The 72,089-nt window shown below is 40.5% G+C and overlaps 1 long non-coding RNA gene across 8 annotated transcripts; it reads right to left on the bottom strand.

Annotated features, from left to right (window-relative positions):
• Positions 1 to 37,612: 37,612 nt before the first annotated feature.
• Positions 37,613 to 49,661, bottom strand: LOC122038549. 8 transcript variants are annotated; one of them, XR_006127892.1, is made up of 7 exons: positions 49,203 to 49,661; positions 48,967 to 49,071; positions 48,787 to 48,882; positions 40,553 to 40,632; positions 39,097 to 39,498; positions 38,904 to 38,955; positions 37,613 to 37,674 (listed from the first exon to the last, which is right to left on the bottom strand). It is a non-coding gene; the product is annotated as an uncharacterized LOC122038549 (long non-coding RNA). The 8 variants fall into 8 exon arrangements; XR_006127893.1 differs by lacking the exons at positions 48,787 to 48,882; positions 48,967 to 49,071; positions 49,203 to 49,661 and adding exons at positions 40,938 to 41,025; positions 41,509 to 41,544; XR_006127889.1 differs by lacking the exons at positions 48,787 to 48,882; positions 48,967 to 49,071; positions 49,203 to 49,661 and adding exons at positions 40,938 to 41,057; positions 41,509 to 41,543.
• Between the last annotated feature and the right edge of the window lie 22,428 nt (positions 49,662 to 72,089).

Below are 72,089 nucleotides of genomic sequence, written 5' to 3'. Positions count from 1 at the left end.
GACACGCGGCAATTCCGAGGGACGAGAAGCCGGAGGGAAGCACGCTCGAGAAGACCGGAAGATGGGTTCGGGTGAGCCCTATTCTGGATGTCAGAGATCACCCAAGCAAGCAGAGCCGGAGCAGAAAGACCCGGACCAGAGGCGAACTGAACCGGAGAAGAGAGCACGGACCAAAAGTCAACTGGGTTGACTTTTGGCTCTGGAGCGCCCGGAACTGTCCGGGGCGCCCGGAACTGTCCGGGGCACCCGGAACTGACTTTTTCACAGAATCGAGCTTTGACTCGATCCAACCGTTGGGGGATAAATTTTATCCCCCCCAGGGCGCCCGGAACCCTTCCAGGCGCCCCGACCAAGGCTATAAATATAGCCTTGGTCCAGAAGCTTATCATCAGTTCAGAAATTGTAACAACACTTGTGTGCTTCCACTGCTTTGATTAGCTTCTTTCTTTTTGTGCCTACACTGCTGTAAACGAGGCTTCTCCACCTGAAGGAGTTTTTAGTGCAACCATCTTCCTTGGATTAACAACCTCCCCGGTTGTAACCAAGTAAACATCTGGTGCATCGTCTTTTCTTTTATGCTTTTATTTATCTACTTAATTCATTTTACAAGTGTTAGCTTAATCGTTCGAGGAAGGGTTGTTTGTTTTTAATTGACAGGCTATTCAACCCCCCTTCTAGCCGGCCCAACGGTCCTACACATCTTACCTTGTTAGATTTTGAAATATTAGCAGTTATTTATTTTCTAGAAGCCTTCCAATTATTCATTTGTAATAAGCAAGAAATCACCATTCGAACCGACTGCGAAGCTATAATCAAGTATCGTCAACACACTAAAGGATTAAGAAAAGGATTAAATACTAAGAGATGGCTAAAATTCACAGATACTATTATTAATAAAGGTTTACGTATTCATTGGGAACATATAAAAGGAATTAACAATTCTTTAGCTGATACTTTATCTCGTTTACTCCACTAACAAATTTTTGTTTAGGTAATGGATCGACCAAGGAAAGTACGCACCTCATTTGCTACTAAAACATTAAGATTTGGAACACAAGAACTACAACAGTTTACACAGCAAGAAGATCAGTTTCACTCTGTAATGACCCGATTTTTCCCTATTTCGAGTTCCAAATGTCCATAAAAATATTTGGAAATGCTTTTAAAATATTCTAGAGATTTTTAGAAATTTTTAGAGTATTTTTACGTAATTTTTGGAGGTCGTTTAGTATGTTTACGAAAAAGAAAGAAATTTTGACAAAAATCATTGAAGGCGAGGTTCGAACCTACGACCTCGGGTCGGACTGACCCAACCAAACCCAGCCCAACCAGCTGAGCTACACGGACTTTGTTAATCCAATATGGAGCAAATTGATATTAAAGCATAGTTGTGATTAAACCCGAATATAAAAAAGGAAATTAGGTTTTCATTTCCGAAAAACCAAAACAATTTCTCTCAAAAATCCCTCTCCTTCTCCCTCGCGACGGCACCTCCTCTTCCTCGGGCGAAAACCGCAGGCACACCTAGGCGATTCTGACGGCCGGCCAAAGCTTCCCGAGGGGCTCTCTTCGACTCCTTAAGGTCGCCTTGTCAGGGGAAGCACGCGAGCACAAAGGAAGCACCGCGAGCTCGGGTTTTCTCTGAACCCTAGATATCTCTTCCACCCTTCGGTTGTAAGTCCAAGAACCGGCGGTAAGTACTACCCACCTGTGGTAGGAGTTGCTCTGAATTTAGGGTTTTTCTCTCCTTGCTTCCAGACTTTGTTGTGCCGATTTTTGAAGTGCTAGGGTTCCCTCCTTGCTTTGTTGAGATGCCATCTTCTATTTCTGTTAATTGAACACCAGTAGCTACCATTTGCTATTAGATATGCATGCAAGTTTCCTAAATTTCACTAGTTTTTAGTTGGGCACGAACAGCCCTCAATTCAGGTACATAGTGTTAGTTTTCTTCCTGTTTGATAACATAGCAAGCTTAGTTTACATGGATATACATGGGCAGATCATTTAGTTTCCATTTACTATTGATTCTTGTTCTTTCCTTTACCGGTTACAAGCATGAGCAATTTTCTTGTTCCTTTGCTGTTAGTTGTTTTCACTCTGCCATTAGTTTGAGCACGAGTAACTCCAGCTTAGTTCCCTTAAGCAGAGGCAGATCCATCCTTTTTATATAGTAGCTTAGTTTTCCTTGCTAATGCCATGCACCTGATTAGTTTTATGTTGGTATTTCAGCCTTGGATTTCCATGTTTCCAAACATGTACAAACTTTGTTAATTAAGCATGCGGCTTGTATTTTTACTTGCTATTAGATGAGTAGGAGTGGCCTTGATTTTTGGCAGAATTTTATGCTGTTAATTCTTTATACCATGTAGATTAGAGCAGGTTACAACATTTCTTGCTTATGCTGTTAATTTCCAATGCAGTTAAGTGATAGCATGTTCTGTCAATGCTGTTTGCTTCTTATACCATGCAGATTAGAGCATTTCCTGCTATAGTTTCCCTGTTAAACTTGAAAAGAACAGCTCTGTATTAGTAGGTCTGGTTAGATTTCTCTTCTTGTGCTGTATAGTGGAACGAACAACCCTCTTTGAGCTTACTGTTTGGTCCTTCCTGTGCCAACTCAATAAAGCTAGTCAGCCCTAGTTCCCAGCATTCCAGTTCTGAGTTTCTAGTTTCCTGGATTAACATGAACAACCCTGTTTTATAATTTGGAGTTAGCTTGTGGTGCTACCTTCCTAACATTTCAGAATTTGATTACTTGGCGTTTCATTTGTTTAGTTCCTTAGCCTTTTAACCTAAAATTTAGAATTTCATAGCTTTGTTTTAGGCTTGAAAGTTTCTTAAATAAGCTTGAGTAGTTTATTATCCAAGAATGACCTTTATTTAAAGTATGTAGTGTTAGTTTAATGGTTTTCTTGAACATGAACAACTATTAAGTTTACCTCGTAGTTTGATTGGCTTTGCTTTATTTTTATAGCATGCTTAGCTAGTTTCAATTCCTTACTTGTTGGATATTTACAGTGTTTAGTAAGCTTAAAGTTGCTTACTTAGCTCTATTTTATAGCATGATTAGTAAGATTAGATTAGCTTTCTTTGCTCTTATCACAGCATGTTTTAAAAGTTCAAACTAGCTCTCTTTTGCTTTATTCTATAGCATGATTAGTAAGTTCAGATGTGCTTTCTTTTCCTTTGTTTTACAGCATGTTTAGAAAGTTCAGATTTGCTTTTCTGTTGCTTTGTTTTATAACATGCTTAGAGAGAGTTTAGATTTGTTTCCCTTGTATTGTTTTTATAGCATGCTTAGTTAATTGTAATCCTACACTTGTTAGGTATGTCTAAAGGATTCCAATAAACTCTAATAAAGGATTATGAGAAAACTTAGTAAAAAGAAAAAGACCAAGGTCTAGTTAAAAAGAGATAACAAGTAAACTAAAGTAAGAGGCTAGTACCCGACTTCCAAGGTTGTCATTAAACAAATCCAGGTGACCAATTCCAAGGTCTTGGCCCTGGTAAGACCAAGGTCTTTACCTCATAGGACTAGAGGCTCGCTACCTCAGTCACTATTAGAGAGCGCGCAACATAAATATGGTACTAAGCCTAGGCCCAAAGAAAAGAAGAAAGAAAAGAAGAAAAGAAAAGTAAAGTAAGAAGAACAAGAAGAAGAAAGTGAAAGAGAAATTAAAAGATTAATTTCTAATATAAGAAAAGTAAGAAGAACAAGAAGAAGAAAGTGAAAGAGAAATTAAAAGATTAATTTCTAGTATAAGGATATAAGAAAATGAAACAAGTTTGTGCTTAGAATCAATAAAAGTTTAGTTCTTTAATTCTAAGCCTACAGTAGTAGTTTCATTACTTTCCTGTCAGTTAGTGAGCATGTTTAGTATTCAGTTATATTTCTGTATACCATGAGTGCATGCAGCTTTGCTTTAGCATTACAGTTTCAGTATTATTGCATTATTTTTATGCACTTCGAGTTTTTGTGAGATAGATTAGTACTTACTAAGCATTTCGCTTATAGATCTATTTTCTTTCCTCCTACTGCAGATAATGGAAAAGCTAAGATATGAAGGGAGACGACAGGATGGTGGTGGTGATGAAGGTGTGTGGTGACTGGACTATGGAGAGATCCAGAAGTAGCTGGCAAAATTGTCAAGATTTTCTTTTAGTTCTCTGTTAATGTTATATTAAATTTGGGATTGTAGTTGAGTTTATTTCCGCATGTCTAGCTAGTCTCTTTTATTATTTGTGGAGTGCTGTAGTCATTGCTATTGCTAGAGTAGTTTCTTTATTTTTATGGTGATTTTTATTACTGCGTGGTTGTGGAAAATATGTTCCAGCCGTCTGTGGCTGCGTATACTATGTTTGTATTATAGATTTGGTCACCGGTACAAAGGAGACTCTGTCGAAATTTTTCGGTAGGGTTTCCATGTGATATTTAATCATACCGGTTAAGTAGAGTTAGTAGTTAAGTAACGGTCATCCTTAGAGAGTAGTAGTAGTAAGAAGGGTGGTCGTTACACACTCTTTATTCAGAGACAAACTAGATCACATTCAACACTGTTTGTTAGATAACATTTGGCACATTCCTACCATCCATGGTAGCTCAGGACACAAGATAGCAGTCATAAATACTTTAACAAACTACTTTCTAACAACCATGAGTGGAAGACATTTTTTTATTGATATTTGATGTCACGCCCCCAGAGGAGTCCCTGTCCGAGAAAATTTCGGCAGCATCTCCCCTGTACGACGGACAATCAAAAATTTCTACAAGCACTAAATACTCAGCCACAGGCGGCTGGAATCATAACAATAAATAAAATCAATCACCACGCAGTTTATATATATATTCAGCCTCTGGCTGACACAACCACGCAGTAATAATACTCTGACTCGAAATCCACCCTACTCAACTACACTCGTAAAGCCCAAATCCGATTTTTCTTACCTCTTCTGTCGTTCAGGCAGGCATGTAGTAGAATAAAACCAAATCCAATTTCATCGACATCATAAAATCCATACAACGTCCATAGGTGGAATAAATCTAAAACATAACAAGTTTTAAATAGTCTAGAGCAGAAAAGAAACCAAAACGGAAACCAAATCCTATCCTCGAGGTCTGCAGGGACCAGCAACTGGAACTCTCTCCTGACAGCATCAACCTGAAAATATCAACAATGGAGGCGGGTGAGTCCAACACTCAGCAGTACAATTGATATGCAAAGTAAAGAAATAACACCTAACACTAATCATGCGTACCTCCTGCTATAAGAAAGATATAAATATGCATCGATGTAAACAGGAGAATGTACTAACCAGGTCCCGAGTATAAGGTCAACAGTCCGAGTGGTATAGGAATCCTGTATGCATGTCAAACATAGGCATCCAAACAATATGCAGAATATAAATGCAGCAACCACAAACACAAGCAATAAATGCATCATGCATATGATGCCAATGATGCGTCCTGGTCACCCCCGACGCCATCGATCATCTCATACCAAAGTGAGGCCGAGTGGGTAACCGTGCACTCTGTCGTCACTACTCCTGATGAGTGACCGAGTGGACGGGATGCTGTCGGAGTACACCTATCCTCCTACCCCAAATCATAGATGGGGGAGCGCAATGCTCTCAACTCCCGGTACTCAAAGACGGGGAGGAATCCCTGTCGGATAACTCGTTGTGTCACACTACCCATGAGCGGACCAACGGTGCCTAACAGAGTCCCCGCTGCAACACACTCATCCTGAATCGACCACTAACCCATGAGTGGTGGTGTGTGCAGATCCATGTAACTGGCGATGTGCTCAGCAATAATGGAGCGGACTATCGCACGGCATGCAATCATGCAAATGATGCATGGCAATAACCATATAAACATCCTGACCTAATCCATATATATAGAAATGTGCACCCTAGGTCAAAGAATCATATCAAATCAAGGTACACAGAAGGTATAAAAACCTAGGTCCTGAACATGGTCAAGCATGGCATATCACTACCCCTATAAGCATGTACAAACAGGTAAAATATACCTGGGATGCAAAACCAATCAATCAATCAAGCATGTAAGATTTGGGTAGTGATTAACCGAAATAGATAAGAAACATAATTAATGAAACATGTTAATTCCATTACTAAGCATATCAAAGACAACAAGAGTCAAAAGTACCCGCCTCCAAATAAGAAATGTCCAATCCAACGTCGAGATACCGTCTCGCGTCAAAGTCCTGTGTTATCAAACAGATAATGTATTTAGCTATATAACTAAATAAAAATCTCCAAACCTATTTAATAACCTTATCCTTCCTTAGAAATGGAATTGATCCCATATAACAAAACAAGCAATGGATTAAATTCAATACCAATCCAATTCTATACATAACCTAATTCATCATATAAACTTAACTCACATCTACCATCATAATAGTCCAACCAACACAGAATCTACTACAAGGATCTGTTATCCTACACCTTACCTAGATTCCCAGCAGAAACGTTGCTGCCTAAGAAAAGTAGCCGCTGTTAGAAAGCTGCCGAACCCAAAACAAACCACAGAACAGCACCTTGCTGGAAATTCTTCCCACGAAACAGATCAATATGGTATCAAGCAATAATATCCTTGATCAGAACAAGAACAAATATCAAGCTATGGGAATCATAGATCTAAACACCAACCTAATTAACAACCTAACCTTACCTTAATCGATTTGTCTCCGAGAAAAAATGAAGCAAGGCCGACTGTAAAAATCAAACCCAGGGCACGGGACTGGTGAGGAAGATCCCTGCGATCGCCGGCTGCGCAAACACGAAACAGCCGCCGCAGCGGCAGCCGAGGAGGAACCGGAGGAGGCGACCGAAGATCAAGCAGGAGGGCCGGGCGGCGCGGGAGAGCGTGGCGGTGGCACAGACGATGGCGGCCGGCTGTCGACGCTAGGCTAAGAAGAAGGGTCGGCGTCGACTCGGCCGGTGGCGGCGACGCGATGCAACGAAACTGATCTTCCTTCCGGCGAGCCCCTGCTGGCCGAGGGGTTTCTGTCGCGAGGAGGAGGAGGAACCACCGCGGGCGGCAGCGGTTAGGGCAGAGAGATTTCGCGTGGGGAAGAAGGGGCGCGGCACGGTTTCGGCGAGAGAGAAACGGCGATAAAAGCAAAGGAAAAAGAAATAAGAAAATAAAAAGGAAAAGGATATATAAATATAATCTTTTCCTCGCTTAAATCGGGTAGCCTAAACAGGCATTTTCCGGACCCCGTTCTTGTTCCCGTTAACTCGTCCATACGAGCTCCGAAAAATTCCCGAAAAATGTCCAAAAATTCCGGAAAAATCCCTTATTAATATTCGCCTATTTCCGGTATTTTACATTCTCCCCCACTAATAAAAATTTGGTCCCCAAATTTCAGTATCTACCATCAGCAAGTACTAGTAACAGATAATAGAGTATAAATGCTGAACGGTAAATAAATCACATACCTCAAGTGAAAGATGGGGATATCGAGCTCGGATAGTATCCTCGAGCTCCCAAGTAGCCTCCTCGTCCGAATGATGCTGCCATCCGACTTTAACCAGCCGGATAGTCTTGTTCAACAACTGACGCTCTCCAGTATCCGTACCTGAACCTCCTCATATGTAATATCAGGCTGAATGGAACTGGAATATCACAAGACATGCGTCGGGTCAGCACGTATCTCCTCGGCATCGATACGTGAAATACATCGTGCACGCTGGCGAGGGACGGTGGTAGTGCCGGTCGGTAAGCTATCGCCGATCCTCTCCAAGATCTCGAAGGGACCAATGTACCGGAGCTAGCTTACCTCGAGGCCAAATCTCTTCACCCCTTTCGTGGGTGAAACTCGCAATACATGGTCGCCAACAGAGAACTCTAGTGGTCTGCGTCTCCGTTCAGCACTCTTCCGGCGATCCTGCGCCTCGACATCCTCCGTCTGATAGTACGGACCAACTCTGCATCTGCTGAACTCTATGAGGTCCCAACAACGAGCCTCTCCAACCTCATCCCAGAGGACGGGTGTCCGACAAGGTCTACCATACAACGCCTCAAGCGGTGCCATCTGGATAGCCGAATGGAAGCTGTTGTTGTGGCAAACTCTACCAATGGCGGATGGTCCTCCCAGCGCCTCCGAAATCCATAACACATGATCTCGCAGGTCCTCTAAAGTCCGAATGGTCCGCCTCGATCGTCCATCCGTCTCGTGGATGGAAGGTCAGATCTTGAAACGGAGCTGTGCCCAAGGCCTGCTGCAGACTACCAGAAACGAGACGTAAACCGTGGATCTCTATCCGAAATGATACTCAATGGAACGCCATGTAGTCCGATAATCTCTCGGCAATACAAATCGCTAATCGATCCAGGGGATCAGTCCTCCGAATCGCTAAGAAGTGCGCTGATTTGATCAACGATTACCCAAATCGCGTCATGGCCTCGTCGTGTCCTCGGCAACCCTACCACAAAGTCCATGGTAATGTGATCCCACTTCCACTCGGGAATAGGAATCAGCTGAAGTAACCCGGTGTTCAGCCTTCACCTGCTGACAAACAAGACATCTAGCTACGAAATCCGCGATGTCCTTCTTCATGTCGTTCCACCGTAGGAACGCCTCAAGTCTCGATACATGCGGGTCCCGCTGGATGGATCGCAAATCGAGAACGGTGTGCCTCATGTAATAACTCCTGTAAGACCGGATGAGACTCGCAATATGCCTCGGAAGTATATGATACCCTCCTCGTCTCGTGTAAATTCGATCTGCTATCTGGCTGCTAATAAACCGCAAATGCTGATCACTGCCTGTGCCTCTCGGATCCTCGTCATGATTGAGCAACCATGGTAACGAGAATACCCTGCTCTGTCGGTCCTGCTCCTCAAGATCTAACTCCGAAAACTCTGAATCAAGTGAAAGTCGGTGGCAAGCTAAAGTCCTCTGGACTTCCGGTGCATCTGCAACCACATTAGCTTTCCCGGTGATAGCTAATGGTACAATCGTAGTCCTTCAGAACTCCATCCATCTCCTCTGCCGGAGATTAAGCTCCTTCGAGTGAAAATGTATTTGAGACTCTTATGATCGGTGAGAATCTCAAATGTGATACCGTATAAATGATGGCCAAAGCTTCAGAGCAAAGATGATGGCAGCTAACTCCAAGTCATGAACAGGATAGTTCTTCTCATGCTCCTTCAACCGACGAGAAGCATAAGAGACTACTCTACCGTGCTGCATCGAACGGCGCCCAAACCCAGAGCGTCGGTGTAAAGTACAAATCCATCCTCTCCGAAGGTAAAACCAAAACGGAGCCGACACTAATCTCCGCTCCAGAAGCTGGTCTCGCAATCCTCGACCATATGAACTTCACGCCTTTCCGGTAAGACGTGTCAGCGGCATAGCAATACGCGAGAATCCTCGACAAAACGCGTCGGTAATATCCGCCAAACCCGAAACTGCGGATCTCTCAATCGACTTACCGCTCCCAACCGGTGGCCTCGATCTTCCGAGGATCAACTGAAATCCGCTAGAAACCACGTGTCCCGTAAAACCGATCGAGGATAGCCAATGCACACTTGTTTGAACTTGCGTCCGATGTCGTCAAGAATCTCTAAGATCGCGAAGATCGTGCATGTTCCTCCTACGGAGAGTAGACCAATATGTCATCAATGAAAATGATAACAAACTGATCCAGATACTCCGTAAAGATGCGGTTCATCAAGTCCATAAACACCACTGAGCATTGGTAAGCCCAAATGGCATTACAAAACTCATAATGACCATATCTCGTATGGAAAGCTGTCGGACATCGGAATCTCGACTCTCAATTGATGATATCCGATCGCAGATCAATCTTAGAATACACCGATGTACCTCTGAGCTGATCAAACAAATCCTCGATCCACGGTAATGGATATTTATTTCTGTTGTCTGTAGTCAATACATAATCTCATGGTGCCGTCTTTCTTCTTGACAAATAGAACCGGAGAACCCCATGGTGAAACACTAGGGTGAATAAATCCTCTGTCTAAAAGCTCCCGGAGTTGAACCTTCACTCGTTCAACTCTTTTGGTGCCATACGATACGGAGCTTTCGATGTCGGTGCGGTTCACGGAATCACCTCAATAGCGAACTCCACCGCCTTCTAGGAGGCAAACCCGCAGCTCCTCCGAAATACATCCGGGTACTCCGGACAGAACGCCGAGAGAGGCTGCGAACTACTCTGTCCTCCCGCATCGATCAACGATAACAAAACCATGGCAGTGAGAGCAGGTGACCTGCGCTGAATCGCGAAATAATCGAGATGCCGTCTCGATGCGGTGAAACTCCACGAGGTTGGTTCGAGGCCGAAGGTGACCACCCCCGGCAATCAACGGTAGCATGATATACTGATAGCCAATCCATACCAAGAATGATATCAAACTCGACCATCTCCAATACTAGAAGATCTACCGTAAGTATCATGTTGCCAAAGTCTAACGGGCAACCTCTGATCTCCTGGGTGACGTCTAAAGTATCACCGGACGGTAGAGAGACAGTCAATCGCCGCAACCTAACCGTAGGTAATCTACCAATCTCCCGCATAAAGGTACGGGATATAAAAGAATGCGAACTACCAGTATCAATCAAAATATCAGCAGTAAATGCATAAATGGAAATCGTACCGCGGAAAACGGATCCGTCGGCCCGCTGAGCATCCTCCCTGGTAATCGCATGAACTCGTCCAGTCTCTGGCGGAGGAGGAGGAGGTAATGCCGCCGGGCGTAAGCGCCATCGAGGTGTCTTCTTGGACTAGGTGCCGATAAGGCGAGAGGATGGTGACGATCTTGTCGGTGGTGGGACCGAGTCTCGACACGCCTCGAGGTCGGATAATAAGGTCCTGGAGCAAAACTCCGGGGTGCTTGGAGTACTCCTGCCCAAGCATGCCAAATGCTGCGGAGGGCTCGCCCAGTGAAGATTGGGCCGCCCTCCTCGATATGCCTCATCGACTAGACTGCCCCTCCTGACCCTCCGGCCGTGTCCGAGCCTTCACCGACAATCTCGGCTCTGGTGCCTGGCGGTTGCAATAAAAGCAAACCGACTGTGCAGAGCAAGGGGTGAGGTGATCTCGGATCCACATCTCAAACAATGAGTATCACGAAGGCGGTGCTTCTGTTGAGAAAACCGGAACGCGTCTGAAGACCGCCTACGATTTACGAGGCCTACGAGATGCCCCAAGAACTCGACCGACTGTCTGCGACTACTCGAGGTCCTGCCGCCTTTGAGTCTCGCTGGACCGCCTCGATGTCGACCGTATGCTTTCTTTTCCTGTCCGGATATCTTTGTCGCCGAGCTAACTCTATCATCAAAGCTCGATTCAATGCATCGAGTAAGATGTAATCCCTAATCCGCAAGTCGTACATGCGGATAACCATCCAATCCTCAGATAAAGCGCATCATGCGAGTTACGTCCTCCAACTAACTCGGACAAAAGCGAGCCAACCGGAGGAATTCAGTATTATACTCGGTCACTGAGCGGTTATTCCGCCTCAGACTCATAAAATCCTGTCGGCGAGACATCCGATAGGACAGTGGAAAGAAACGGCTCTCAAAAGCCTCTCGAACTGGTCCATGTGACGTTGCGCTCACCAATAATAGAACACCGAGTAACCCACCGGCATTAGCTTCATCCCGTAAATGGTAAGCGGCCAGCTCTGCTTTCTCCCACTCGGAGCAAGCCATATAGAAGAAAGTCCGCTCCATAGTCTCTATCCATGACGAGCCATACTCGGATCGAGATCTCCGCTGAAAAGAGTGAAACGAGTCTTCATCGACTCGGCCGGAATCCTAGCTCGCAATGCAATATCGATGATCCGTGTCGGGATGCAGGGCGGCTCTTGGGGCGATACTACGGTGGTACCGCGAATAGGCCGGAGGAGGAACTCCGGTGCTCTGTATACCGGGAGCATAAGCGTCGGTGGTACCGCCTGGGAACAAACGTGGTGGCAACTGGAGGTAGGAAAAGGTACTGGATGTGGAGCAGCTGCTGCTACTGGAGGTACTTGCTGGTGTCGGGTACACTGTAGGTCCAAGTGGCGGTGGTCCCGAATACACGTGAGGCTACTGGGAGCGTCGGGTACTCGATGGTACTCGATGGTGCTGTAAGCGGGGTAGGCGTGATACCGTGTGGCCAAAGTAGGTATCTCTACAGAAGCTATCGGGATTTGAGAGCCCGATGCTCGCCCTCCCGAGTCCGCATCACGGTAGCGGGCTCACTATCACGATGGGCATCTCGGCATATCCAGAGATCCGTGGTCCTGCGTGGTCGACCAGCACCACGCCTCGCAAAGATAGATCGCGTCTCAATTTTAAATTAAATTACAGATATCAATACCAATATAACCAACATAAAATAACAACATACCTATTTGCCGTCTGGAGATGTTCCGTCGCTGTCCAGTCCCCAAATTTGACCTCAAAATTCCGAACGTACATATCGCCGGAAATCCAAATAAATCCGAAACGGAAATCCGAAACATAACCATATCGAAAATCCGATAATGCCCAGTTTGACTCGCAAACCTGGCTAACCCAAATATCCAGAATACCAACAACCGGTATCCGATAAATCTCCAGAAACCAAAAGCAGGTATCCATAACCTGCTCTGATACCAATAAATTGGTATCAGATAAATCCCGAAAATCCAAAATACGAAACAAAAGATCGTATAACTGTGCTCTGATACCACTAAATTGTCACGCCCCCAGAGGAGTCCCTGTCCGAGAAAATTTCGGCAGCATCTCCCCTGTACGACGGACAATCAAAAATTTCTACAAGCACTAAATACTCAGCCACAGGCGGCTGGAATCATAACAATAAATAAAATCAATCACCACGCAGTTTATATATATATTGACACAACCACGCAGTAATAATACTCTGACTCGAAATCCACCCTACTCAACTACACTCGTAAAGCCCAAATCCGATTTTTTCTTACCTCTTCTGCCGTTCAGGCAGGCATGTAGTAGAATAAAACCAAATCCAATTTCATCGACATCATAAAATCCATACAACGTCCATAGGTGGAATAAATCTAAAACATAACAAGTTTTAAATAGTCTAGAGCAGAAAAGAAACCAAAACGGAAACCAAATCCTATCCTCGAGGTCTGCAGGGACCAGCAACTGGAACTCTCTCCTGACAGCATCAACCTGAAAATATCAACAATGGAGGCGGGGTGAGTCCAACACTCAGCAGGTACAATTGATATGCAAAGTAAAGAAATAACACCTAACACTAATCATGCGTACAGTCTCCTGCTATAAGAAAGATATAAATATGCATCTGATGTAAACAGGAGAATGCTGTACTAACCAGGTCCTGAGTATAAGGTCAAACAGTCCGAGTGGTATAGGAATCCTGTATGCATGTCAAACATAGGCATCCAAACAATATGCAGCATATAAATGCAGCAACCACAAACACAAGCAATAAATGCATCATGCATATGATGCCAATGATGCGTCCTGGTCACCCCTGACGCCAGTCGATCATCTCATACCAAAGTGAGGCCGAGTGGGTAGGGCTGTGACAACCGTGCACTCTGTCGTCACTACTCCTGATGAGTGACCGAGTGGACGGGATGCTGTCGGAGTACACCTATCCTCCTACCCCAAATCATAGATGGGGGAGCGCAATGCTCTCAACTCCCGGTACTCAAAGACGGGGAGGAATCCCTGTCGGATAACTCGTTGTGTCACACTACCCATGAGCGGACCAACGGTGCCTAACAGAGTCCCTGCTGCGACACACTCGGCCTGAATCGACCACTAACCCATGAGTGGTGGTGTGTGCAGATCCATGTAACTGGCGATGTGCTCAGCAATAATGGAGCGGACTATCGCACAGCATGCAATCATGCAAATGATGCATGGCAATAACCATATAAACATCCTGACCTAATCCATATATATAGAAATGTGCACCCTAGGTCAAAGAATCATATCAAATCAAGGTACACAGAAGGTATAAAAACCTAGGTCCTGAACATGGTCAAGCATGGCATATCACTACCCCTATAAGCATGTATAAACAGGTAAAAATATACCTGAGATGCAAAACCAATCAATCAATCAAGCATGTAAGATTTGGGTAGTGATTAACCGATATAGATAAGAAACATAATTAATGAAACATGTTAATTCCATTACTAAGCATATCAAAGACAACAAGAGTCAAAAGTACCCGCCTCCAAATAAGAAATGTCCAATCCAACGTCGAGATACCGTCTCGCGTCAAAGTCCTGTGTTATCAAACAGATAATGTATTTAGCTATATAACTAAATAAAAATCTCCAAACCTATTTAATAACCTTATCCTTCCTTAGAAATGGAATTGATCCCATATAACAAAACAAGCAATGGATTAAATTCAATACCAATCCAATTCTATACATAACCTAATTCATCATATAAACTTAACTCACATCTACCATCATAATAGTCCAACCAACACAGAATCTACTACAAGGATCTGTTATCCTACACCTTACCTAGATTCCCAGCAGAAGCGTTGCTGCCTAAGAAAAGTAGCCGTTGTAAGAAAGTTGCCGAACCAAAAACAAACCACAGCTGGAAATTCTTCCCACGAAACAGATCAATATGGTATCAAGCAATAATATCCTTGATCAGAACAAGAACAAATATCAAGCTATGGGAATCATAGATCTAAACACCAACCTAATTAACAACCTAACCTTACCTTAATCGATTTGTCTCCGAGAAAAAATGAAGCAAGGCCGATCAGAAAAAAATCAAACCCAGGGCACGGGACTGGTGAGGAAGATCCCTGCGATCGCCGGCTGCTCAAACACGAAACAAGGCAGTGGCTGGCAGTGGCGTCGGAGCCGGCTACAAGCTAGGGCACGGTGTTGGCGCAGGGGTGATCGAGAGTGAGGGGGTCTCGGAACAGATCTGGTGGCCGGCACTGCTCTGTGCGACGGCGGCTCTCGGCTCCCGGCGATCTAAGGCACAGACGATGGCGGCCGGCTGTCGACGCTAGGCTAAGAAGAAGGGTCGGCGTCGACTCGGCCGGTGGCGGCGACGCGATGCAACGAAACTGATCTTCCTTCCGGCGAGCCCCTGCTGGCCGAGGGGTTTCTGTCGCGAGGAGGAGGAGGAACCACCGCGGGCGGCAGCGGTTAGGGCAGAGAGATTTCGCGTGGGGAAGAAGGGGCGCGGCACGGTTTCGGCGAGAGAGAAACGGCGATAAAAGCAAAGGAAAAAGAAATAAGAAAATAAAAAGGAAAAGGATATATAAATATAATCTTTTCCTCGCTTAAATCGGGTAGCCTAAACAGGCATTTTCCGGACCCCGTTCTTGTTCCCGTTAACTCGTCCATACGAGCTCCGAAAAATTCCCGAAAAATGTCCAAAAATTCCGGAAAAAATCCCTTATTAATATTCGCCTATTTCCGGTATTTTACATTTGAAACTTGTTATTTTTGTTTTTTTTTAAAAACTGATGACGAGCTTCATATAGTAAAAGGTAATTCGCTCATCCTAAACGGATGACGAGCTTCATGTGCATATTAACAATGAGGGAAAAGACTTTATAAATTAGATAAAATTTTAAAATTATCAACTCACGTGGGTAGTTTTAAAATTACTAAATTATATACCTATTTTCTATTTTACTCCTATCAGTCAACTGATTATTTTTATTAGTCAAATCCATTTTACTTTATGTCTAAACGTCGAAAATTTGAGTAAATAAGTCAACTTAGTTTTTAAATTAGTCGACTGTTTTTTTTAATCAAAGTTGATTTTAGATAAAATTGATTGATGGACCAAGCGACCTTAGATTAATATGAAATTAATTCTTATGTATTCAGCTACCTCTCTTGAATTATATTCATGTCCCCAAACGTTAATTTGACTCTATATTGAAAGTAGTGATTTTTTGAACACGTATGTGTTTGAAAAATTTAATTACATGTTCAAAAAATTATTACTCACAATATATTACGTCAAATTGATATTTGAGGGTATAAACAAAATCGGCTGATAGACCAAATGACCTCGGATTGACATGAAATTATTTCTTATGTGTTTGTCTATCTATCCTGATTATATCCATGCTCTTAAACGTCAATTTGATCTAATATATTAAGAGCAATGATTTTTTTAACACGAATTAAAATTTTCAAATATATTCATATTCAAAAAATCATTTCTCTCAATATATTGAGTCAAATTGATGTTTGAGGGCATGAATATAATCAAGAGAGGTAGACGAATACATAGAAACTAGTTTCATATCAATCCAAAGTCATTTAGTTCATCAGCTAATTTTAGGCAAAATTTGCTCATGAACCAAATGATCTCAGATTGACATAAAACTAGTTCATATATGTTGGATTAGTTCTCTTGATTATATCCATACTCTGAAATGTTAATTTGACCCAATATATTAAGAGCAGTTATTTTTTAAATATGAATTAAATTTTTTGAATATATCAGTGTTCAAAAAATCATTTCTCTTAATATATTTAGTCAAATTGATATTTGAAAGCATGGATATAATCAAGAAAACTAAATAAAAACATAAGAACTAATTTTATATCAATCCAAAGTCATTTGGTTTATCAATTGATTTGACCTAAAATTAACTTTGATAAAAAAAATTAATCAATTGATTGATTTGCTCAAAATTTCGATGTTCACAAATTTTTCAAACACATATGTGTTTAAAAAATTACTACTCTCAATATATTGAGCTAAATTAATATTTGAGGGTGTGGATATAATCAGGAGAAGTAGATGAACATATAAGAACTAGTTTCATGTCAATCCTAGGTCATTTGATGTATCAGCCGATTGTGCCCAAAACTAGTTGATAGATCAAATGACCTCGGATTGATATAAAACTAGTTCCCATGTGTTCCTCTTCCTCTCCTGATTATATTCATTCCTTCAAAGTCAATTTGATACAATATATTGAGACCAATGATTTTTTGAATATGAATTAAATTTTTTAAATATATTTGTCATGCACCCAGAGGAGTCTTTACCGATAAAATTTCGGCAATATCTCCCCTGTACCGGTGACAATATGAAGCATAAATACATATAACCACAGACTACTCATCAGCAGTATATAACAACCCACATGATTGGATAAATAACACAACCATGCAGATTTAATAAGCAGCCTACACGGCTGAAACATAACACAGCGGAAAACACAACATAAGGAATATAAAACACTAGAATAACTAACTGTGAGCCGGCCCGGCTTGACACATAATCAACACATCAAATACAAGACAAACTCCATATAAAATATGCAAATACGAGAACAAGTACACAACCAAATATGCGAACGGAAACACTAACGGTAGGAGTAGCTCGGTGTGACACAAGACTTGCGGACAGGATCTCCAGGTGACTCCATAAATCCTTTACCTGCTATATGGCGAAATAACCAGTTTACGGGATGGTGAGTTGATGTGCGTAGATTTTATACACTTGTTTAGCATGTTTTGACGTACATTCTTATGTTTTATACATGCTTTGTCTATACACTTTCATGCTTCTTGCTTTGCTTGTAGCATAAATACTTCTCTTTGTTTAGAGATCTACTCTTGTGCATTTTATGCTTTCAGGAGTCAAATTTGGAGAAGAATTGATGTCCGTGGATGATTCTACAACCAAACGAAGAAGAACGACTTAGGCAATGACTGCCACACGTCCTTGCAAAGGGGAATGATCTCGGTAGTGTGGTTATGAGGAGTCGTGCTACCCTCCTTCAGCTAACCAGTACACGGTCGTGTATAATTACACGGCAATGTAGCCCCTCCAGTGACCAAGATTGCCCAGGCCGTGTGGTTTCATACGGCTGTGCAGCCTTTCCAGAACCAGAAATTGGCATGGTCGTGTGTGCCACACGACCGTGCAACACTTTCAAATAGGAGGAATGGCTAGGCCGTGTGGTTTCACACGGCCGTGTAAGCAAGCAGAGGCAGTACATGGCATGGTCGTGTGACCATCACACGGTCGTGCGATAGCCGAGAGGAGGAGTGCCCTGGCCATGTGGATCTCTCACGGTCGTGCCCTGGGTCGCGTGGCGCCCAAATTTGCCCCCTCTATATATAGAGCTTCTTCTCTTTTGAAGGGGAGGCTCTCCCTTTTGGGAGATAGGTTCTTGGGGCAATTTCCAACCATTCAAGGGGAGATTTCTGTCCAAGATTTGACTCGGAGAGCGAAGGATTGGTTCTGAAGATCACTCACCGTAACGAGATAAGCGTTCCTTTCTATTCTCTTATTCTTGGATTGGAATGTGTTGGATTTTCTTGTCTTCGGTCCTTCCTCTATTCTTTATGGAGTAGATTTCTTATTCTAGGAAGGAGGGAGTGTTTGTGATGTAATTTGATGTAAGAGTCAATGGATTTGCCATCTTCTTGATCCAAGGATATTGCTATGTTTTGTATCAATCTATCTTGTATTGGATTGTTGTGTTTTGTGCTTAATTCCCATTCTTGATTGGTTGTTTGTATCTCTTGTGGTATCTTGTAGAGGAATTTGCTAAATCGTATGACCGAGGGGCGTCATGACAGGGTTGCCCCGTTCACGGACCTTTTAGGGGATTACCTTTAGGGGTAAAACAAGAACTTGCAAAGAAGTAGGGCGGATTGACGTGCTTAATTCTATATCCTAATGCTAATTGATTAGGGATGCATTTCTATGTCGTATGACTAAGGGGCGTCGTGACAGGGCTGCCCCGTTAACGGACCTTATAGGGATTCATTACTCTTTGATTGCTTAGGGTTTAGATATAAGTCCTTAATTGGTGTTTTTTGCAGAAAACAACCGGTGACTTCTTACGAATACATTGCAATTGAGGGTAAGGCTTGATAGATTACATTACATCAATCATTATCACAAAGAAACCAAGACTCCTAGAATCTTTATAAAACTAAATCTCCGCATTTAACCCTTACCTTTGATCTTAGTTGTAAATGATCTTTTAATTGTTTGTTTAGCTAATTCACTTTGAGACATCTTTAGTGTTTATAACCAGTCCCTGTGGATACAATATCTTTTATTATTACCGATGATGTAACCGTACACTTGCGGTGCGTTACAAGTTTTTGGTGTCGTTGCCGGGGACTACGCTTATAACATTAGAGATTATCAATTGAGTTAGACTAAACTTTTCTTTTCCTTTCTTACATCTAACTAGTAACTACTTTTCCTATTTTGCATTCCTTTATTGTATTCTTTCATTACATTCTTTTCTTTGTATCCATTCATTCATTACATTTTTGCATTCATTTGTTCTTTAATTCTTCAGGTAAACTACATCTTTGTTCTTCTATTCCTTTCTTTTCTTAAAGCAAAATTCTTTACTCTTGTTCTTGTATGCGAAGATCTAATTTTGCAGGAGAATTACTTCCTCTTGACCCCGAAATAGATAGAACATTTCATAGAAGAAAAATCCTGCAAAGACATCAAGAAGAACAAGAACATTCGAATATGGCTAATAAACCACTCAAGGATTATGTAGCACCTTATGCTAGAGGGTTTCGCTCAAGTATTATTAGATCCTTTGTTGAAGCAAATAATTTTGAGATTAAGCCTGCAATAATCAATATGGTTCAGCAAAATCAGTTCGGTGGAGGATCGCATGAGGACCCAAATCAACATTTGGAAGTCTTCTATAAGATTTGTGGTACCATGAAGATGAATGGTGTTCTTTCAGAGGCAGTTAGATTGTTACTGTTTGGGTTTTCTTTAAGGGATAGAGCTAAACAATGGCTGAATTCCCTACCTTCAAATAGTATTACTACTTGGGAGCAATGCGAGTAACAATTCCTAGATAAATTCTATCCTCCTAGTAAAACGGCGCATATGAGAAATCTTATTGCAAGCTTCAGTATTTCTTTGTAGCTTGGTTATTTGAAGTTGGAAAGGTTTGATGAATATGAAATACCCTACTTACGCTAGGGTTTCAAGATACTTCTTCTAATTTCTTCCTCTTATTCTTCCTTTAAGGGTTCAATCTTTCTAACTTCTACCATGTCAAATGCAATCAAGGAGACTTCATTTACAAGAAAAGGGAAGGAAAAGATGGTTGCCACAAAAGAAAGAAACTCTTGTTTCAAAGGTATTTCTGATAACTTTGGTATTATCTTTTCTTGCAACGAACAACAACATAGATATTCTTCCTTATGTAAACATTCCCTCTTGAGCACCAAATTCGTTGATGATACAACTTTGGATATATTAGGATTTAGGGATGATGATGTAGCTTGGTTATTTGAAAGAACAAGTTGGGAAGGTTTGATGAATATGAAATACCCTACTTACCCTAGAATTATTTTTGAATTCTTGAGTTCTGTAATAGTTGACAATGTTCAAGGTGGGGGAAAATTAAAATTTCGCTTATTAAATGAGGATTATGAATGGACATTAAGTGATTTTAATACTTGTTTTGAATTGCCAAAGAATGATGTATGTACGATCTTACCCCAATTTGAAAATTCACGTTTTTGACAACAAATTTTTGAACAATCACATTTTATCCCTCACAATTCTAGAGCTCCTCACATTATTAATCCCATTTTTAGATATGTCTATTTAGTCATAAAAAACACTATATTTGGAAGAGAGGATAAAGAGGAGTTAGTAAGACTTGTAGATTTGTATTGTTTATGGGCGATGGTTGAAAATGTTGCAATTAACTCTGGATATTTCTTTCTTAAGGATTTGGTAAAATTGGGGAAATCAGATTCTACCACACCAATTATTTTAGGAGGATTGCTAACTCAAATAGCATTGGTGTTAGGATGTGATTTGAGTGAATTAGAGATGATTGATGATTCTTGTAGATTAGACTTAAATTCATGTTTGACAATTAAGATGATAAGGCGTGAGGTACATGAATATAGTCTTCTTATTAAGAACAATTTTCCTTTAAGATTGCCCAATCATGATCTTACCACCATTCATGTTAAGGAAAATTGGCGTTTAAAATTAGCAAGTCAACAACCCAAATCATTGTCAACTTTAATTTCAAGAAATGTTCCTTCGGTTAGTCATGATGCTCATAATCTCAATTTTCAAGAACTTCATTCCATCTTAGATAATATTCATAACGATTTGGACTCAACTAGTAAATTTCTTGCAAGTAAAGAATGCATAGAAGAGGAGCAATTTAGAAAGTTGCAAGAATGTTTTAAGAGCAAGAGAGAATTGTGTGAAAAGATTTATAGAATAATGAATTCTTATAAAGCTCAAATGGAATTTAATGAAGATTTTAGAGGCTTTATGAAATTTTTGCAGGATGATATAGATAAATTGTTTGAATATCATAAGTTTTTTAGAGATGAAGTAAGTTGATTTATTAATTCCTTTCCCTTTCCACTTCCTGAATTTCCTGATTTACCACCTCCTCCACCTTATTGATTTCATCAGGACGATGAAAATTTTAAGTCGGGGGGGGGGGGGGGGGTTGAAAACCTGAAATTTTTTGCATTTTCTATTTTATTTTGCAGTTTATTTTGTTTGATAGTCACTTGACTATTTTTGAAAAGTTTTGTGGCATCCCCATTGAAGAGAACATCAAATCCTCACTTTTATGCTTTCTTGTTCAAAAGTAAATTGTTAGCACGTTCTTTATCTTGGTTCATGATATTGTAAATGATGCTAGTATGTTTAATGTACTTCTTTTCTCTATCTTAAGTAGCATGAAATAAGGTAAGTATCATATGGAAATAAGTTTGAGTTTTGACTTAACCTTAAGGATCTTACCTTCACTTCACTTTACTTGAACTTGAATAGTTGATATCATTGAAATAGCCATGATTCATCGTATTTGTTTAGTACTTGGTTTCCATGGTGATTTCTCAAACTTCATTTTGGTTACTGGATGAGGCTTGAATCTTGAAAAGCTCATTTGGAAAAATCAAAATATCCCAACTTATGTGCCTATGAGCTTATGTGTTTAAGTGTTGCACAATGCAATCACTTAATGTAAAAAAAGGGGTGCATGAAAAAAAGTGAAATGAAAAAAAAGAGTATTGAAAAGGGATATAAAAAATAGTTGTCGTGAGTGGAAACTAGCTAGTCACCCCTTTGAGACCGAGTTAGGTTATTGGGGAAATAACTCCTATGGTTCTCTTGATATCGAGCACGCCTTTGAGACCTTAGGTTGATTGAGAAATATGAACCAAATGTGTGGCAGGTAAGTGCCTATCACCGGAAATATTAGGAACTCAATTGGATGACAACTTGGCAAGGACATATATTGAAAACTTTAAGAATTTGGGGTTACTTTGCACTATGCACAAGATATTTATGCTTATGTCATACTTGAGTTGCTTCCATGATCATGCTCATCAATGAAACTTTTTGATAGAATTAGGAATGCGCACTAAGGATTATGATGCATTATTAAATACATGAATCTTGATTGCGGCATTTTTCTTGAGGACAAGCAAAAGTCTAAGTCTGGGGGTGTGATGTGCGTAGATTTTATACACTTATTTAGCATGTTTTGACGCACATTATTATGTTTTATACATGCTTTGTCTATGCACTTTCATGCTTCTTGCTTTGCTTTTAGCATAAATACTTCTCTTTGTTCGGAGATCTGCTCTTGTACATTTTATGCTTTCAGGAGTAGAATTGATGTCCGTGGATGATTCTATAACCAAACGGCCGTGTGGTGATGAGGGGTCGTGCCACACGGCCTTGCAAAGGGGAATGATCCCGGTCGTGTGGTGATGATGGGCCGTGCCACCCTCCTTCAGCCAACTAGTACACGGTCGTGTATAATTACATAGCTGTGTAGCCCCTCTAGTGACCAAGACTGCCCAGGCCGTGTGATTTCACACGGTCGTGCAGCCTTTCCAGAACCAGAAATTGGCATGGTCGTGTGTGCCACACGACCGTGCAACACTTTCAGATAGGAGGAATGGCCAGGCCGTGTGGTTTCACACAGTTGTACAAGGAAGCAGAGGCAGTACATGGCATGGTCGTGTGACTATCGCACGCTCGTGCGACCCTAGCCGAGAGGAGGAGTGCCTTGGCTGTGTGGATCTCACACGGGCGTGCACTGGGGCGTGTGGCACCCAAATTTGCCCCCTCGATATATAGAGCTTCTTCCCTTTTGAAGGGGAGGCTCTCCCTTTTCGGAGAGAGGTTCTTGGGGCGGTTTCCAGCCATTCATGGGGAGATTTCTGTCCAAGATTCGACTCGGAGAGCAAAGGATTGGTTCCGAAGATCACTCACCGTAACGAGATAAGCGTTCCTTTCTATTCTCTTATTCTTGGATTGGAATGTCTTGGATTTTCTTGTCTTCGTTCCTTCCTCTATTCTTTATGGAGTAGATTTCTTATTCCAGGAAGGAGGGAGTATTTGTGATGTAATTTGATGTAAGAGTCAATGGATTTGCCATCTTCTTGATCCAAGGATATTGCTATGTTTTGTATCAATCTATCTTGTATTGGATTGTTGTATTTTGTGCTTAATTTCTATTCTTGATTGATTATTTGTATCTCTTGAGGAATCTTGTAGAGGAATTCACTAAATCGTATGACCGAGGGGCGTCGTGACAGGACTGCCCCGTTCACGGACCTTTTAAGGGTAAAACAAGAACTTGCAAAGAAGTAGGATGAATTGCCATGCTTAATTCTATATCTTAATGCTAATTGAGTAGGGATGCGTTTCTATGTCGTATGACCGAGGGGCGTCATAACAGGGCTGCCCTGTTAATGAACCTCATAGGGATTCATTACTCTTTGATTGCTTAGGGTTTAGATATAAGTCCTTAATCGGTGTTTTCTGCAGAAAACAACCGGTGACTTCTTACGAATACATTGCAATTAAGGACAAGGTTTGATAGATTACATTACATCAATGATTATCACAAAGAAAACAAGACTCCTAGAATCTTTATAAAACTAAATCTCCACATTTAACTCATACCTCTGATCTTAGTTGTAAATGATCTTTTAATTGTTTGTTTAGCTAATTCGCTTTGAGACATCTTTAGTGCTTATTGTTGGAACCCCAAGGTTGTTTTAGTGTGATCAACAAGTTAAGTTAGGTCCTGTTTGTTACTAACCTTGTGTCTAAGTGTGCAGGAGCTTAGGAGCACAGGTAGTCGAGCGGAAGACGCAGCTAGCGAGAAGGACGACAATCCGAGGGACGAGGTACTGCGAAAGTGTACACCGACGGACGAGAAGGAAGTGTGCGGTGATTCCGAGGGACAAAAGCCGGAGCGGAAGATTGCTCGGGGAGTAAGAGACGTAGCTAGCGAGAAGGACGACACACGGTGCGTCCGAGGGACGAAGACTGCGGATGAGTACGTCGGCGGACGAGAAGGAAACACGCGGTGATTCCGAGGGACGAGAAGTCGGAGGGAAGCCCGCTCGAGAAGATAGGAAGTTGGGTTCGGGTGAGCCCTTTTCCGGATGGCAGAGATCACCCAAGCGAACGGATCCAGAATAGAATACCCAGACCGAGTCGAACCGAACCGGATTAGAGGTCCCGGATGAAAAAGTCAACCGCTGTTGACTTTTGGCTCTGGGGCGCCCGGAGCAGCCCGGGGCGGCTCCTGGAACCCTTCCGGGCGCCCGGACCTGATTTGTTGACCAGATCACGTCAAACGCGATCTGAACATTAGGGGATAAAGTTTTATTCCCCCACGGCGCCCGGAACCCCTTCCAGGTGCCCCGACCAAGGCTATAAATATAACCTTAGTCCAGAAGCTTTTCAATTTATTCAGAACAACTCATTGTAACAACACTTGTACGCTCTCTCTAGTTTAGCTTCTCTTTTTGTGCTTCAACGCTGTAAGAGGCTTCTCCGCCTGAAGGAGATTGATAGTGTGCTTCATCCTTTCCTTGGATTAACAACCTCCCCGGTTTTAACCAAGTAAACAATTGTGCCTCTTTCTTTTCTGCTTTTAATTTACTGCTTTAATTATTTTACAAGTGTTAATTTGAAAAGTCGGGAAGGGTTTTTGTTTATTTTTTATAGGGCTATTCAATCCTCCTTCTAGCCCGCCCAACGGTCCTACAATTGATATCAGAGCCGAGACGCTTCAGGAGGACTAACCGCCGAACGAAGCAATGAGATGGTCGGATCCAACATCTACCCGCCAAAATTCGAGGGGGACTTCGCTAGCTGGAAGAAGCGTATGGAGGTATTTTTCGGTACTGATTTCAATTTATTATTAACAATGGAACTCGGTTTTGAAGCTCTTAAAGGCAAAGTAAAATATCAATGGACGAAGAAAGAGCAGGCCGACTACGTGGCAAACAAGAAAGCAGAATTCCATCGCTAAGCGTACTTCCGCCACAAGAAGTCAACCATGTCGGCACCTACAACTCGGCAAAGGAGATTTGGGAGAAGTTCCTTGAACTACACAAAGGAACATCCGAAGCCAAGCTTACGAGACGGGACTTACTTCGCAATCAGCTCACCAACCTCCGTCTTGAAGAAGGTGAAACAATTGCACATCTACACTCGAGGATATAGGAGCTCATCACCGGACTTTCGAATCTCGGAGAAGAGGTAAGTAACCGAGATTCGTTAAGGTACGCTTTAAATTCCTTTCCGAGAAATCCAAAATGGGCATCACTAGTAGATGCCTTTTATATTTCAAAAGACCTAGACAAAATTTCTTTAGAAGAATTTTTCTCGACATTTGAAGTGCACGAATCAAGATACGCAGGTTCGAAGGAGCCCAAGAACAATGTCGCCCTCAAAGCATCAAGAGATGAACTTGAGTCGAAATCTTCTCTCGACGACGAGGTAATGGTAATGATGGTAAGACGATTTAAGAAGTTATACAATTCTAGAAAAACTAACCATCCATAGGGTAGAAAGAAAAGAACGATCCGCTGCTACCATTGCGACGAAGAAGGGCACGTCAAGGACAACTGGCCCAAGCTAAAGAACAAGGATAAAGATAAAGGTAAAAAGCCTGTTCAAAAGCACAAGGCCCTAAAAGTGACATGGGACGATACGTTGTCCGAATCGGAAGTCGAAGCATTCTTCGGACTCGCACTGATGGTGAGTCATCAAGACAACGATTGCAATTCAAGTTCTTCAGAGATGAGCATCGAAATCATTGATGAAGGGGGAGCTTCGTCGGAAGAAAGCAGCAGTTCAGGGGGAGACACAGACAACGATATCGACAAGGTAAGTCAGGTACGTTTACTTCCTCCCGATAAACTTTTTAAATTTGTTAAATTACTAACTAAAGACTGCTGCAAGTTAGAAAAATGAATTAAATATTTAAAAGGAATATTAGCTGAATCTTGCCCGTTAGAAATGTTACACAAATCAAACCTAGAAAATGAAAAATTGAAGTTAGAAATTCAAAATTTAAAAATTCAAGTAGAAAACTTGAAAAACCATACATGCCCATCTAAAACCAATTTTAGAAGATTTAATAATTTAAATTGGTTCTTTAAATATCACCCTGGACAAATTAGGAACATTTCAAGAAAATATGTCCCTAAAAATATTATAATTAATCCAGTAGGTTGGAACCTATATTGGGTTCCTAAATCATGCTTAAACTAAATTTTAAAATTAAAATTAGTGTTTTCAGTGAGAAAATTAAACGATGAATTTCTCTATGAGGCTTTGTTTAAGGAAGTGGTTGTTGCTCCAATAACCAAGAAGTTCTAGTGTCTCGCCATGACCTGGAAGCCAAAATATTGAAATAAATGTTTAATTAACTTTCTGTCAAAGTATTAAAATTAGAATTAATTAATGCTTTCAAAGTTTTCCAAACATTTTTTTTTCTCTCTCAAAATATTTTTATACTTAAAAAAAATACTTTTTGAAATTAACTTAATTTTTTTTATATATATTTTTTTCTCTTAGAAAATTTTCTTTAATACTTAGAAAAATTCTCAGAAGATTTTTTTAGTTAAAGGTTGTTATGAAATTGAAAATTTCTACTTCAATTTTTTTTAGAAATTTTTGTAATGTTTTTTGCAAAAAATATCAAGTTAGAATTTTTTAATTTCACTGAGAAAATTTTACTTAAAATTTTTTTTTAGAGACTCTTTATGTGAAAATTATTGCAAATTTTTAAGGATCTCAAAATTTTCTAAGTCTTTAACCCTTAGATTTTTTTTTTCTGGAAACCCCATTTTGTTTGTGATCAAAGGGGGAGAAGGATTGGTACAAGTCTAGGGAGAAATAGACCAAAATATTAACTTGTTTTATTTTTGCACTTAAATTGCAAATTTAGTTAAGTTCATTTTATGACTATTTTTACCCTAGCTTAACTTGGGTTGCTCACACCAAAAAGGGGGAGATTGTTGGAACCCCAAGGTTATTTTGATGTGATCAACAAGTTAAATTAGGTCCTGTTTGTTACTAACCTTGTGTCTAAGTGTGCAGGAGCTTAGGAGCACAGGTAGCCGAGCGAAAGACGCAGCTAGCGAGAAGGACGGCAGTCCGAGGGACGAGATGTTGCGGAAGTGTACACCGGCGGATGAGAAGGAAGCGTGCGGTGATTCTGAGGGGAAAAAGCCGGAGTGGAAGATTACTCGAGGAGCAAGAGGCGCAGTTAGCGAGAAGGACGTCACGTGGTGTGTCCGAGGGACGAAAACTGCGAATGAGTATGCCGGCGGACAAGAAGGAAACACGCGGCGATTCCGACGGACGAGAAGCCGGAGGGAAGCCCGCTCGAGAAGACCGGAAGTTGGGTTCGGGTGAGCCCTTTTCCGAATGGCAGAGATCACCCAAGCGAACGGATCCGGAATAGAAGACCCGGACCGAGCCAAACCGAACCGGAGCAGAGGTCCCGGATGAAAAAGTCAACCGCTATTGAATTTTGGCTCCGGGGCGCCCGGAGCAGTCCAAGGCGCTCGGAGCAGCCCGGGGCGCTCGGAACCCTGCTGGGCGCCCGGACCTGATTTGTTGACCAGATCGCGTCAAATGCGATCTGAACGTTGGGGGATAAAATTTTATCCCCCCAGGGCGCCTGGAACCCCTTCCAGGCGCCCCGACTAAGGCTATAAATATAGTCTTGGTCCAGAAGCTTGTCAATTCATTCAGAACAACTCATTGTAACAACACTTGTACGTTCTCTCTAGTTTAGCTTCTCTTTTTGTGCTTCAACGCTGTAAGAGGCTTCTCCGCCTGAAGGAGATTGATAGTGCGCTTCATCCTTTCCTTGGATTAACAACCTCCCCTATTGTAACCAAGTAAACAATTGTGCCTCTTTCTTTTCTGCTTTTAATTTACTGCTTTGATTATTTTACAAGTGTTAGTTTGTAAAGTCGGGAAGGGTTTTTGTTTATTTTTTACAGGGCTATTCAACCCCCCTTCTAGCCGGCCCAACGGTCTTACACTTATAACCAATCCCTGTGGATACGATATCTTTTATTATTACTGACAACGTAACCATACACTTGTGGTGTGTAACAAGTTTTTGACACCGCAAGTGTACGACCAACAAGGACTTGTTACGCACCGCAAGTGTACGGTTATGTCGTCAGTAATAATAAAAGATATCGTATCCATAGGGACCGGTTATAAGCACTAAAGATGTCTCAAAGCGAATTAGCTAAACAAACAATTAAAAGATCATTTGCAACTTTGATCAGAGGTAAGGGTTAAATGCGGAAATTTAGTTTTATAAAGATTCTAGGAGTCTTGGTTTCTTTGTGATAATCATTGATTTAATGTAATCTATCAAACATTGCCCTCAATTGCAATGTATTCGTAAGAAGTCACCGGTTGTTTTCTGCAGAAAACACCGATTAAGGACTTATATCTAAACCCTGAGCAATCAAAGAGTAATGAATCCCTATAAGGCACTACAACAAAAACCCTCATAGACATCGGTTTTCCACCGGTGTCTATTACATTTTCGACCGATGTCTATGAAGCCGATGTAAAAGGTCTGTCATTTTAGACATCGGGTTAAAACCGATGTAGTATCACTTAACGACACCGGTGTTCAAATCGGTTATTAACCAGTGTAGTATCACTTAACGACACCGTTTCATCAACGGTGTAAAACCGATGTAATATTATATGTTAATAACACCAGTTTTGACAGCGGTATACGACCGATGTAATATTAGTTAATAACGCCGGTTCTACAGCGGTGGAAAACCGATGTAATATGGGTATTTTTTAACAGCACAAATTTGATTTCCGAAACAATCAAAAATCGATAATAAGAAAAAAAAACACAAATATTCACAAATTATACAAATATTCTTCATTTAACAGTATCAATAAAATACACAAATATTCACAAATTACATAAATAATCTTCTTACAACAGTATCCATAAAATACCCAAACATTCTTTTTACATCAAAAGCTAATAGATATCAGAATCAAGGTAGAACATTCTTTTAACAACACATCAAGATAGAACTGCACTTCAAATGTAATCTAGCATGCATTCAGCCCACTCGAACCGCACTTCATCAATTTCAACTCTAGAGTACTTGAGATTTATAAACTGTAAAAACACATAAATAATATATTAGTAAAGATGCAATTTTGAAAGTTGAAAATGGTAAAGATGCAATTTTGAAAGCTGAAAATGGTAAAGATGCAATTTTGAAAGCTGAAAATGGTAAAGATGCAATTTTGATTGATTTATTTTTTTTCCAAATATCTGCTCTAGCTCTAACGAGGCCAGTCTTGTTTTTCTGATCTCTATCCTTCTAACACTTCAAATCAAGCATTTTGAAAGCTTTTCAGTCTGATTTTGCAATGAGAACTACCAATAAACTAAATTTGGAATGCAAAATATCTAAACCAAAGAATGTCCCTTTCTAATTGATACTTGCAACAAAGATAATCTACAATACTTTATACAAAGTTAATTCATGATCAGGATCCAATAATCCACCATATGTCAAATAACTAAAACAAATGTGTACATGTATCAAATAAAATAGAATACTGAGTTTTTAAAGGCTACTGTGGAAGACTATTGTTCATAATGCTTAATTCATTGAAGGATAATTGCGCGCATCCGCATACACACCGATACACATATACATATGCAATTTAGCACAAAAAAATCATTGTAAAATCTAAAACTTTCATATATGACACTTAGTATATACTGCTTAGAATATAACATAGATAATTTGCTCCTTCTAATTAAAGTGCAGAGATTGATAAGAACCGACAGCATCATACAACAAATTACTAGGCATGATAATGGTTGAACAAAGAAATATGACTACACAACAAATCCAGTGAAGGAAGCATAGAAGAACAAAGAAAATGTTCATAGTTAACAAGCAAATGAAGAGATATACTATTTATTATACTACCTCTGATGCCATCTTCCAAATCTCATAAGCAAGAATGCTTTTGTAGATATACAAATTCCATGCTGGCAATATACAAGTTCCATGCTGATATCACTCTGAAATTGCAACACAACCTCAAAAGGCTTGTGCTCTTTCCTAATAAGCTTTTTTCAATGTAAGCTTGGATAAAAATATAATGCACCTAGGTTAAACAAAATATACATATAAACGCGAATGGAACTTCAATTTCCTGAAAAATATCTATAATTGATTAGATTGATTGTAACGACCACCCTTCTTACTACTACTACTACTCTCTAAGAGTGACCGTTACTTATCTACTAACTCTACTTAACCGGTTTATTAAAAATCACATGGAAAACCCTACCGAAAAATTTCGGCAGAGTCTCCCCCGTACCGGTGACCATTTTCCATAATACAAGCATAATATACTCAGACACAGGCGGCTGGAAAATATATCAAAGACCCACGCAGTTTAATAAGAGATGAAAACTAATCACAACCACGCAGTTTAATAAATCAAATCATGCAGGTAATAAAAACGGAAACATAACTTCTTACTACATAATTTTCTTATCAACTTAATAAGAAATTAAACTAAACAAATTCTTAAACTAAATGAGTTCTTTAGCTAAGTCCCAAGGACCTCCATAGACCACACATCACACACTCCTCTTGCATCTCCTTGTCGCCTTCCTTCACTGTATCTTTTCTTTCCCTTTATCTGCAGTAGGAGGAAATGCAGTCTATAAGCATAAAGCTTAGTGAGCGCTATCTACTCACAAAAACTCGATATGCATGTATATAAATAAAAACATGCTAAATCTGAATGCTAACATATAAAACTACTCATGCTCATATATAGCAAAGGAAATCATGCTAACTGAAATGCTAATCATTGTATAGCTAAATATGCTCATAAACCAATAAGAGAAGCATACTAAACATGTAAAGCTACTAAACATGTAAAGCTACTAAACATGTAAAACTACTAAACATGTAAAGCTAAAACTATAACAGCATGCTGAAAGCAAATAAAACTAAACATGCTGAATAATCTAATAGCAAGAAACAAATAAAACTACTACTGAATGCTTCAAACAACGAGAAACTAAACTTTCTAATTCTAAACATATTTGAAGCTTGTTTCATTTGTTTCAAAACTTATACTTTAATACTTCAAAATAATAATAAACTTCTTTTGGGCCCGGCATTGTACCAATTTACGCGCATCCTTAATAAGAGTCGAGGTAGCTAATCCCGAAACTACTAAGGTAATTCTAGGCGATCTTGTGCCTAGGGGCGATCTAGGAGCCCACCCAATGGACCTTGTGTCCTGGACCTCGTGTCCGGTACATGCCATTAAAAGTAAAATACTTTCTTTTTAACTATAACTTCTTTATACTTGCCCTTACTTGGCATTTAAGCAAACACCTTGTATGCGCTTTTAATATTCAATCTTCTGGAATTGAAATCAAGTCTAGACCTTAGTCTTTCTTGCTTATAGTTCTTAAAGACAGAAACTCATGCTTATGTAATAGCAAAGAAACTAATAATTGCATGCTCAAGATATTCTAATAGCAAAAGAGACTAGAAAGTATCACCGTGCACATCTAATGGCAAAGGAAAATAAATCATCTTAAACCTGCTGTGAAAGTAAAGCTAAGCATGCAATTTAAGAAATGCTTAGAAATGCTATAGAAGATCAAACTATGAAATATCCCAACTAAGCAAGTAGTAATGAGGACTTAAGCATGCTGTGAAAGTAAAACAAATTCAACTACCAGGCATGCAATGGAATCTAGAAAATCTGCTCATGTATCTCTAATAATAAAGCACTAAAATTTGCATACTATGAGCATATCATCTGAATAATCTAGGGTATTTCCTGGAATACTAATTTTCAACTAAGCACATGGTTATGATTAGAACATGGAAACAATTCCGTTCTCTGCTTGAGAAGCTAGTAAGGAAATCCAAGCAAACTGAAATGCTAAATATAAGGGCTGTTCATGTTCATTAAAACAACAAGAAGAAATCAAAACTAAAATGCTGCCCAAGATATAAACAGTAGGCTTAAGATGAGGGCTATTCATGCACGGCAGTAACTAAAAGGTACTGGAACTGCACACTTTGGCTTGAGGTAATCGGCTATGACTGTTATCAGCCCTATACAAAATTGTTCTTGCTTGCAAATATGAAGTTAAAGAAAAAGTTGTTCTAAACTCTAAACATGCTTCAACAGATTAGTAACAGAGCAAGCAAAATCTTAAATCTATCCCAAGATCCCTAACATCATGTTCTCTACAACCAAAAATCTGAAAACCATGAAAACAAATCGAAGCTCGGAACCACTCCTACTGCAGGTGAGAAGCAACTCACCCCTTGTTCTTGCACTTACAACCGACGGAGACGACCTCTAGGGCTTCGGAGGTGTGGCTGTTTCGGCGAGCCCTTGACACCCGTGTACTCTCCTCGACGAGGTGACCACCACCGTGTGAAGATCTCACAAAAAGATGCTCGGCCGGTCGTCGAAATCGATGCCCTAGGCTCGGCGTTGTTTCCGCCTAAGCACAGGAACGCCGTCGCGCATGAAGGATCAGGAATTATGAGAGAAAATTTTAGGTTTTCGAAATAAGATTTAAATCTTATACTTTAGGTTATTTTCGTTTCTAACTTTACCTTATATACTTGTGCTGCATATCTGATCAGCAAAGATTGCTCGAAGCCACAGGTCTGGGCTTCAATTCTCAGCCGCGCCCCTTTTATTTCCAATTTATTTTACTGTTCCTAACTACTAGTTAAATATATATCGCTCCATATATAATTAACAAAAACCGGTTAGCTCAGCTGGTTGGGCCGGTTTTGCTTGGGTCAATCCGACCCGAGATTGTGGGTTCGAATCTCACCTTCAATATTTTTTTTTAAAAAACTTCTTTCTTTTTGTAACCCTACCAAATGACCTCCAAAAATTACGTAAAAATACTCTAAAAATTCCTAAAAATCTCTAAAATATTTTAAAAGTATTTCCAAATATTTTTATGGACTTTTAGAACTTGAAATAGAGAAAATTAGGTCGTTACAATTCCCCATACCTTATAAAAAGTTCGTCCTCGAACTTAGAATAGCTCTGGATACTTCTGTCTCATACTGTCCTCCCGCTCCCAAGTGACTTCCTCGTGCTTCTGGTTCTGCCAGATAACCTTCACTAGTGGCACTTCTTTATTTCTTAGTCTCTTGACTGCACTATCTGTGTAGGTCTGCGCTCATAACTAAGATCCTCTTGGATCTGACTGAGGCTGAATCACTTGGGTAGGGTCATGGAGACACTTCTTTAGCATGGAGACATGAAATACATCGTGTATTGCTGACATGTCTTGTGGTAAATCCAACCTGTAAGCTACTTTCCCAATCCTTTCCGTGATCGGTAAGGTCCTACATAACGAGGACTTAATTTGCCCTTCTTGCCAATCTCATCACTCCTTCATGGGAGCTACTTGAAATTCCAATGGCCTACGACATGTTTCAGCATAACTCTTCTGTCTACTCTGGGTAGTCTCAATTCTCTGTCGATCTTCCGAATAGCACGAGTAGTCTCATCTATCACCTCTGTCTGTATGCCCAGCCCCTTCCATCTCTTTTCTTTCACCTGCTTCTTGCAAGGAATGGGTGATCTGCACTTCCGCCATACAACGCTATACGGTGCCATTTGATGGTGGCACGATAGCTATTGTTGTAGAGGGCAAACTCAGCATAGATATTTGCACCAACTTCCTTCAAATCTAGGTCAAGCTCTGAGCATATCTTCTAAATCTGATTTACTTGCTGCCCATCCGTCTGAGGATGGAAGGTCATCGAACTTGAGTTTAGTGCTGGTGCGGTCGAGACACATTCCCGGAGTGAGAGGTGGCGCCCATCTACACTGATAGATTTAGAAACTCAGTGAAGTCCGATCACCTCCTTAACATATAAGCTAACCGCTTTATAGAGGGACACCTTGATGGCTAGAAACGAGCGGACTTGGTTAATCAGTCCACTATCACCCATATCGCATTATATCCATTTGTAGACCTTTTATAAAGTCCATGGATATGTCTTCCAACTTCCACTTTGGTATAGGAAGAGGTCGTAGAACTCCTCACGGTCTCGGTGTTACCCTCTGACATGTCAGGCAGGTATCGACATATTTAGCTACATCTCTTTTGAGTCCGGACCACCGAATCTCTGTTTCACGTCTTGATACATCTTGGTAGAACCAGGATGCATGGATAAGGTGTACTATGAGCTTCTTCTAAAATTTTCTTTCTCGCTCTTCATCATTGGGACACAAAGGCGGCTCCCGATAAAGAATTCCACTGTCGATACTCGAAACTCTAAATTTTCTTCTTTTGTATCCTTGCTTGATCTGGATATCGGGATCTTCACTTTGCTTTCTCTGTATATCCTCAGCGGGGTTGACTCTAGAGTCAATGCAAAGAGTTGCCCATATATAATTTCAAGTCTAAAATCTGACAACTCCTTCTGCAGTGGCAATGCTAATGATGACAAGGACATCAAGGATGCACTGGACTTTCGGCTTAGTGCATCCGCCACTTTGTTAGCTTTGCCTGGGTGGTAGAGGATTTCACAGTCATAGTCTTTGACCAACTCCAGCCACCTACGTTGTCTCATGTTTAAGTCCTTCTGGATGAAGAAGTACTTAATACTCGATGGTCTGTGAAGACTCTGACTGGACTCCATACGGGTAATGTCGCCGAGTTTCGTGCAAAGACCACAGTTGCCACTCAAGATCATGAGTGGGGTAGTTCTTCTCATAATCTTTGAGTTGTGGAAGCATAAATTATAACTTTTTCTTCTTGCTAAGCCCATCTTGGAAGCATCATTGTAGATGTCAAAACTCTTGTCACTTTCGGGAACTGTCAGGATCTCTTCAATTCTTGGAAACTCGCTCACATTTGTCTGACCATTCAAACTTCTTGTTCTTTCTAGTCAGGGTTATAAGTGGAGAGGCTATTCTGGAAAAGTCTTCCACGAATTTCCTGTAGTACCCAGCTAAACCAAGGAAGCTTCTGATCTCCTAGCATTCTTGGGTCTCTTCCACTTGCTGACCGCTTCTACTTTGGTTGGATCCACTTGAATGCCTTCTCTAGAAACGATGTGACCTAGAAACGCCCCAGAATCCACACTTTGAGAATTTAGCATAGAGCTGCTTTTGTTGAAGGGTCTGCAGAACTATTCTCAAGTGCGTGTCATGCTCCTCTAGGGTTTTGGAATAGACTAGAATGTCGTCGATGAACACAATGACGAATTTGTCAAGGTATTCTCTGAACACTCTGTTCATCAGGTCCATGAAAATTGCGGGTGCATTAGTCACACTAAAAGGCATGACTACGAACTCGTAGTGTCCGTATCTGGTCCTGAAAGTCGTTCTAGGTATGTCTCTTTCTTTCACCTTCAGCTGATGGTACCCAGAGCGCAGGTCTATCTTTGAGAACACTGTTGCCCCTCTCAGCTGATCAAATAAGTCATCGATCCTAGGAAGGAGGTACTTGTTCTTGATGGTCACTTGATTCAAAGCTCTGTAATCTATGCACATTCGCATAGATCCATCTTTCTTCTTGACAAACAACACAGGAGCTCCCCAAGGTGAGTGACTAGGGCGAATGAAGCAGCTCCTGAAGTTGTTCTTCAATCTCAAAGGCTCCACTTCTCTGTTGGGAGGTAGTCCAGGTAGCCCTTCTGGAAATACTTCTGGATACTCACAGACTACCCGAACATCTTCCTGCTTGGGTCTTTCTTGTTATCTTTGTCCTTCCAGTTCTGATTACTTGTTTGGGGTCTCTGTTCCCCCCACTGTCTTGTCTTCTATCTTGACTAGCTTGTGTTGCGTTTGTTATGCCTTGATGTCATTCAGATAGTGTTCACTAATGCCCTACTGACCAGCTCTTCACCATTCTATGGTCGGTGAGCTTCACTACTCACATTAGGTGTTATTTCTGGTCTTAGCCTTAGGAACATCAGTCTGACTCGTTCTTTCACAGTACTTACTAACTCTAGGCAAAGGTGAGCTAGCCTGTTAAATCTTTTAACCGCTTCTTCTACTGGTAGGTCACTTGGTCTAAATTCCATAAGCTTCTCATACTGTTTATTGGTGATCCATTGATGGAAGACTTCTTCGTAAAATTCTGTCTCGAAGTCAACCCAGCTCATCTGGTTGACTACTCTCTTACTCTTAACTCATTACCACCACATACAAGCATCTCCAGATAGGCAAAAAGAGGCACACTTACCCTTCTCGACTTCTGGTCAGTCAAGAAGCTCCATTGTGCTCAGTCATCTGATTGGCTGCCCTCCGATCTCGATCCTCTCCCACCTCAGCTTCAGCCACTGGATGAGGTATGCTTCTTGTCTTCTAGGTGTTGTGGCGACTTCCAGGGCAACTGATGGGTCTTCAGTCACCACTGGGGTCTCCACCTTAATGGTTGGGGGAGTGGGAGGAGCTGGCTTTTGATTGGTCATTAGATTGACAATCACTTGCTACTGCTCGCTACTTGTCTCTGAAGTTGAGTAACAACTTCAGAGAGAATAGGCCCAGGAGTTCTGGGCTCTTCGTTCTCCTGATCTTGGTTCTCAGTATAAACGGTACGGGGATGTCCTCTTCTTGACATCCAATTATGCAGAGGAAAAAGACTAAATAGCTTCTCTAACCCTTTCTAATCATATATATATATATATGAATAAAGAAAAGGGAAACAAAATCTTCTATCTTACTTAAGCACGTAAAAACAAATACTCTATACTGCAGTTAATAATAAGGAAAGCAGAATAAAGAAAGAATTTTAAATACTTTCTTACTTGGAGACGAGGATGATCTTGATATGTGTGTGATCTTGGAGAATGGAACACCGCCGATACCAACCAGAATTCACCACCCTTCTTACTACTACTACTACTCTTTAGAGGTGACCGTTACTTATCTACTAACTCTACTTAATTGTTATTAAAAATCACATGGAAAACCCTACCAAAAATTTCTAGAGTCTCCGTATCACGACCATTTTCCATAATACATATACTCACACAAAGGAAAATATATCAAAGACCCATGCAATTTAATAAGAGATGAAAACTAATCACAACCACGCAGTTTAATAAATCAAATCATGCAGGTAATGAAAACGGAAACATAACTTCTTACTACATAATTTTCTTATCAACTTAATAAGAAATTAAACTAAACAAATTCTTAAACTAAATGAGTTCTTTAGCTAAGTCCCAAGGACCTCCATAGTCCACACATCACACACTCCTCTTGCATCTCCTTGTCGCCTTCCTTCACTGTATCTTTTCTTTCCCTTTATCTGCAGTAGGAGGAAATGCAGTCTATAAGCATAAAGCTTAGTGAGCGCTATCTACTCACAAAAACTCGATATGCATGTATATAAATAAAAACATGCTAAATCTGAATGCTAACATATAAAACTACTCATGCTCATATATAGCAAAGGAAATCATGCTAACTGAAATGCTAATCATTGTATAGCTAAATATGCTTATAAACCAATAAGAGAAGCATACTAAACATGTAAAGCTACTAAACATGTAAAGCTACTAAACATGTAAAACTACTAAACATGTAAAGCTAAACATGCTTATAAGAATAAAACTATAACAGCATGCTGAAAGCAAATAAAACTAAACATGCTGAATAATCTAATAGCAAGAAACAAATAAAACTACTACTGAATGCTTCAAACAACGAGAAACTAAACTTTCTAATTCTAAACATATTTGAAGCTTGTTTCATTTATTTCAAAACTTATACTTTAATACTTCAAAATAATAATAAACTTCTTTTGGGCCCGACATTGTACCAATTTACGCGCATCCTTAATAAGAGTCGAGGTAGCTAATCCCGAAACTACTAAGGTAATTCTAGGCGATCTTGTGCCTAGGGGTGATCTAGGAGCCCACCCAATGGACCTTGTGTCCTGGACCTCGTGTCCGGTACATGCCATTAAAAGTAAAATACTTTCTTTTTAACTATAACTTCTTTATACTTGCCCTTACTTGGCATTTAAGCAAACACCTTGTGTGCGCTTTTGATATTCAATCTTCAGTAATTGAAATCAAGTCTAGACCTTAGTCTTTCTTGCTTATAGTTCTTAAAGACAGAAACTCATGCTTATGTAATAGCAAAGAAACTAATAATTGCATGCTCAAGATATTCTAATAGCAAAAGAGACTAGAAAGTATCACCGTGCACATCTAATGGCAAAGGGAAATAAATCATCTTAAACCTGCTGTGAAAGTAAAGCTAAGCATGCAATTTAAGAAATGCTTAGAAATGCTATAGAAGATCAAACTGTGAAATATCCCAACTAAGCAAGTAGTAATGAGGACTTAAGCATGCTGTGAAAGTAAAACAAATTCAACTACCAGGCATGCAATGGAATCTAGAAAATCTGCTCATGTATCTCTAATAATAAAGCACTAAAATTTGCATACTATGAGCATATCATCTGAATAATCTAGGGTATTTCCTGGAATACTAATTTTCAACTAAGCATAAGGAAAATTGGGTCGTTACATCGATCATGTTGGCGGTGATGCAATGAAAACTGGCAGCAGCTTCATTGGCACTGCAAACAAACCAAATCAATATGATCTATTAAACAAAATGCTACTTCAAGACAGATGTTTTTTGTAGATAAATGTGGAGATTTTTTTTTCTTGACAAAATATGGGCATACAAGAACATTACTGTGGAAATTGAAAAGCACCTGATCCTCTGACAGGCAAAATTTGAAGGGGACCCTTTTTGACAAGTAGAATAGATACAATACACATCTCTCTTAGGAATATGCAATCATCTGGCTATTGGATACTAGACATATCAGAATGTAACAATTGAGGTGACTGAGTCTTGATTAGAGGCTTCAAGGATTCCATGATACTAGAAAAAGAAGGCCTTTTCCATGGCTCGTTGAAGCTCAACATGTGATTTAAGTTAGTGTGTGGGGAAGCACGAGTGAAGAAGTATGTTAATATTTAATAACCATGCCTGCATCAGGCAATAGATATCTATACCTGGCCCAACAGGACTCAATTATGGCAGCCACATGTCTATTTACAGTACTTGGGATCTCAGGCCTTCTTACCTTGAAGCCAACTGCAGCAACCACCTGCAAGGGCACATCTTGTATTTTCTTATACAGTTAAAGGAAAATATATCAATTAATGGGACCCAACACTGTCAAAAGAAGTTACTTTTATTTGTAGCTAAAATAAACAAAGACTTGATGGATAAGATTTACAAAGTAAGCTTGGATATGGTGGATGGTGAGGTAGATGCTTTCAGTGTTTGGAAAAGTGTTAACAAAGTCAATCTTGGGCCATGTTAATAGGTCGATAAAAGTAAGCTTGTATTTTGATTGTTGCTTCTTAGATGGTGAATTAACAGATTGAGAACATCCGTATTCTAATCCTGAATATGCTATAGAAGATTGATTAATACAGACTAGAATGACAATTAATGATTGAAAAAAAAGAAACATTAACTATCATTTAGAAGATGAAAATCCTTCTAGATGTCCATTAAAAACTTACTATACATTTTCTGATTCACAGCACATAAAATCAAAACAAGTAACTGCTATAAAAAATATAAATGACTCCACAAAAGATTTGTCATGGCAAACATACCTTTCCAAAAAAAGTATCTTACAATCTTTAACCTTCAAGGCAAAGAACCAATAAAGCTTGCAAACACAAACGAAAAACATCAAATAACAAGACCTTTTTTCCAAATAATTCTTTTCTTTCTCAAAAGAAATTAAAAAGGAATATGGCATGATTTTTGAAGCTGGCAGAGTTGTTACACCTAAAAATCATATCAAACCATGTAAACGTTTTATGGATGACTACCAACAGAAATTTCCAAAGTTTATTTAAATTGAAGCTTTTGTGCAACATGAGTTCTCAAACTTCGATTTGCATGTAGTAAATAAGCATGACATGGTACATAAAGCTAATAATAACATGTTTTAGACTTATGAAGTAAAAAAACAAATTTCCTCAAGAGAATAATCATATCTATCAAGAACTATCCTTCAACAATACAGAGGAAAACAAATGAAATGAAAGAAAAGAATGAATGGGAATAGTACAGACTTCAAGAAAAAAAGGAGTCAATTTGAAGCCTATATAGCAATTCCTATAACTTGTACATGTACTTACAAGCTAGGCTCATGCTCAAGTGTAGTCTTCTCTCTATGAGGAGAAAAAATATCATTGAATTCCACAATGGAGAGACAAACCTGAAAATTGACATAAACAATAAATGAGTTCAATGCTTGAACATATAGAACATCTCATTGGTATACCCAACTTAATAAGTATGGTCAAGATTACTACTAAATCCAGGAGTCCAATTTGTTTTTTGTAACTACAGCTAAGAAATAAAATACAAAGTAACACAAACAAGTAATGGGATGGAGCATTAACCATCAATTGTAACTTGTAAGTCATTAGGTGACTTTTTGTAGTGAGAAGCAACATAAAGGGAAATCATTCCCTGTAATATAAATGAAAAAATAGCACAAATTTAACCAAATAAAAGTACCTATAAACATATCTCACTCTCCTTGTGATATTAGAAAAGTATATCTCGGTTGACATAGTAAAGGGCACATTCACTTGGATGTGGAAGTCTAGACAAATAAAAGATCATTTAGAGAATGACCTGAAAAACAATTATTTACTTTTCATCAAGACTACTAACATAGTGATATTTGGAATGTAACTTGCAACATCCAAGCAAAGTAATTCATTAAGCCATGACTTAATTGAATCCTCAGTAGCATATCTGCTAGCTTGTGAAATTCCATCTTCTTGAAAAGCTTACCAGTATATGGAGATGGAAAAACACGAGAGTTTCAGTAGCAGATAACGATGTCGTTGCCTCGCTACAGGCCACTGCTTAGACCCCCTCGTGTGCAACCGTTTGTGAACGGGCTGCCTTGTGAGGCATCAACCCCCTCGCGTGCAGCCATTCGCAAATCGACCGCTAGTAAACTAGTGGTTTGGAGAGGCTGCGACCCCCTTGAGTGTGGCCGCACCTAAAGCATCCTCTCATCGCCTGGCGAGGTTACGCATGGTGCTGCGGAGAGGGAAGAAATAAGATATAGGGTTACCTTTGAACTCCTTGCTTACTGCGAAGAGGGAAGAACCTAGTGCGTTGCAAATACGAAAGGAAAGAAGGGGTGGGAGAGAGGAAACCTAGCGGTGAAAGAGGAAAGGAAAGGAGATGGAAGAAACCTAGCGGTGGAAAGGAGATGGAAGAAACCTAGCGGTGATAGAGGAAAGGAAGGAGAGGGGAGGAAATAATGATCAAGTGGGAAGGAAAGTTTAGGTTAATATGCTTATAAAATAATGATATTTATATAATATGTCACCATACAAAGTTTAATATGATAATTTTTATAAAAAAATAATTAATGGTAAAAAATGTCATTATAAAATATTTATAATGATATTTTTTAATAAGTGTCATATAGAAAATGTCACAATAGATTTTTTTTCTTGTAGTGAGAGGAAGGGGCGTCGATCTAGGAAGGGGAAGGATAGTGCGATATAGGTTTAGGTTTGGAGGGAAAAGTGAAGTGTTACAAATTTTGACTAAGTATTGGGGGGAAATTAAATTATTTTATTTATCATAGACATCGGGTTTTAAAAACCGATGTTAAAATCGGTGTCTATTAACGAAAAAAAGGTGCTCATAGACATCGGCTAAAAAAACCGATGTCTATGAACGAAAATCTGCGCTCATAGACACCAATATTTGGAAAAACCGGTGTAAAATACTCAAAGACATTGGTTTTTGCTTAAAACCGTTGTTGTTCCATCGATGTCTATGAGGATTTTTGTTGTAGTGAGGTCCGTTAATAGGGCAACCCTATCACGACGCCCCTTGGTCATACGACATAGAAACACATCCCTAATCAATTAGCATTAAGATATAGAATTAAGCACGTCAATCCGTCCTACTTCTTTGCAAGTTCTTGTTTTACCCCTAAAGGTAATCCCCTAAAAGGTCCGTGAATGGGGCAGCCCTGTCACGATGCCCCTCGATCATACGATTTAGCGAATTCCTCTACAAGATTCCACAAGAGATACAAAAAACCAATCAAGAATGGGAATTAAGCACAAAACACAATAATCCAATACAAGATAGATTGATAGAAAACATAGCAATATCCTTGGATCAAGAAGATGGCAAATCCATTGACTCTTACATCAAATTACATCATAAATATTCCCTCCTTCCTAGAATAAGAAATCTACTCCATAAAGAATAGAGGAAGGACCGGAGACAAGAAAATCCAAGACAGTCCAATCCAAGAACAAGAGAATAGAAAGGAACGCTTATCTCGTTATGGTGAGTGATCTTTGGAACCAATCCTGTGCTCTCCGAGTCAAATCTTGGACAGAAATCTCCCCTTGAATGGTTGGAAACCACCCCAAGAACCTATCTCCCAAAAGGGAGAGCCTTCCCTTCAAATGGGAAGAAGCTCTATATATAGAGGGGGCAAATTTGGGTGCCACACGACCCAGGGCACGACCGTTTGAGATCCACACGGCCAGGGCACTCCTCCTCTCGGCTAGGGTTGCATGGTCGTGTGATGGTCACACGACCATGCCATGTACTGCCTCTGCTAGCTTGCATGGCCATGTGAAACCACACGGCTTGGCCATTCCTCCTATCTAAAAGTGTTGCACGACCGTGTGGCACACACGACCATGCCAATTTCTGGTTCTGGAAAGGTTGCACGGCCGTGTGAAACCACACGGCCTGGGCAGTCTTGGTCACTAGAGGGGCTACACGGCCGTGTAATTATACACGATCGTGTACTGGTTGGCTGAAGGAGGGTGGCATGACCCCTCATCACCACACGGTCGGGATCATTCCCCTTTGCAAGGCCGTGTGGCAGTCATTGCCCAGGTCGATCTTCTCCGTTTGGTTGTAGAATCATCTACGGACATCAATTCTTCTCTAAATTTGACTCCTGAAAGCATAAAATGCACAAGAGAAGTGTTGGTGCAGCGAAAACAGGCAAGATGGGGGTGAATTGTTGAAAACAAAAACAAACTATACCCTCCTCAGATTTCAACTTAGAATTTAAATCAGCAATAAAATAACAGCAACTAAATTAATGAAACAAAAAAAGAAATAGAAACAGAAACGACTCAGGGATTTAACCTGGTTACAACCAAGGAGGTTGTTAATCCAGGACAGTAGAAAGCGCTGAAAATCTCCTTCTGAAGGCGGAGAAGCCTTTTACACTTTTGAAGCTCAGTAGTTGCTTAGAAGCTTGCTAGATTGATTGCTGAGTTATACTTTAATTCCTAGCTCCAGGGCCTTTATATAGCTCCCGGAAAATCTATCCCGAGGGTCCAAGGCGCCTCAATAAGGTTTAAGGCGCCTCAGGCCAATGATAAAACTTTATCCGTAGCATAAATCACATTGACTGTTAAGGCGCCTTCACAGGGTCAAGGCGCCACGACGGAGGCGCCCAAGCTCGCTAGAGGTGCCTCAAGTCGGCACCACTTTTCACCGGTTTCTTCACCGACGCCCGTTCTTTTGGGTGATTATGCCAACCTAATAGGGCTCATCAACCCACCTACCTTCTCCCAGTAGGCTCGTCCGACTTAACGTCCCTCGAACGCCACGCACGCTCTTCACGCCCACCGAGAACTCTTCCAGCCTCTCGCCCTTCGGACGCACCGAGCCCGTCGACTCCTTCCCGCTCCGCCCTCGCTAGCCGCCTTCCGCCGACTTCAGTGCTCCTAAGCTCCCGCACACTTAGACACGGGATCAAACACAACCCTACCAACTTGGTTGATCACATCAAAACTACCACGGGGTCCAACAATCTCCCCCTTTTTGATGTGCATCAACCCAAGTTCAAGTTAGGGTTAAAAATAGACATAAACAGTAATTTTAAAGAAAAAATTACTAAACTAACAAGTTAAGTATAATTTTTGCAATTAGTAAAATTGCAACAACAAAATATAAAAAGAAATTTAAATTTTAAATATTTTCTAACTCCCCCTAAACTATTTTAACTCCCCCTAAACTTGTACTTTTCTCTCCCCCTTTGATCACAGCAAAAATGGGGTCTTAAAAATTTTCAAGTAAGATTGAAGTTTTTTGAAAATTTTCTAAGTTAAAAATGAATTTTTTGGAAAAAAATTGCTAAGTTAAAAAAAAATCCTAAGTAAATGTTCAAAAAAAAAAAATTTCTAAGTCCAGTGAATGATTTTTTAGAATATTCCAGAAGAAATTTTCTAACCCAAAAAAAATTAAGTTAGAATTTTAAAAAAAAATTCTAAGAAATTTTTGTTTATTTTAACAAACATTATTTAATTTTTGTTTAATGCTTTTTCAGAAAGTTAATTAAACATTTTCTTTCAATATTTTATCTTCCAGGTCGTGGTGAGGCACTAGGCCTTCTTGGTTATTGGAGCAACAACCACTTCCTTAAACAAAACTTCCATAAAGAATTTCAATGTTTAATTTTCTCACTGTAAGCTTTTAATTTTTGAAAAATTAATTAAGCACAAATTTTGGAACCCAATAGAGGTTCCTACCTACAGGGTTATTCAGATACTTAAGGGGCACATAATTTTTGGGTATTCTAATAAGTTGACCCTGATGGTTTCTAATGTACCAGTTCAATTTTCCATAAACTTTAATTTTTGAATTTGGAAATCTTTTTAAACATGTATTATTTCTTAATTTCTCAATTTCTAATTTTAGATTTTTATTTTCATATTTTAAATTTTCATTTTCATTTTCTAATTGATCTAATTCTTTAGACAAAGCTTTAATAAACTCAAAAGACTGTTTAGAGTTTAGGGCACATACCTTACCTCATCTTGCGATGCTGCTCCCCCTTCATCATTGCTTTCTCCTTCTGATGGTCCTCTCCTTCATCTACGTTCGAGCTAGACGTTTTCGGTCACATCGCTAGTCCCAGAATTCTTCGACTTCCGAGGACGACGAATCATCCCACGTGGCCTTTAGATTGTGTTTGGGTCGAGTGAGCTTCTTGCTCCTTTCCTTACTTTTGCATCGTCTTTGATATGTCCTTCTTCGCTGAATTGTAGCAACGAACCACCCTTTTTTCACTGGAGCTTTTTCGATCGCAATCTAAATTTGTTAGAATTTATAAATTTATTAAACCGTCTTACCAGAAGCTGCCGGATTGGCCGATCAAGCTTGAATCGATCGTCCCTCCTTGCTAGAGCGACGTCGAGGTTTGACTTCACTACTTTAGGCTCGCAACCGAGACTCAAGTTCAAAGGTAGAAAACAAACTTTCTAAGGTACTTACCTCAAGGTCCTAGAGATGTAGTAAGATCTACTAAGGACGCCCATTCAAGTCCCTGGAAGGCGTTGAGCGATATCGGATAGAGTCTCGTCACTGCTTCGCCAAGATTTGTTAGTCATCGCCTCGATCCTTGCTAGAGTCAGCCACCTTCTCGCCGATGTTCATTCGGAGATTGTTAGTGTGTTCAAGAATGTCGCCTTGCTAGCTTCCTTCCGAGGTGCCTTCGTGAGCTCTAGGAATTTCTCCCGAGGTCTTCATGAGTCGTAGCTTCCGATCCGACTTACCTCGGGCGAAGAACACCGAGCAAGTGAAACTCGCCTGCTCGCCACGAACCGCCTTCTTCGTCCATTGAACTCTTCTTTGTCTTTAGGAGCTACAAAATCGTATTTCATCATAGTAAGATATCGAACTCGGGAAGAATACCTCCATTTTCGCCCATGTAGCGAAATCTCCGTCGAACTTCGGGATGGATGTTCACCCATTGTCTTGATCGTAGTGCTTCAGGTTAGTCCTTCGAGGCGATCGGCTCGATACCACTTGTTGGTGCAACGAAAACCGGAGAGGGGTGAATTGCTAAAAACAAAACAAACTATACCCTCCTCGATTTTATTTGAAATTTAAATTAGCAATAAAATATGAAAATTTATGAAACGAAAAAGAAATAAAAAGAGACTCAGGATTTAACCTCGTTACAACCAAGGAGGTTGTTAATCCGGGATGAGAAAAGAGCGCAAGAAGAAAATCTCCTTCTCAAGGCGAGAAGCCTTTACACTTAAGCTCACTAGTTGCTAGAATTGCTTACGATTGATCTTAAGTTATATTAATTCCTAGCCCGAGGGCCTTTATATAGCTCCCGGAAAGTCTATCCCGAGGGTCCAAGGCGCCCAACAAGGTTTAAGGTGCCTCCACTTGGATAAAACTTTATCCAGAGCATAAATGGTCAATTGATTGTTAAGGCGCCTTGTGGTCAAGGCGCTGATGACGGAGGCGCCTCAAGCTGCTGAGGCGCCCAAGCTACCACTTTTCACTGGTTTCTTGACGCCCGCTTCTGGTGATTGCCCAACCCATAGGCTCACCCAACCCACCCCGCCTTCTCCTCGAGCAGGCTTCCGTCCGGCTTAACGTCCCTCGAACGCCGCGCACGCTCTTCACACCCACCAGAGTACTCTTCCGCAGCTCTCTCGTCCTTCGGACGCACCGAGCCCGTCGGCTCCCTTCCCGTGCTGTCCTTCTCGCTAGCTGCATCTTCCGCTCGACTTCCTGTGCTCCTAAGCTCCTGCACACTCAGACACAGGGATCAAACACAGCAGGACCTAACCAACTTGGTTGATCACATCAAAACTACCACGGGGTCCAACAAGCAGATCTGCGAATAAAGAAAAGTATTTATGCTAAAAGGAAAGCAAGAAGCATGAAAGTGCATAGACAAAGCATGTATAAAACATAAGAATGTGCATCAAAACATGCTAAATAAGTGTATAAAATCTACGCACATCACATCCCCAAACTTAGACTTTTGCTTGTCCTCAAGCAAAATGCGCAATCATGATTCATGTATTCAATAATGCATCATAATCCTTAGTGCACATTTCTAATTCTATCATGAGTATAAAGACTCAGTGGTTAATAGACAGATAGTGCATGAATATAGTAAAGAACTAGAGATACAAAGGTATACAGTCTCGTAGGGAATATAGCAAATACTAAAATGATATCATAGTAAATGTCCATACCTGAAATCATATCCTAGGCTAGTAAGGTCAGGAATAGTATAGACCTGCTACGGTACTGCTCATAACTACAAGAGTATCATGTGAAGTATACTACCAATAAGTAACTTGCGTCTAAATATATACCTCAAGTATATATCTCAACCTATATGAGCATATCAACATAAGGAAGCAACAACAGCATAAGTAAACAATAGCAACATAAGTAAGCAATCAGCATATATAATAATAACAACGTATGCACAGATGGTCACTCCCGCCCACCCCTCTGCACCATGACCCCTGTATGGTCGAGAGGTCGGTACAATGACAGACTGTACACCACTCCAGCTACCACTAGTCTCGAGTGGCCGAGGGGACAGTTGCATAGTAGCTGAATAGCTATGTCTACGACAGGGGTCCCTGCTGCCCACGACTCTAGCTATCACTACCCATGAGTGTGCGAGTGGGGGGCACGACAAGACAAGCAGCACGCTCCAACTACCACTACCCATGAGTGGCCGAGCGTGCGGCCATGGCCAACGACCCTCTCAACCACAAGGGAGACATGGTCGCCAGCATGCATGCAATGACATGATGTGTAGCATGCAACAATCATCATGTATATATAAATAGAAAACAAGTATGCTACATGAAACCAGCATGCTCAATAAGGTATGTAAACATACATCATCCAAAACATGTAAACATGTATCCAGTATCCATATATCCAATATCTAATATCTAATATATGGTAACTGGTATCTACTAAATATCATAGATAGCAATGAGAGACTGTATAGATACAGAAACGAATAGCTCAAAGGAGTGGAAGTATCAAACGTCGGAAAAATACGAGTGGAGTCAAGATAAATACAGGAACTATCCGGAGGTATAGCTCATGCACTAAGAACAATATACTAACGAGATAAAGCAAGACGTACCCGCCTTAATCAGTAGTTCATAATGGAAACAAATCCCAGGTCAAGATGGTCGTCTCAAATCAAAGTTCTACAAATCAATATATTTTATTTAGCTAATTCCATCTAAATTAAATAGCTAAATAAAGCCTCCAACCTTATTAGGGATAAACCTTAATCCAATCTATGAACCTCGATTCACCCAAATCCATTGGTTAAATTAGATTTAACCCAACCTCATCAACTCTTTAATTGATTCATATAGCAACCATTCACTAACAAGTCAATTCAACATAGATCCATATATAACCAAACCTAGCACCATAATAAAATAACAAACCATTTAATCCATGACTACAAACAACTTCATATCTCCACTAACTCAACCCCACCATCAATTCATTTATCAAACCCAATGTAGAAAAATAATCAAACCTCCACATGACTTACCCCCAAGTCTAGCACTAGCCACTAGGTGTCACTGAATGTGGCTCACAACCAACAACAATGATCCTCTACTGTTCACTAACTCCTTCCCTTGCGAACCTAACAATCCAAATAATGAATCCTTTTAATTAACCTTGTAATCCAAATCGAGACTGAATTCAAAACCTTTTAAACTAAACTTACCCAAATTCCGTTCATCTCCGACAGTAACAGTAAGCAACAAAAGTTGACATCTAGGGTTGACATCTCCTACTCACAGCAAGGCAAACCGTTGTTCACTGCTGAGATCTGGGCAGGTAGCTAGTGGCATTAGAGAATTAGGGCACAGTTTGGAAAACATAGGATGGTGAGGAACACCATAATAACAATCAACACTAATCGTCAATCAATGATGAATGGATCGGAGTCAAACCCCTTACCACAGTGTCGACATCCAGACTATGTGAAGTTGCTCGCTGTCCTCGGCCGGAGACGTAAGCGAAGGGGGGAAACGTCAACGTCGATGCTGAGGTGGGAGAAGGACCTCAGGTGGATCGGGAGCATAGAGGGCTCACTACATCTATGGCTAACAGCGTCGCCTCCATCAACAATGAAGGATGCAATGTCGTCGACAGTCTCGCACGAATGGTCGTCGGTGGCGTTCGGTGGCATTAGGTTATAGAATCGGAGAGGGTAGATAGGAGATCGGCCGGTGAGGATGGCTAGGGCACGGGGTAGTGTCAGGGACGAGTCCACAGTGAGGGAGAAGGGAGAAGAGTGGGGTTCGGTTGGCGTCGGCTCGGGTAGTGGCTCTCGACGCCGACGGCGGTGGATCGGCCGGAGATCGCTCATGAAGGAGGAGAGGAGAGGAATCGAGAGGTGTTCGGCGCATAAGAGGAAGAGGGGAGAAATAAGATTATATATCTAGGTTTAATTATTTAAACCCTAAGTTCATCTCTCAATCAACTCCCGCTTAATTGGGGTTCCAAACAGGCCTCCAACTAGCCCCACCGACTCATCCCCTCAAAACGAGTCATACGAACTCCTTTTATATCCTAGAAAATTTATAAAAATTCTTGAAAAATCCAATAAGATTATTTGTCAAATAACCTTATTATTTAATTATTATTTGGGCACCGTATTTTATAATATTCATGTTCAAAAAATTATTGCTCTCAATATATTGAGTCAAATTGATGTTTGAGCACATGAATATAATCATGAGAGGTAGTTGAACATATAGAAACTAGTTTCATGTCAATCTAAGGTCATTTGGTCCATCAATCGATTTTATCCAAAATTGACTGATCGACCAAACAACCTTGGATTGACATGAAACTAGTTATTATATGTTTGGCTATCTCTCCTGATTATATCCATGCCTCAAATGTCAATTTAACTCAATATATTGAGAGAAGTGATTTTTTGAACATAAATATGTTTAAAAAATTTAATTCATATTTAAAAAATTATTGCTCTCAATATATTAAGTCAAATTGATATTTGAAAGCATATATATAATCATTCGAGACATTCGAATACATAAAAATTAGTTTCATGTCATTCCGAGGTCATTTAATCCATCAACTAATTTTATCCAAATTTAGCCTGATGAACCAAATGATCTTGGATTGATATGAAACTAGTTCGTATGTGTTCGTTTATCTCCTCTAATTATATCCATACTCTCAAACGTTAATTTGACTTAATATATTGAGAGCAATAATTTTTTGAACATGAATACATTTAAAAAATTTAATTCATATTTAAAAAATTATTGCTCTCAATATATTAAGTTAAATTGATATTTAATCGAATGAATTTAATGAGGCGAGGTAGACTAACACATGAAAACTAATTTCATATCAATCTGAGATCATTTGATCCATCAGTTGTTTTTGGACAAAATCGGTTGATGGATCAAATGACCTCAGATTGACATAAATTTTTTTTTATGTTTTCCTCTACCTCTCGTGTTTATATGCATGCTATCAAATATCAATTTGACCTAATATATTAAGAGTAATGATTTTTTGAATATGAATTAAAATTTTTAAATATATTCATATTTAAAAAAAATATTGATCTTAATATATTAAGTCAAATTGATATTTGAGAGCATGAATATAACGAGGAGAAGTAGTCGAATATATAGGAACTAGTTTCATATCAATTCGATGTAGTTTAGTTTATCAATCAATTTTATCTAAAATTGACTTTGATAAAAAAAAGAAAGCAAATCAGTCGACTAATTTGAAAATCAGTTGACTAATTTGCTCAAAAGTTTGACATTTTAGTACAGGTAAAAATTGATTCAATTGATAAAAAAATCAATTGATTGATAGAGGTAAAATAAGAAATGGGTACATGATTTGATAATGAAATTATCCTATATAATTTAGTAATTTCAAAACTTATCTACGTAGTTCAGTAAAAATTTGCTTTATAAATAAACCTCTCAATTTTTTTAAAATTTTTTTAATCAAGGATAATATATTAGATAGGAATACATCCAAAATCTAAATTAAAAAAAATACATTCAATCCATGAGACAGGAGAAGGATGAGTAAGAACAAATTTTACAATACAATGAGCCACCATGTTAGTGGTTCGACTAGAAAAATAAAAATAAATAAATAAATAAAAACTTCTCAGCCTTTTTTTATTAAATAGGAAAATAAATAACTTTAGAAAGCATATATTTATCATTTATTTTCTTTTCACTGAAAATCTCATCAATTTCTTTTACTTACTAATATTGTTTTCTGCCTTCATTGGAGAGAACATTTAAAATTCTAAAAGTTATAGGCATTCACCTATTTTAACTCACAAAGGAATTAAAAACCGAAAGATATACACAACCCACCAAAACAAATTGAGAAAAAATAGCCATCCTAAGTCTCGACCAAATAAAAAGAAGGTCATCACGATATTATTGCAATTCTTTAATTTCAAGGAATCATCCCACCTTTTCCTCTCCCTACAAATGTTTCTCTCCATGGGTGATGACCATAAAATGTGCTATAAACTCTTCTTTTATCTTGTTGTGAAGAATTGTTTTAACAAATTTCTTAGATAAAAATGTTGGTTCTATTAGTTAATATAAAAACAGGAAGAATTAAAACAAAGATAAATTAACCGACCAATTAAATAACTATATTAGATTTAATATATAAGTAAATGAACGATATAGTTATAATGTATAAACTATAACAAATGAGAAAAAACTCATTTGTATATTAAATTGTAGGTTTCTAACTTATTTATTTCAACTGATCTTTAAACTAATTCAAAAATAATTAATAAATTTTAAAATCATTCATGACCAACAATATCACACTTATAGTGATCCAATTGCATTTTTAAGTGGTGCAAATCTCATGCATCGAAATCAAGAAGATAGAATTTTTTAGCAAATTGATAGATATAATCAACATTAAAAAGCGTAAAGTTTTCTTAAGGTTCCAAAGCATAACTAAGTTTAAGAAATTTGATTGTCTTATCCTTAAATATACTATTAATCTCTTTTAACTAGAAAATCTATTGCAACAGTAAATATATCAAATCGATCGTGGTGCTCAATTGTGATTAAGTCATTTTGTTGACAAGAATGACTTATAGTAGATTTATAACAGGCTTCCATGTGAGGTGTCTCAATGTTATACTTAACACAAACTTTTTTCATATATTTAAGTAGAAGAACAAATCCTTATTCTCTCAAAGTATAAAACAATGTTTTAGTAGTTGAAACACAATCTATTGTATTTAAAATATCTAGAGATTTCTTTTATAATACTCGACAAAGTAGTTTGTGATCCCCATTATCTTTTGCATAAAGTGCAATATGAATATGAAATCAAAAGACATCATCATAATCAATAAAGCACTAGCTTCACCGTAAATGGAGTTAGAAGACTTATTATTCACCATGTTTTCTAACACAATAATCATAGAGATATACATATCAATCATGCTACAAATTGAATCAAAATTAGAACTTCAACAAGTCTTTTCAGGCCATAGTAAAATTTTAATTTGATTACATCATCTACCAGTATCATGTTCACTAGTAGCTACCATGCATATGCATAATTTCAATTATTTGAGCAGAATGTAACTCAGTATGATGTTTAGGAGATGTATTAATGAGATTACAAATGGAATTCAATTTTGAAAAGAATAATAAAATGGATTCCTCTTTTTTAGCCACTTCAATTTATGCTAGTTAAAGTCGATGAGCAAAATAATATATATAATATACACATGAATAATCTTTCAAGAAAAGAGCATGTAATTTATTCCAAAGCTACTCATATTGCTAGCACCATTATATCCTTGTCCCTAAATGCTGTGGATATGTAAGTCATAACTACCAAGAACATCATATTTTTTTTTCTTAAGTGTTACAACAATTATAACAGTTGATCTAGGGAATGATCAGTAGGATGCCACATGGATAGGAGACTAGTGAATTTGCTGAGATGGTTCCAAGGTCAGATCGGTGACTGGGGTACTCAGGCCTCTCGACTCCATGGCTACTTGGGCCTCCCGGCTTTATAGCTAGTTGGGCCTCATGGCTCCGTAGCTACCCGTGTCTCCCGACTCATAGCCTCTCAGGTCTCTTGAATCCATAGCTACTAGGGCCCCCAGCTCCATGGCTACTCAGTCCTCTCGGCTCCATAGCCTTTCTGGCCTCTTAGCTTCATAGTTATTCAGACCTCCCAACCCCTCAGCCATGCATGACCCCCATTTCAGGAAAATAATAATCATCGCACAAATCTTGGTTATTTTAGGAGGAAGACAGTGACATAAATAAATCTTACATTATTTAAGGAATTAAATAATAACATCATCAAAATCGGAGTAGAAGGAAAAAGTATGTCAATCTTGGTTATTTTAGAAAAAAATGTAACAACGCGAATAAATCTCATATTATTTTTGGAATTAAAATGGTGATCACATAAAGATCGGAATGGATTGAAAATGTTTGCTTTCCGTTTATAAAAGATAGTCCTTTTCAATTTCTAAGGTAAACATACATATACACATTACTATGTACATTAAAACTCTAATATTCATCTTCTCCATCCTTTAACTTGAGTGTTAGAGGGGCTATGTCGGGGTATCCCTGGCTGTCATTTTAACCCTCTTGTTATTTCTCTTCATTCAAGCACCCAACTATGCCATCATCCTCATTGTCATCCAGTGATTGGCGATTAAATTGGTAACTAAGCTAATTCACTAGTGATTCATTCATTGACACTTTCGAACAAGATCAAATTGGCACCGTCTATGGGAAAATTGAGTTAAGACCTGAACCAAAGCGTGAAGATGGATAATGCTGGAAGACCTATTGTTATAGCCATGGTGATAGAGGATTTTAACAAATTGGTGGTCGTGATAGTGAAAGAGGTGTTAAAGGGTCAATCCTCACATCCCCCAACAGGCAATCCTTTAACCAAACCACTGCCCCAATCGGTTGATGTGACCCCAGTGCATCAAAAGGTGCCTTGGCCGAAAGGAACTCTGTGAACTACTTCACCACTATCAATTGCTAAGTCCGTCGTTAGAGAACCCTTTGCAGAATCTTTTGCTAAAACCCCTCATTAAGTCTTTCCAAGGGAGGTTAGTTTCAAATTTGGTAGTTCGAAAGATCCTTGGTGGTCCTCTGCTCTCAAAAGACATCCTTCAAGATGAATTACCAAGATACTGTTGAGTATTACAGATTAAAGAGTATAGTGGACCTACAAACTTTGAAGATTACATATGCAAGGTTGAGAATGCTTCCTTATTACACCAATATATAGATGGTGTCAAGTGTCGAGTTTTCTTAACCATGCTCTCGGTTTCACCCCAAAGGTGGTTTAGTCCACTCTCTGCTTCTTCAATTTGGACTTTTGAAGAATTTAAAGTTGTATTCATGCAACACTTTGTAACAAGTCAAAAGTTAGTGATACCAGAAAACACTACATGATCTGTTAATTCTCAAGTAAAAATTCAAAACCCCTTTAAGGAATACTTAAAACAATTTAATTAAGTAGCCATGGATGCCCCCTCGGTTACCCAAAAAGTGTAGGTTAGTGTCTTCTCTTGAGGCTTGATTGATGGAGATTTTTTTCAGATCCTTGGTAAAAAAAAAAAGACTCCAACAAACTTTGAAGGGTTACAAGTTTGAGCACTGAAGTATATTCAAGTCAAAAAGCCCAATAAGCAAAAAGAAAGGAGACATTGACTTTGACTCTGACTCCTATCCTCACTTATCAAGATTAAAGAGCTCCTCCTCCACCTATGCGGAATCGAGAATCTAATTGAAGAGGAGAAAAAGTGGTAAAAAACATGGAGGTGGCTCCAATTGTTCACAAATCTGGTCGACAATTCTCCGAGGTGACTCAGTATTGCGCTTATCATCAATCAAGTACTCGCTCTATTCAAGATTGTTAGCAATATACAAGGGAATTGAAACAAATAATTGACCAGTGAAGCATTAAACAAAATGAGTTGGACAAGAGGAAATTTTCTGAACCTTAAAAGTGTCATTGCCACCATGATAACAATCGATCCGCAATTCGACGATCTCATTCTCTAAAAGGACCTCGTAGCTCCTCTCGATATTGATAGAATGATGAGGAAAAAGACACTAGTAAGGAATAGGTTAGTACTCGAGGAACCATAAACATAATCTCAGGTGGACTCATAGATGGAAACTCCACTTGAGCTCGAAGGGTTCATGGCAGAAGGCTAGAAAGTTATGTTATTAGCTCTAGTCGAGGAAGGGGACAGGATCCTTCCATAAATTTTGGACCTAAGGATCTGGCTGAAATCAAGGCCTCACATGTTTAGTGATTGAAGCTCCCATCGCTAATTATCAAGTAAAAAGAGTATTTGTTGACACGGATAGCTCTGTTAACATCATCTTTAAAATACCTTTCGATCAAATGTATCTAGACGGTGAGAAGCTTCATCTCATACATACTCCACTGTATGGTTTCACCAAACATGAGGTACAAATTATCGATCAAATTAATCTCTCTCTTTCCTTAGGAGAGGAGCCATTAGTACGAAATTGTCAAACATCCTTTTTCATCATGAATATTGTCTCTGTTGGGATCAGAGCGTAGTGAAAGACATATAATGAATCATGGATCTTTTCGTGGTACATATAGTATTACACAAAAGTAACATAAAACATACCTCAAGTCTTTAATAGGCTTGAATGATATCACTCGACAGATAAGAGCCCCACATGTGACTCCTTAGCGGTATCTACGCGCACTAGATCACGAACGTGACACGATCTGTTAGGTGCTAGCCTCTTGGATTGACACAACCTTGGAAGCACTACCGATCTCTTCTGGTGGAAGAAGAATAAGTCAACGAGGGAAACTCGGAGAGAATGAATTCTAACCTTGCATCTTTCCGAGGATGACTACTTATAGCCTCCAAGGAATACGAAGAGTTAAGGTCTCAATTAATTCATCATTTAAGATCTTCATTAATTAGGAAGATGAAGAGTTATATGCTCCATAAATTCTTCATTTATAACCTTCATTATGATGACTCTTCAAATTCTTCATTAATTATCATTATGATGACTCTTTGAATTCTCCATTAATCATCATGATTATGGCTATTTGAATTCTCTCTTCTTTGTATCAAATAAATCAATATTTGATCTTGATCTTGACTAGCTTCCGATACATTCATGTCTACGTGCTATGCGTGCGACCCTCTAGGTTTTATGCACGAAGGTACTGTAAATCTATATATAGACTAAGGTAATCGTCTAGCAATTAGCCACCCAACGCGATAAAATTAATATTAGTCATAAACTGTCCACCATGAACCGATTACTGTGTAATCCAATGTCTTCATCTAAGCCTACATCTCAATTAATTCGATATATTATGCATCATTACCAAATTAATTATTTTACTTGATTTCCAAGATATAATAGACTTATTTTGAATGATAAATCATTCCTCCTATGACCATGGATTTTGAGTCACTAATATCTCTATCAAGTGGCTAAGATGTTAACTCATAATCTAAGAGAGATGAATCCTCTATTGACTCAACACTATTCTCTCTGCATTTTGCCATACACCCAACTATCGTATTAATCATAATCCGATTAAAAACTATTTTTAACGACGTCAAAGCACATAACTCCACTCATAGAATAAATGAAGGTCTCAAGTCAAAAGATCGGTTACACTCGTTCATAAGAGAAATAACCAATGATGCTTAATATGTGGTCTCCTCTTGAGCGGGTCGTGTCTAGTATACCTCTAAACTCAAGGCACCCCCAAGTACAATTTGGATATCCATCCCTCAGTCTATCTCAACCTAGTCATACTCAGCGTTGATCTAGATATTCATGTCCCCTCTAGATATCTATCCGATCGAGGGCTATTTTCATATTAATATACCCATTAATCTGTGGGACTTTATCATTAATCATATACATACAGAAAAGTAAATAATTAATGATAAATTCTTACCTTTATTAAATAATTATCCACAAAATACATAAGGAGTGTCTTGTGATGTACGCAAATATTATGATCATTTACGCATATTTTAGCGCACATTCACGCACTTTATGCATATATATTCATTGCATGATTGCCTCTTTCATCTTGTATTCATTATATATACTATTTTTTCGGGTATCTGCTCTTTGTTTGGTTTTGCGTTGACAGGGACAACTTTTGGAGCAAAAAGGGCGATTATCAACGCACCTGAACAAGCCAAAGAACACGGTCGTGCACCCTTGCACGGCCGTGTGACCAGACAGAAGGGGAGCAGTGCACGACCGTGCAATCCTTACACGACCGTGCGGCCAAGACAGAGGCGGATCAACACACGGCCGTGTATCCTTGCACGACTGTGCCACCCCATGCCGAGACCAAGAAGTACACGGTCGTGCATCCTTGCACGGCCGTGCCCCAGGGACCGAGGCCAGACACCACACGGCAGTGCCAATTGACACAACTGTGCAGCGCCACCAGAAAAGAGAATGAACATGGTCGTGCCATCTTGGCACTACCGTGTCATCGCAGCCGAACCCTAGTCTATATAAGGGTTTTAACCTTTTTTCTCGAGGGGGGAGGAGGGAGAAGCGAGCCGTCAGTTGGAGAAAGATCTTGAAGTCATCCCACGCCATCTTGGACCTCCGTCCAACGATCTTCCACCACCACATCGACTCCAGAAGCAGAGAATTGGATCCGAAGGCCACTCATCGTCATTTAGATAAGCATATTCTTTCTTTCTTTCTCCATATCTGAAGATTGTATGTTTATCTACATTATTTCTTTAGGTATTTCTCCGATACTCATGGAGTAGATCCCTTGTTCTAGGATGAGGGAGTAGTTGTGGTTCAGTTTGATGTAAAACTCGTATTATGCTTATACTCGTTGGATGATCTTTTATGCTTTGTCTTAATTGCATGTTGCTTGAATGTGTAGAACTTGTTAACCTCGTAGAGGGATTATCCCTAGATCGTACACTCGAGGGGCCCTAGTGATAGGGGTAACCCGTTCACGGACATCAAGGATATTTCCTTGAAAGGAGAGACAAATTCTCCTTAAGGAAGCGAGAGACCAGACTTAGCTCTTAACCACTATTCTTAACTTACCAATTAGAGTTGTGTCCTCAAGATTTGCCGAGGTGCCCTAGTGACAGGGATAAATCGTAACAAGACTTTTTAGGGTCCTTCTTTATTCTGGTACTTAAGAATAGCCGCTTTAGCTTCCAGCAATTGCATGTTAAAGGACAACGAGTGTAGGATAAAATGTGACACATCAACACCACCACAACGAAACTGACCTCCTAGAATCCCTCATAACCAAGTGAACACTTTGACTCACCAGCTCTCGATTCTTCTTCCCGACCTTTCTTCCTTAGATTATTCACAACCATTGGTAGTCTAGCTAACCCTTAGTGAACAATTGCACTTGCAGAATCGTAACAAGTTTTTATAACCCTTAGTGCTTATAACCCTGTGGAATTGATATTTTTATTACTGACGATGAATCCATGCACTTGTAGAATCGTAACAAGTTTTTAGCACCGTTGCTGGGGACTGCATCTATAACATTAGCAAAATTATATTGGATTAGACTAGGATTTCTTACCTTCTTACTGCATTTCATTTTTGTTTCACTTAATATTCTGTATCCTATTCTTGCATGCTAACTAGTCTTGCAGGAGATTCAATCACCCATATGACTATTTATTTCACGCTCTTGGTTGGCCCGGATAGGACATGATGTTTAAACCACTGAAGGATTATGGAGCCCCGAAGTCTGTAAAAGAACTGGGAACAATTGTGTTCCCAGAAATCCCAGCGAGGAATTTTATGCTCAAACCCTCATTCATCTCGAAGGTTTAGGAAAATCAGTTTGGGGGATCAGATTTGGAGAATCCTTACTTGCATCTATTGGATTTCCATAGTTATTGCAACACACTGAGAGTGGAGGGGGTTTCGGCTGACTCAATATAACTCATAATTTTTCCATTCAGTCTAAAAGGCAATGCAAAAGTTTGGTTCAACACACTGCAACCGAGAAGCATCAAGACATGGGATGAATTAGAAAAAAGGTTTCTAGATAGATATTTCTCTCCAAAAAGGACTACTCATATGTACTTGTCAATCCTATATCAGTGCCCACATCATGGTATTCAGAGTTGGTTGATTCTTCACATATTCTACATTGGACTATCACTCCAAAACAAAATCCTTCTAGATGCAGCGGCTAGGGGAGCACTCATGAAAAAAGATTTGGACGAAGCATAAGTGTAACACCCGAAAATTCTCAAGACTATTTTAGGAATATTCTATAATTTTTCTGGAGTAATTATATATTTTTCCGGAACTTTTCGAGTAGCGGAAGTAGCAAAAATTATTAGAGAAGTAAAATGGCTTAAGCGGGAATCGAACCCGGGACTTCTCGGGTCCGCTAAACCTTTAGTTAGCCTTAGTAACCGGTGAACCCAGCAGGGTCGTGCTGAAAGGGAAGGGAATCAATTATAATTATAATTGGTTTGGCCGAATTAATTACTTAGTATAAATAGGAAATTTAAGTTGGGGTTTGGTTAATTTTTAGAATTTGGTTCGGCAACTCCTCTCCAAAACCCTCACGCCGACGCCAACCCTCTCCCCTCTTCTTCTCTCGGCGCCACAACAAGGGAAGAACTAGGGTTCCATCCCTAGGGTCCCAAGGTCACTTTCCGGCGATGATTTCAGCACAAGGACGTTCCCCTCCGTGAGTAGAGCACGTGGACGCGAGCGAATCGTCGAGAAGTCGTCTCCATCGGAATTTCTAGCGATTAGATTTGTAAGAAATCTAGCACACAAGGTAAGAAACCCCTCACCTGCAGTATAAGTAGCTCTCGCGTGTTTTCTTTTATGCATTAGATTAGTTTTATTGAATTTTGTCAGCATATAGTGTGTATTTTAACTCTTCTCACAGATTTAGGGATTAGTGAGCATCTCTAGATGGGCCGAGCACGTGTATCCTCTGTAGATAGGGGTTTAGACGTTGCAGGGTGCCTAGAGGTGGTCTCCCTGATCGAGAGGAGAGCTAGAGGGCGCCAAATGCTCGACAAAATGCCTAGCACAGCCTTATGATACAGTGGGCATGTAGTTAAATGTCGTAGAACATGTTAATTAGCATGATCAGTTTTTATTTCAGCTTTTACCAGACTAGATGTCCAATTTGGTGGGCTCCCACAGTCGCCTCTAGATTCATACAACCTAGTTCTAGGTTCAGATAACCTAGATTCAACAAAATAGTATTAGCTATTTCAGTATTTTACTTTTCAGTGGCGCTGTACTGGATTAGATATCCATTGGGTTGGACTCCCATAGTCGTCCCTAGGTTTAGCTAACCTAGTAAACCCTACTAGATTCGGAACTTGCAATCCCGGGTCTAGTTAGGGATGCGCGCACAGCAAGTACAGTTGTCAGGGCCCATCAGCAGCATGTTTAGTATTTTCACTTATTATATGTATATGGTTTTCAACCTTTCACAAATTAGTTCGTGAATTCAGTACAGTCCTAGCAGTAGCTCAGTATCAGCTTAGCTCAGTTTTTAGTATCAGCTTAGTTCTTCATGGATACCACGTGATTGATATCATGTTCAGCTTTAGATATGCCATGATTGTATGCTTATATGCCATGCCATGTTTAGTTTATTCAGTATACTTAGCATATCCTTTCACACAGCATGATTTAAAATCATATTTGCATCGTATGCATGTTTTAGTGAGGTAGATGGTTTCTTACTAAACTTTTTAGCTTACAGATACTATTTTCCTTATACTGCAGATACAGGTAAAAGGAAAATGGACTAGCAGTGGAGGCTGGAGGTCAATGCAGATCAAGATGTGTGTGGAAGGAATTGGAATAAAGATCCTAGGGATCTAGTTTCATTTTATTATGCATTAGAACGTGTTCAGTATGCATTGGTACATATAGCAAGCGTTATCTCATGTTTCTGTTAGTTAGCAAGAGAACAGTTTAAAACCTTGTTAGTTTTGGTTACCATATGTTTACATGCCATGAATTGGTATTCTATGTCTTAATCATGTTTAGTATGTTAGCCATTACTTAGTAGAATGTTTCTCTTAGCTTTTATAGTGTGTTGTAATGACTTTGGCACGCAGCAGTGCTGAAATCAGACCTTTGGGTCGAAATCAGAAACTCGGATCGATCAGCTGATCGATTCGAGGGTCTCCAATCGATCAACTGATCGACTGGCCGATTCAGCTCGCGAACAGTAGGCGTCTGGATCGATCAGCCGATCGATCCAGCCAATTCCGTCGTGAACAGAGAGCTCTGGGATCGATCAATGGATCGATTGACCTGCCTGGATCGATCAGCCGATCGATCCAAATTATCGTCCCGGCACAGTAGCATGCTGGATCGATCACTGGATCGATCCAACTTATGTTCCGCATACAGTAGCCGGCTGAGTCGATCACTGGATCGATCCGACTATTCCAATCGATCTGTGGATCGATTGGGAGGTCTGATAACAGCTGGAAAACATATATTTCAGTTCCTTGACCATAGGGGATGTAGTATATGTTAGGTATACTTTAGATTACACTCCTTAGTACATGTAGAACCAAGAAATGTTAACAGCTTAGCAAAATTTAAATTAGTCCAGCTTCCGCATCTAGTTCTAGAGATGGTCAGGGAATAGTTTAGCACAGCATAATGTGACGATCGGCCTTATAGCCTAGTTAGTAGAAGGTGGGTCGTTACAGAGTGGTATCAGAGCAGCGTTCCATACTTCCTACACACACATCAGCATTGAACCTACAGCTTCCAAGTAAGAATATCTCGGCTTTATTTATGTTCTTGCTTTCCTGTTATAGCTCATGTTTATAAATAATTGATGCATGTTAGTATGTGATAGTATATAATATGATAGCAATAGTTATACAATTATACTTGTATTAGTTATGCATGTCCTGCCCTCCATGTCTTTAGAAATGGCACGAGGACGCCCAGCTAGAAGGACACCACCATCGAGCCCCAAAGATGAGGCGGCCTGCCTCCCGGATCTTACAAAGATTAGTGGCTCCAGCAGCCTAGTCAATGACGGAAATAGCCACCTTAAAGGCTAATCACCAGAATACCCCGGAACCGAACCCGACGGCTCCGAAGTCTTAGAGGTTCCACCACCAGCCTACAGCACCAATAGCCCCAGCAAGCCCCAGCAGTTGAGCCAAGAAAGGAAGCCTATCTGATCCAGTGGCGGAAGCAAGCCAGAGAACTTCTCGGCACTAGTGAACCATGGGATGCACAAGCCTGTTTCAAAACACTGGAGAGCATGATGGAGCTCTGGACTGGCCGTAACATGAGAAGGTGAAGTGTGCCTCCTTTTGCTTGACAGGAGACGACGCATGTGGTGGGAAAGAATCGAACGAAGCGCCCAGTGAACCGGATGTCATGGGCTGACTTTGAGAAAGAATTATTCGAGGAGTTCTTTCACACGGGTCACAAATCGCCACTACGACGAGTTCACCGAGTTTCGTCAGGGCAACCATTCGCTTGAGGAAGCCGTGAAGAAATTCAACAGTTGGCTCGTCTATGCCCGAGCTAGTCAACACAGAGAAGGAACGAATCCGGTGATGCTCAAGATGCCGAGGCCAGAGATAGCGGTGAATATGGCCGGTGGCATACATAGGCCACAAACCACAGAGGAGTTAGTGAGCAGTGCCTTGACCACAGAGCATTACCAGAACAACATAAAACAGCAGAAGCAAGTCTCCTCAGAGTCCAAAGGCCAAGGAAACTCTCACACTCAAAAACAGCAAGGCCACAGCTCTAACTGGAAAGGGAACTCCAACAGCAAGCGCAAATCAGGGAGTGACCCAAAAGGAGGACCATCTAGCAAGCGACCCAGTTATCCAAAGTGTGCTACTTGTGGGAAATTCCACCCAGGGGTTTGTCGCAAGGGCACACGAGGATGCTTTGAATGTGGACAAGAAGGGCACATGGCCAAGCAGTGCCCGAACAAGACCGGTCTTCCTCAGCCACAGCAGATTCAGTATGCAGGCCAGCCAGCTCAGTTATATCAGATGCAGGCCGCTCTAGAAGGTCCACTTATCAGCCAGGGCAGATTAGAACGCGAGGATCTACTCACTCACCAGAGAGGACGTAGCCAATGCCTCGACAGTTGTCACAGGTCAGATTAGCATTTTACAGTATAGTGCTACTGTTCTATTTGATACTGGGGCAACCCATTCATATATAGCCAGGATGTTCTCCGAAAAATTAGAAAGACCCTCAGAGGTACTCAGTGGTCAGTTTTTGACGGCACTACCTTCAGGAGAGATCATGGCATCCACGCACTGGCTCAGAGCAGTGCCGGTCATTATAGCAGACAGAGAGCTCTTTTGTGATCTGATAGTGCTAGAAATGACCGACTATGACGTTATCTTTGGAATGGACTTTCTGATCAGATACGGTGCTACCATAGAGTGCCGTAAACAGAAAGTCATCTTCCAACCTGAAGCGGCAATGCAATTTGAATACAGCGGAGAACCAAAGAGAAAGGCCAAGAAGTTCCTCTCAGCTATGAAAGCACAGAAGCTACTGGATTCAGGATGTACAGGATTCCTAGCACACGTAGTCAATGCCAGCCAGGACAAGAACCAACAGCTAGCAGAGGTTCGAGTCGTATGTGACTACCCAGCAGTCTTCCCTGAAGAGTTACCAGGCTTAGCACCAGACAGGGAGATTGACTTTGAGATAGAGCTCATTCCCGGTACAAATCCTATCTCCAAAGCGCCTTATCGCATGGCTCCAGCAGAACTGAAGGAACTTCAGGAGCAACTACAGGAGCTGCTTGACAAGGGTTTCATACGCCCGAGTCACTCACCATGGGGAGCGCCTGTATTGTTCGTGAAGAAGAAGGATGGAAGCATGCGACTGTGCATAGACTACAGATCACTGAACCAAGTCACGATCAAGAACAGGTATCCCCTTCCCAGAATCGATGACCTGTTCGACCAGCTGAAGGGAGCAGCAGTGTTCTCTAAGATAGATCTCAGATCAGGTTATCATCAAGTGAAGGTTAAAGAAGGGGATATACCCAAGACAGCATTCAGAACCAGATACGGACACTACGAGTTCGTAGTCATGCCCTTTGGCGTGACCAATGCTCCAGCTACATTCATGGATCTCATGAACAGAGTATTCAGGGAGTATTTAGATAAGTTTGTTATTGTGTTTATCGATGACATCCTTATCTACTCAGGAACTCAGGAAGAACACTCAGAGCACCTGAAACTAGTACTGCAGACCCTTTAGCAGAACCAGCTATACGCCAAGTTCACGAAATGTGAATTTTGGCTAGATCAGGTGTCCTTCCTGGGTCACATCATCTCAAAGGATGGTATTATGGTAGATCCCAGCAAGATAGAGGCAGTAAGTAACTGGAAGAGACCTAAGAACGCCAGCGAAATCAGGAGCTTTCTGGGATTAGCAGGCTATTACAGAAAATTCGTAGAGGACTTCTCCAGGATAGCCTCCCCACTGACAACTCTTACCAGAAAGAACAGGAAATTTCAGTGGACAGAGGACTGTGAGAACAGCTTCAGCGAGCTAAAAAGGAGATTGACCAGTGCTCCCATTTTGGCTCTACCAGACAACACCAGCAGCTTTGACATCTATAGTGATGCCTCTAAGTTGGGACTAGGAGCGGTATGTTGGATCGAGACGCGCTAGAGGGGGGGTGAATAGCGCTCGTGGCTAAAATCGTTCAATTATCGGAATCGTAAAATCTATCGGAGAAGTAACGCAGCGGAAAGTAAACAACCACACAGAAAGACAAGAGAATTTACTTCGTTCGGAGCCTGTGACGACTCCTACTCGAAGGCCCGCGATCCTTGATCGCTTTCCGTGGGCAACAACTATAAGTTCGACAAGAGTACAAGTATTACAGTTAAGTATAATGAAAAAGTACAGTTATACCGACGACAATATCGTAATCTGAAGATTTCGGAGCTCCGGGTCGTCGGTGTCTCGTAGCAGCACTCTGGAGCAGCTTGTAGCGTAAAGATTGCTTGGAGTTGTTGTAGGAGCTGCTGGTCAAACCCCTTATAAAGGGTGTTCAAGGCGCCTCATCGCTCACCAAGGCGCCTTGAACAGCCGAGTCACCGGGAGATGAGGAGCGAATCGGTCGAATCTTATCACACTCAAGGCGCCCATTGCTCACCGTGCGCTTCATCCGCTCAAGGCGCCCATCGCTCATCAAGGCGCCTTGAACAGCCTTTACAGCCGAGGCGCCCCAAGCTCCATGGAGGCGCCTTGAACATGTTCATCCGAGGCTTTAAGTTGCTCCTTTGCACCGCAAGATACGTTAGTCCCAAACACTACCTGCGACAAAGTTAGCACATAATACAATAGATATTATAAATGAAGTATTAACAGTCTCCGGACCGTCTGAGTCGACTTCGGGTTTCCAACCGGAAACCCTACCCGACGCCTACTGTTCCCTCTACGGGGAACGCGTCCTCACCTACTCCACTCAGGAGATTTACCTGTTGCCAGTACGATCCTCCAGATCGACTGGACTTTTGCTCGGCACTTGACGCTTCCGGACTTTTTGCTGGACATCCGCTTCCCGGCTAGTCTAGACTTTCACCTGGTTCGCGACACCAGGACTTTTCACCTAGGGTTACCACCCCCTAGGACTTTTGCCTGAAGCCATCGACCTGCCAAGACTTCCCGCATAGGGTTACCACCCCCTATGACCTAGGGTTACCACCCCCTAGGGTTTTTACCTGCCTAACCGCAGCTAGGACTTTTGCCTAAGTATCACTTAGGACTTTCCTGCAAGCTCCATGAACTTTGTTAGATAACACCACCACTTAACTTTGAGCCTTTTGCCATAATCAAAACTCAGGTTCGATCATCTGGTGCTCACTGCACCAACACGGTACTGATGCAAAACGGCAAGGTGATCGCCTATGCCTCCAGACAACTCAAGGATTATGAGAAGAATTACCCTACTCATGACCTTGAGCTTGCAGCAGTAGTGTTCGCTCTCAAAATTTGGAGACATTACTTATATGGAGCTCAGTGCAGAGTGTATACAGATCATCAGAGTCTGAAGTATTTCTTCACTCAGAAGGATCTGAACATGCGACAGCGCAGATGGCTTGAGCTGGTCAAAGACTACGATATAGACATCCTCTACCATCCAGGGAAAGCCAATAAGGTAGCCGACGCACTTAGCAGAAAATCCAGTGCTACCTTATTATCTCTTACAGCCGTGTCACCGCCCCTACAAAAGGAGATTGTAGATTTCGGTCTCGAACTCATCGTTGGACAACTCTCTACCATGACCTTAGAGTCTACCTTGCTTGGTGATATTCAATCAGCTCAGGAGCAGGACCCTGAAATTCAGAAAATCAAGCAAGGGCTAGCAGAATCAGAAAGTAGAGAATTCAGAGTGTCCGATAGCGGGGTGTTGTATTTTGGTGACAGACTCTGTGTTCCAGATCAGGAGGAGCTACGGAGACAGATTTTAGATGAGGCTCACAAGACTCCCTATGCGATGCATCCAGGTTCCACCAAAATGTATCAGGACCTGAAGAACCATTTTTGGTGGCCCGGGATGAAGCGAGACATCGCCAGATATGTTAGCATCTGCCTCACCTGTCAGAGAGTCAAGGCAGAACATCAGCGACCAGGAGGAGTTCTGCAGCCTATACAGATTCCAGAATGGAAGTGGGAGGATATCTCTATGGATTTTATAGTGGGACTGCCCAGAACCACGAATGGTTTTGACGCCGTCTGGGTAATAGTCGACAGGTTGACTAAATCAGCCCACTTCTTAGCTATCAAGATATCCTACTCCATGGAGAAGCTAGCTCAGTTGTATCTCCGGGATATCGTCAGACTACATGGAGTCCCACGAACCATCATTTCAGACAGAGACAACAGATTCACATCACACTTCTGGGAGTGTGTACAGTCAGCGTTGGGCACTAAGTTAAAGTTTAGTACAACTTTCCATCCTCAGACAGATGGCCAGACGGAGCGAGTAAATCAAGTACTCGAGGATATGCTCCGAGTATGTGCCCTAGACTTCAAGGGAAGTTGGTGCAAATATCTGAGCTTAGCAGAGTTTGCATACAACAACAGCTATCAGGCCACTATCAGCATGGCACCTTACGAGGCTCTCTATGGGCGGAGGTGTAGATCTCCAATTTGCTGGTATGAGAGTGGTGAACAGAAAGAACTAGAGCTTTAGACAAATCTAGTAGCAGATACCATAGCAGCTATACAGCAGATCTGCCAGAGGATAGAGACAGCTCAGAGCCGCCAGAAGAGCTATGCTGATACACGGCGCAGACTCTTAGAGTTTTCAGTTGGGGATTCAGTGTTCCTCAAAGTAGCTCCCATGAAGGGAGTAATGCGTTTTGGGAAGAAGGGCAAGCTAAGTCCCAGATATGTGGGACCATACCTTATCAGCAGAAGAGTGGGCAAGGTAGCATATGAGCTAGAGCTACCCCAGGAAATATCAGCTGTCCACAACGTATTTCATGTCTCTATGCTGAAGAAGCATACCCCAGATGCCACCCAGGTGATTGAGCCCCAGTCGGTACAGATCCGCGAAGACCTCAGCTATGATAGTCGGCCTATTCAGATAATAGACCGAGCAATTAAGAAATTGCGAAACAAGGAAGTACCATTAGTCAAAGTCGTTTGGCACAGTCACACAGCAGATGAGGCAACTTGGGAGACAGAAGCCAGCATGAGACAGAAGTACCAAGAATTATTCTAAGTTCGAGGATGAACTTTTTATAAGGTATGGGGGATTGTAACGCCCGAAAATTCTCAAGACTATTTTAGGAATATTCTATAATTTTTCTGGAATTATTAGATATTTTTCCGGAATTTTCCGAGTAGCGGAAGTAGCAAAAATTATTAGAGAAGTAAAATGGCTTAAGCGGGAATTGAACCCGGGACTTCTCGGGTCCGCTAAACCTTTAGTTAGCCTTAGTAACTGGTGAACCCAGCAGGGCCGTGCTGAAAGGGAAGGGAATCAATTATAATTATAATTGGTTTGGCCGAATTAATTACTTAGTATAAATAGGAAATTTAAGTTGGGGTTTGGTTAATTTTTAGAATTTGGTTCGGCAACTCCTCTCCAAAACCCTCACGCCGACGCCAACCCTCTCCCCTCTTCTTCTCTCGGCGCCACAACAAGGGAAGAACTAGGGTTCCATCCCTAGGGTCCCAAGGTCACTTTCCGGCGATGATTTCAGCACAAGGACGTTCCCCTCCGCGAGTAGAGCACGTGGATGCGAGCGAATCGTCGAGAAGTCGTCTCCACCGGAATTTCTAGCGATTAGATTTGTATGAAATCTAGCACACAAGGTAAGAAACCCCTCACCTGCAGTATAAGTAGCTCTCGCGTGTTTTCTTTTATGCATTAGATTAGTTTTATTGAATTTTGTCAGCATATAGTGTGTATTTTAACTCTTCTCACAGATTTAGGGATTAATGAGCATCTCTAGATGGGCCGAGCACGTGTATCCTTTGTAGATAGGGGTTTAGACACTGCTGGGTGCCTAGAGGTGGTCTCCCTGATCGAGAGGAGAGTTAGAGGGCGCCAAATGCTCGACAAAATGCCTAGCACAGCCTTATGATACAGTGGGCATGTAGTTAAATGCCGTAGAACATGTTAATTAGCATGATCAGTTTTATTCCAGCTTTTATGAGACTAGATGTCCAAATGGGTGGGCTCCCACAGTCGCCTCTAGGTTCAGACAACCTAGTTCTAGGTTCAGATAACCTAGATTCAGCAAAATAGTATTAGATATTTCAGTATTTTACTTTTCAGTGGCACTGTACTGGATTAGATATCCATTGGGTTGGGCTCCCATAGTCGTCCCTAGGTTTAGCTAACCAAGTAAACCCTACTAGATTCGGAACTTGCAATCCCGGGTCTAGTTAGGGATGCGCGCACAGCAAGTACAGTTGTCAGGGCCCAACAGCAGCATGTTTAGTATTTTTACTTACTATATGTATATGGTTTTCAACCTTTCACAAATTAGTTCATGGATTCAGGACAGTCCTAACAGTAGCTCAGTATCAGCTTAGCTCAGTTTTTAGTATCAGCTTAGTTCTTCATGGATACAACGTGATTGATATCATGTTCAGCTTTAGATATGCCATGATTGTATGCTTATATGCCATGCCATGTTTAGTTTATTCAGTATACTTAGCATATCCTTTCACACAGCATGATTTAAAATCATATTTGCATCGTATGCATGTTTTAGTGAGGTAGATGGTTTCTTACTAAACTTTTTAGCTTACAGATACTATTTTCCTTATACTGCAGATACAGGTAAAAGGAAAATGGACTAGCAGTGGAGGCTGGAGGTCAATGCAGATCAAGATGTGTGTGGAAGGAACTGGAATAAAGATCCTAGGGATCTAGTTTCATTTTATTATGCATTAGAACGTGTTCAGTATGCATTGGTACTTATAGCAAGCGTTATCTCATGTTTCTGTTAGTTAGCAAGAGAACAGTTTAAAACCTTGTTAGTTTTGGTTACCATATGTTTACATGCCATGAATTGGTATTCTATGTCTTAATCATGTTTAGTATGTTAGCCATTACTTAGTAGAATGTTTCTCTTAGCTTTTATAGTGTGGTGTAATGACTTTGGCACGCAGCAGTGCTGAAATCAGACCTTTGGGTCGAAATCAGAAACTCGGATCGATCAGCTGATCAATTCGAGGGTCTCCAATCGACCAACTGATCGACTGGGCGATTCAGCTCGCGAACAGTAGGCGTCTGGATCGATCAGCCGATCGATCCAGCCAATTCCGTCGCGAACAGAGAGCTCTGGGATCGATCAATGGATCGATTGACCAGCCTGGATCGATCAGCCGATCGATCCAAATTATCGTCCCGGCATAGTAGCATGTTGGATCGATCACTGGATCGATCCAACATATGTTCCGCATACAGTAGCCGGCTGAGTCGATCACTGGATCGATCCGACTATTCCAATCGATCTGTGGATCGATTGGGAGGTCTGATAACAGCTGGAAAACATATATTTCAGTTCCTTGACCATAGGGGATGTAGTATATGTTAGGTATACTTTAGATTACACTCCTTAGTACATGTAGAACCAAGAAATGTTAACAGCTTAGCAAAATTTAAATTAGTCCAGCTTCCGCATCTAGTTCTAGAGATGGTCAGGGAATAGTTTAGCACAGCATAATGTGACGATCGGCCTTATAGCCTAGTTAGTAGAAGGTGGGTCGTTACAATAAGAAATAATTCATACAGTGGCATCAAATCTCAGCGAGTGGTTAGGACAAGATGTACTGAACTTATCTTTACACCTGATTGCAGTAGGAGAAGGTATGGGAGTGCGGATAGATGAAAGCAAGTTAAGATACGTAGGAAACGAGGTTCAGGAAGGATTGGAGGAACCCATCAGGGTGCAGTGCAAGGATGCGAAAACAATTTTTCCTTGGTGCAGAGAGGCCTTATTAAAATCACCGGGAGGATCGATATCTACCTCGGCATCAATTATGTAAGAGGACCTAGATGATGACGATGACGTTGAGAGAATGACTCAAGAAACTAAGGAAGCACCAGAGGATCCCGAGGTAAACGAGGAAATATGGCTGTTAGAACAGGAACCAGCCTTGCCTGAGATTGTGCCACCCCAAGTGGAGTTAAAACCTCTACCGCCTAACCTTAAATATGCGTTCCTTGGTCCAAATTTCACATTTCCAGTACTTATTAATGCAAACTTGACCGAGATAGAGACTCAAAAATTGATCATGGAGCTGAGAGCACACAGAAAAGCAATCGGATACACCATTGATGACATTAAAGGGATCAACCCTTCAATCTACATGCACAGGATTTTACTCGAAGAAGGATATAAAAACTCAAATGAGCATCAAAGAAGATTAAACCGAACTTGAAAGAAGTAGAGAAGAAAGAGGTGTTGAAACTCCTTGATGCCAGAATCATCTATCCTATATCAGATAGTGAATGGGTGAGCCCAGTCCATGTGGTCCCTAAGAGAGGGGGGATGACGGTGGTTAAAAATGAAAACAACGAATTGATCCCAACAAGGATAGTTACAGGATGACGGATGTGTATTGATTACAGGAAGCTTAACAAGGAGACTAGGAAAGACCATTTTCCCTTACCATTCATTGATGAGATGCTGGAAACATTGGCAAAACACTCCTATTTTTGCTATCTGGATGGATACTCTGGTTTTTTTCAAATCCCAATTCACCCCCTAGATCAAGAAAAGACCACCTTCACATGCCCTTTTGGTACCTATGCTTATCGATGAATGTCGTTTGGACTCTGCAATGCACTAGCTACATTTCAGCGATGCATGATGGCAATATTCTCAGATTTCACATAAAAGATTATGGAGGTATTCATGGACGATTTCTCAGTATATGTAACGACTTCGACACCTACCTTCTGAATCTTTCCAGAGTTCTCCAGAGATGCGAATATGTAAACTTGGTTCTGAACTGGGAGAAATGCCACTTCATGGTCAAAGAGGGGATTGTGCTATGACACAAGATTTCGGAATGTGGAATTGAGGTAGACAAAGCTAAAATTGAGAAACTACCTCCACCTATTAACGTCAAAGGGGTTAGGAGTTTTCTAGGGCATGCTGGATTCTACAGGCGCTTCATCAAGGACTTTTCAAAATTTTTCAAGCCATTAAATAATCTGTTGATCAAGGATGTTGAATTCTATTTTGATAATGACTGCAATGAGGTGTTTAAG

The sequence above is a fragment of the Zingiber officinale genome, chromosome 1A (genome assembly GCF_018446385.1).
Source record: "Zingiber officinale cultivar Zhangliang chromosome 1A, Zo_v1.1, whole genome shotgun sequence".
Classification (NCBI taxonomy): domain Eukaryota; kingdom Viridiplantae; phylum Streptophyta; class Magnoliopsida; order Zingiberales; family Zingiberaceae; genus Zingiber; species Zingiber officinale.
Note: the sequence above shows the minus strand (reverse complement) of the source record. Positions and strands in the feature narration are given on the sequence as shown.